The 72089-nt window shown below is 36.8% G+C and overlaps 1 long non-coding RNA gene across 1 annotated transcript; it reads left to right on the top strand.

Moving 5' to 3' along the window:
* The first annotated feature begins 11684 nt into the window (after window positions 1–11684).
* LOC134736468 (uncharacterized) lies at window positions 11685–64623 on the top strand. The gene is made up of 4 exons (XR_010120486.1): window positions 11685–11769; window positions 55172–55334; window positions 61124–61271; window positions 64346–64623. It is a non-coding gene; the product is annotated as an uncharacterized lncRNA (long non-coding RNA).
* Window positions 64624–72089: the final 7466 nt, after the last annotated feature.

Below are 72089 nucleotides of genomic sequence, written 5' to 3'. Positions count from 1 at the left end.
GATCACGCCACTGCGCTGCAGCCCTGGCAGCAGAGGAAGACTCCGTCTCAAAAAAAAAAAAAAAAAAAGAATATGATCCTTTCTTTCAAAAGGACTTACAGTAAAAGGATTTCCATTTTCAGTGGCAATACCTTTGATTATTAAAGATGTTCATCACTTCCTTTTGTGAGGCAGGAAGAATGACTTATCCAAAATCATTCATTTTGTTGCGAAAAGAATATTTTATTCATTTCAAGTGGGCACATTCATTCTTCCACATTGAGTTCTGTGGACTCTTAGATGATATGAGGATACTAACTAGATCTAGATAACTCCTAATTCCCTAGTGTACCTCTCTTTGCCCTCCTGCTCTCAGGCTTACCAAATTATGGACATGACTAATTTCTTTCCATATTCTATTACTCACACAATTTGACAAATATTCAAACAATATGGCAAAGATTGAGCAGCACTTTTTCTTTTTCTTAACTCTAAAACGTCTTGATGGTCTGTTTTCTTCTGGGCTCCCCTTCTTCATCCACCTATTTCTCTTATTTGCTTTTGAGCTTCCTTAGATCTCCCATTATGATAGTTTTCTTCTCTACAAAAGTGCAAAAGAGAAATGAAACATAAATACTATCTCCTCTAAGCAGTTGTAAGGAGTTTGCCAAATTGTAACATCAGAGGGAACAGTCCCCACAAGACTGCCCTCACCTTTGGACAGCAATTGCAAGTTCAGAGACTTCCCAAAACCACACTCAGTTTTGATAACCTGCTATTATGACTCACAGAACTCAGGAAAGTGCTATATTTGTGATTAGTTTTCCATTGAAAGGAAGCAAATTAGAACTGGCCAAAGAAAGAGACACACTGGGCAAATTCTGGGAGGCAAAGTTTCTGGTTGTCTCCCTGTGGAATCCTGGATGGCATTACCTCCTCCAGGCTACTATGTGAGACAATACTCAACGAGTACTGCCCAGGAGGGAGCCTCACTTGATCTTCAGTATCTGAAGTTTTCATGGGAGCTTCATTATGTGGGAATAATTGATTGAATCATTGCTATGTTTTCAGCCCTCCTCCCTCCCTGGAAGTTGGGTCGACACCAAGGGGTTCACCATAAATCACCTCATTAGCATAAACTGTTCGGGTGTGCTTGAGGGTTCGTTATGAATAACAAATACACTCTTACCGCGCAGAAGTTCCAAGGGTGTAGAGATCACCTCCTGAAAGCCAGAAGCAAGGGCCAGAATTCATTCTTACACAGTAGTTAATTAAGTTAAGAAAATCTGTCACTCTTTTAACTAACATATTTTTATAATATATTAATATGTATTATATATCTAAGCATATTATAACATATTCTATTTATAGTAAATAAATATGCATGATATGAGATAGAGATATCTGTGAAAATGATCAGTTGCTTGGATTATAAACTCTGAATGATATTTTCTTTTGAAGGATCTTTTATACAGCCATGGGACAAAGTAAAGTAAGTCACCATTAGAGGTATCATTATATATACAGTATTAGCACACCTACCTTAACCTCATTTTGTGGGAAGGTGCCTCCAAATCTTTCATTTATTTATTAATTGGAAGTATTTCATTCCTTTACAATTTAAAATGTATTAATTGAGAATCTAGGGTGGGTCAGGCACTATGTTATAAATTTTGTGATGAGAACGACATAGTTCCTGTCTTTGAAGAGCTACCATTCTATTGCAGGAGGCAGTGAGAAAAATTGTAATACAATACCATAAATGCTATACTAGTCATGAACCAGGTACTGTGGGAACTAAATGTAAGTACTTTCATTGAATTTGTGGGTAAGAAGTATCATCCTGGAAACAAGTTTCTTATGTCTGTCACATTGTATGTATAGTACTGGATAAATTCCAATGTTAAAATTAAAGTTTAATTAGATAAGTTGGCATAAAGTTTTCATCTGTGTAGCCACTAAAATAGAAGTTGCTATTATATTTAATAGCTCCTTTTAAAAGCACCGAACTGTTTTATTTAACAAAAAAATCAATGAACACATTTTTTCATCAACTGCCAACAAAGTCTTCTGTTTGTATCATATTTCCAAGGAATTTCATCTTCTTACTAAGTCTGTTTTGAGGGCTAATTTTGTCCTTACTATATTCTCAAGAGGAGAAAAATCACAATTCTCCTTTCTGGTTATCTATGAAATCTAGTATCCTGTTAGCTTTGTAATCATGTTTCATTAACTTCCCCAAGTACGTGCAAAATACTCTGAGAAACTGTACATTTCAGAGCTATATAAGAAGAGAATCATATATTTTGATCTTTAACTAAATGTGGTTAACATTGATTATACAATATTGTATTCTTTTATTATTTCATGTGTTAAACCTTTAACAGTTTCAAGTCTTAGCAATAATATAAAAATCCTTGAAGAAAATTATCATGTAACATTATAGACATAGTAGTTACTCAGATATTATTGAATATAGGAATATGAATGTACTTTGCTAAAAATATATTCTCCTAAAAGACTTTCCAAACAAATTATATCAGGATAATGTAAGAGAATGACAGGGAATATTGGAGAAGGTGCTCTTCCAAGGGCTTTGCGTGTAATAACTTATTTAATTCTCTTAACAATGAGATAGATATTAGTCTTATAAATGCTTTCTTAGCAGGGTCTCTAAAATATATGCTTTTTCCTCTACTTTTGACTCAACTTCAGTGCCAAATAATAAGAAAATGTTATTATCCAAAACTTGGGAAGTATGGGAAAAGATAACTGTGTGACTTACATTGTTAAGTGATGGCATTGTCTAACAAGCTCACCTCAAGGTCTTCTGTCTTAAGAATGTAACTTTCCCTGACTTGCTATTTACTGTTATCCATGGCAACATTTTATAGCTTTGTAAGCACAGATCTTAACTTGCAGAAAGCCAAGAGGGTGCATGTGTTTATTTTTCTGGTAGTAATGCAAATGGTTTCAGCCCAGTAAAAAAGATCACCTCTGTTCTGTTCCATTGATCTATGTCTCTGTTGTGGTACCAGTACCATGCTGTTTTGGTTACTGTAGCCTTGTAGTATAGTTTAAAGTCAGGTAGCGTGATGCCTCCAGCTTTGTTCTTTTGGCTTAGGATTGACTTGGCGATGCGGGCTCTTTTTTGGTTCCATATGAACTTTAAAGTAGTTTTTTCCAATTCTGTGAAGAAAGACATTGGTAGCTTGATGGGGATGGCATTGAATCTATAAATTACCTTGGGCAGTATGGCCATTTTCACGATATTGATTCTTCCAACCCATGAGCATGGAATGTTCTTCCATTTGTTTGTATCCTCTTTTATTTCATTGAGCAGTGGTTTGTAGTTCTCCTTGAAGAGGTCCTTCACATCCCTGGTAAGTTGGATTCCTAGCAGAGCCCTCAGAAATGATGCCGCATAGCTACAACTATCTGATCTTTGACAAACCTGACAAAAACAAGAAATGGGGAAAGGATTCCCTATTTAATAAATGGTGCTGGGAAAACTGGCTAGCCATATGTAGAAAGCTGCAACTGGATCCCTTCCTTACACCTTATACCAAAATTAATTCAAGATGGATTAAAGACTTATATGTTAGACCTAAAACCATTAAAATCCTACAAGAAAACCTAGGCAATACCATTCAGGACATAGGCGTGGGCAAGGACTTCATGTCTAAAACACCAAAAGCAATGGCAACAAAAGCCAAAATCGACAAATGGGATCTCATTAAACTAAAGAGCTTCTGCACAGCAAAAGAAACTATCATCAGAGTGAACAGGCAACCTACACAATGGGAGAAAATTTTTGCAACCTACTCATCTGACAAAGGGCTAATATCCAGAATCTACAATGAACTCAAACAAATTTACAAGAAAAAAACAAACAACCCCATCAAAAAGTGGGCAGAGGACATGAACAGACACTTCTCAAGACATTTATGCAGCCAAAAAACACATGAAGAAATGCTCATCATCACTGGCCATCAGAGAAATGCAAATCAAAACCACAGTGAGATACCATCTCACACCAGTTAGAATGGCCATCATTAAAAAATCAGGAAACAACAGGTGCTGGAGAGGATGTGGAGAAATAGGAACACTTTTACACTGTTGGTGGGACTGTAAACTAGTTCAACCATTGTGGAAGTCAGTGTGGCGATTCCTCAGGGATCTAGAACTAGAAATACCATTTGACCCAGCCATCCCATTACTGGGTATATACCCAAAGGACTATAAATCATGCTGCTATAAAGACACATGCACACGTATGTTTATTGCGGCACTATTCACAATAGCAAAGAGTTGGAACCAACCCAAATGTCCAACAACGATAGACTGGATTAAGAAAATGTGGCACATATACACCATGGAATACTATGCAGCCATAAAAAATGATGAGTTCGTGTCCTTTGTAGGGACATGGATGAAACTGGAAAACATCATTCTCAGTAAACTATCGCAAGGACAAAAAACCAAACACCGCATGTTCTCACTCATAGGTGGGAATTGAACAATGAGAACTCATGGACACAGGAAGGGGAACATCACGCTCCGGGGACTGTTGTGGGGTGGGGGGAGGGGGGAGGGACAGCATTAGGAGATACACCTAATGCTAAATGACGAATTAACGGGTGCAGGAAATCAACATGGCACATGGATACATATGTAACAAACCTGCACATTGTGCACATGTACCCTAAAACCCTAAAGTATAATAAAAAAAAAAAAAAAAAAAAAAAAAAAAAAAAAAAAAAGATCACCTCAAAGTTCATGTCTCTGGCCCTATCAGACAATACTCGGTTTTTTGTTGTTGTTGTTATTCTAATTTAGCAATCCCATTCCAGATTTCTTCTTTTCTTTCACTGACTCTATATACATGGGTCAGTATGTTTTAGTATAATGACCAGCAAAATAATGCCCTTTACATCTTGCTGATTCCCTTAACAAATTCAATAAAACTTTGACTATGCATCTACATGAGAATTACATTGTCTTAAGATTTTGAAAATTATGTTTGACAACAAATGACCACTTTCTTGAATTCTTACTGCATTAATCCATTTAGGCTGCTGTAACAAATACTAGTAAACTAGGTGGCTTGTAAACAACAAACATTCATTTTTACAGTTCTGGAGGCTGGGAAGTCCAAGACCAAGGTGCTGACAGATTAGTGTCTGGTAAAAACCCATTCCTCATAGACAGTGCCTAGCTGTGCCCTTACATGGTGGATGGGGCTAGCTAGCTTTTGGAGGTCTCTTTTATAAGAGCACTAATCCAATCATGAGAGCTCCACTCTTGTGACTTTATCACCTACCAAAAGGTCCCACATCCTGATTCCACTGCCTTTGGGGTTAGGATTTCAATAAATAAATTTTGAGGAGACAAATGTTCAGATCACAGCACCTGTTAACAGGTTAACTCTCCTATAATCTCTGACCCAACTTGCTATCAATCTTGTATTTCACTTTTTTTTTTTTTTGAGATGGAGTCTCACTCTGTTGCTCAGGTTTGATGGAGTGCAGTGGCACGATCTCTGCTCAGTGCAACCTCCGCCTCCCAGGCTCAAGTGATTCTGCTGCCTCAGCCTCCTGATTAGCTGGGGTTATAGGCACCTGCCATCACACCCAGCTAATTTTTGTATTTTTAGTGGAGAAGAGGTTTCATTATGTTGGCCAGGCTGGTCTCTAACTCCTGACCTCTGGTGATCTGCCCACCTTGGCCTTCCAAAATGCTGGGATTACAGGCATGAGCCACTGTGCTTGGCCTTATATTTCACTTTTAACCCAGCTCCAAAACAAAATAAAACCATTGCCCACCAGGGCAAGCCAAGATTCAATGTGAAACTCCAGACACTCTGTGCTAGATTTTCAGGACTGCCATAACGAACTGTCACAAACTTGGTTTCTTAATACAATGGAAAAATGGAAACTTATTCTTTCACAGTTCTGGAGGACAGAAGTCCAAAATCAAGAAATCAAGTTCTTGGTAATACCATACTCCCTCCGTGGGCTCTAAGGAAGAAATTTTTTTTTTTTTTTTTCCTCTTTTAGCTTCCGAGAGCTATTAGTATTACTTAACTTGTGGAGGCAAAATTCCAGTTTCTGCATCCATCTGCACTGTGTCTCCTCCTCTTCTGTGTTTTCTCCTCCCTGTCTGACAAATATCCTTCTGCCTTACTCTTATGACATCTGTCATGGCATGTAGGTCCACCCAGACAATCAAGGATGATCTTTATATCTCAAGATCTTTAATTTAGTTACATCTGCAAAGATTCTTTCCCCAAATAGCTAACATTCAGAAGTTCTGGGAAGTAGGATATATTTATATCTTTTTGGGGACTACCATTCAACCCACTATACTGCCATATCCAGCCCCAGTTCAGCTCTCTATGCTTACCTCCCAGTGTTTCTTGATAAGTATTTCTGTTTATTTCTTGATCCGTCTCCAATCCCTAACCCACAGACTTTACAGCTTGTTGATTTTGTTGACCATATAGTTTCTCTGCCTAGTACAGCTTCCCCCTCCTTTTATGTGTCTAGTGTCCAATCTTCTTTCAAGCAGGCTTCCCCTGCCCCCATCCCCGGTTTCCCCAATTCCAGGCTGAGTCTGGTGCTTTCTCGGCTGCTCTCACTGCACAGTGAACATACTCTTATTCTGTTGCTTCCTGAATTTCACTGGCTGTCTCCTTCTGTATATATCTGTATCCTCCATCAATCTTTTTCTCAAAGAGCACAAACTATGCACAACCTCACTCAGTGTCTGTTAATAACAGGCATTTACTAAGGGTTATTAGATCGGTCTCTAACTCAAAACCTACTTGTTCTTAAAATTTAGCCTACAACTTTCTTTACGTTTAAACAAATCTAGCATGTGAATTATAATCTATTTTGTGTTCTGGTATTCCTCAGCTATCTTTCTTATGCTTGGTTGGTTCACCTAAGTTATTAACTTTAAAGGATAAAATTCATGTCTTCTCTGGTAGATGTATTGGGAACATAGAAATAGCTCGCTAGATTTGTTCATTTAATCCCCAGTGGAAATATCAAAATTATACCCTGGGAGGAAGATAACCTGGCTTAAATTTATCTTTCACTTTTCTCCTCATTAGAGAAAGTCAGACTTTACTTCTTAACAGTTGACTAATGCTTTAGAACTAAGAAAAGTTGTGTTCCAATTGGAATTTCTATTTTCTGGGTTTTAACAAACTGTCAGCTTTCATAAAGCAAGTTTGTAGAATTTAATTTTCCTTCCCTATTTTATATCTTAATCATAACCACAGTACAAATAATTTGTTGTTTCAAAATCTCCATTCACTCATACATTTTATTCTTGTTGACCTTGGCTTATGCAATTTGGGTGGAAAGAATCACTAACTAGGAGAGGAGTATTTGAACTTTGATTTTATGTTTCAGATAAAGTCTTAACTGAGAGACTTCAGCCACATGAAAGCATGAAATTATTATCTGCCTACTTTGGGAAAACCACCAGTTTAAAATAAAAAATAATTGTATTGTGTGATAGCTTACTGTAAGAAACTTTATTTTCTATTCTTAACTTTTAAATGAATATTTGGGCAATGGAAAATTTTTTTCTATAGCCTTATGAATGTTAGTCTTAAAATCATTTAAAAAAATTCACCTGGTGTCAGGTATCATTAAAAACTCCATATTTGTGCCAGATTAACTGAGAACTTTGGCCCCAGATAAATTGGTGGGTTTTGGCCAAGTTTTAGGCAAACTTGGGTCTTTCTTTATTTCATGTAGAAAGTACATAAAGCTCTATGGATTCTTCCCTCTGACCTAAACCAACTAAAATTCAACAATTTGGCTATGATTTCCTTAGAGGTTTCATATATTTTTTCGGCTATAAAATGTGAACCCAGGTCAAGAGGCATATACTGAAGCCTCAATTTTAGCAAGAAAAATATTTATGAACTAAAAGTGGAAATTCTACAGAAACTTGGCTGAGGAGAGAACTTTAAAACTGGAAGAATTAACTTAGACTATTTGGGAGAAGTGAATCTTTCATGTAATTTGCTCTCTTTTTCTGTTCTCAGAATTTTAGAGTTTTGCACTAACAGCCTTCTATGCTGCATTGCAATCTTTTGATAGGTTCCGTAGAGAGACTTCTCTTATTTTTTCCCTTTGTCTTTAATGTTTTGACTCTTTAATTTGAATCACTCTTTTATTTCTTTTTAATGCTTTTCTATTATGAGGAACTTAGCAAATTTCCCTCAAGGACTGACTCAGAGGGAACAGTGAATTAATCCAGGCAATACTGCACTCCATGTTATGCTCCCTTGTGATCCTTGTGTTGACCACTTTCTCTGGACAAGGACACAGCTCTGTAACATACAAGATGAGTTTCTTCTGTTTTATGGAAACTCCCCAAGAGGTGAGGAGGTGACTTCTATCCCTCCCCTTTGTCTAGACATCTCAGTCCTAGAGCTCACAATTATTTCTAAAGAGTTTCTAGCTATTCTCACCAGGAGTGTGTTGAGCCCTTATGCAAATAAAACCTCAAGAGGCACACCTAAACTTGTCTGAAAAGTCTCCTAAAGATCCTTCAAACAACTTTTCTCTCCTTTCTTTTTTTCCCAGTAACCTCTTTACTCCTTTCCACGAAGATTTCCATGCCTCAGAACAAAGTTGACCTCATCTTGAAGAGAGGATAGAGGGGAGATAATGCCTGTCAACATCTATCACAAAATGTTGCTCCACTTACTGATAAATTTAAAAAAGTCATCTGTACTCTCTTCTGATGCCCATCATCTGCTCCTGTAAGCCTTATTTCCCACTGTTCTTCTATGTAGTGTATGCTCTAGTCAAAAATTTGACTCTTGCTATCATTCATTAATCCTTCAATCAGTGAGTGTTTTTGAGTGTCTACTATGTGCCAGACACTATTCTAGCCTCCAAAGAGCTATCAAAACAAGCAAAACAAAAACCAGACACATTTCATGGTCTCATGGACCCCATATTCTAGTATAGCCTGGGCATGCCAGCTTTGTACCTTTCTCTTCCTTGGTGGTCCCTCCTTAAGTATTGCCAGTCCTAACTTCCAACTGGTCCCTATATTTCAAAGTTGTCTTGAATCCACAAAGTGCCTTAATAGATAGACTTACTCTTAACACTTGCAAGGTTGCGAGGCCTAGGATTGAAGTATGAATGAAGTCTACATATTATTAGTATAAATATTTAAAAGATACAAGTTTAGCTAAAAACTCTGATAGCTATATAATTTCAAAATTTTAAAAATGTGTGAGGCTATGGTGTTTATTTGTCTAGAAGTTGGCAAAGTATCCAAGATTACTATGTGTATTTTTGAGCACATTTTGCTATTCTGTGTTGTTTAGCTCTTAAAAATTTTAAATGTTTAATATTGCAGACTGTTGCTCAGCTTCCTTGTGCACCTATTGCAAACGTAGTAATTTAATAAAGTATGAATGTGTCCACATGCCACACCTGGAACCTATGGAGAAGAACAGCTCAGCAACACCTGGGAAAGATGCTTCATTATGAAGAATCCTTTGCACCCACACTAAAAAGAAGAACTGTGAAAGTTAATTAATTTGTGTTTTCTCTTACCTAACTCTTCTGCTGCTCACATCTTTCCCATATAACAAAGTGGTATCATCTCTGAAGTTAGCAGCAGCTGGCCTCATGCCATTTTATACCATTCTCATGCAGTCATCTTTTGTTCTGGGGACAAATGACAAGAGGTTTGAAGAGTTGATTATTTGGGACTTGAAGGAGGTTTGACATGAGAACCTGCATTTAAAACCACAGATTGGGCTCTGCTTGCTGGACCCCAGGTGATGATATATCCACGTATTCTGTTATAAATTTGGGTTAGTATGTTCATAATGTGTGGCACTCTCTAAAGCGTGAGGCCCAAAGGAAGATATTCTTACACAGGCCCAAAGGTAATACTTTCTGAAGGAAACTTTACTTGGACTAGGAGTGATCTATAGTTCTGAAATCTCTAAACACTGCATTTTTTTGTAATGCCTGGAAAAATGTGAGAAATACTATAATACTTTGCCCATATGTTCATATCTCCTCACAGAAAAAAAATAATATTTTATGAGTACAAAAGATATTTATTTGTTTTTTCAACCACCATCTGTGCACAATAGATTCATGATTATAGAGCGTTATTTTAAAAAAAATTGAACTAAACTAAGTACAAAAATGCAAATAACTGTAATTCATAATCCTTGTTTTCTTAAACTTAAGAATAAGTTTTATACATCTCTGTGACAGGGTAATTAACAACCACCACCACCAAATGGCAAATGTGAATTGCAGTGTGGCGGGAGAGGAGTGAGGGAAGGAAGAAGAGTAAGAAGAATCAGTTTAGTTTAAGAGGAAATTAGGAAATACTAATGGGAAAGTTCAGAAGGAAATAAGAGATACAGGATTAGAGGGCAAGGCAGAGATTAGGATTAGTGAATGATTTTTGCATTGTGGTTCAGAAATTATAATAATGATATTTGCCTCTGTGGTGATAATCAATACAATTCATAAGTGTTTCCTATGTGTCAATGATTCTATTGAATATTTTACACGTACCAGCTCATTTAGTCCTTAGAACCACATGAGGTTGCTGTTACCACAATCCTTCTCTTTGAGATGATATAAACAAGGCTTTGAGATAGTTACTTGCTAACAGAGCCAGGAAGTGAACCCAGGTGTATCTGACTGCAAAGCTTCTTTTTAATCACAAGGACATTTGAAGTCATTGGATAGGATTCAGGCTCCTTGGAACAAGGCAAAGAAAAATAAAAGAAGAAAAGGACAGTTAGAGAATGGTAACATCTGGGAGAAGAAAAAGAAGCTTTATTATTGTCTAACTTACGAGTGAACAAAATCCCACTTGAATTGATTTAAGCAAAAGAGGGGATTTTAATGGAACACTAAGCTATGAAAGAATGGGACAACCATGATTGGAGAAAGGTCAATATCTTTTATAGTATCAGGAACCAAACCCCAGCATCAAGCTTGTTTCCCTGTCTCTTAGCCATGCTTCTTTTCTCCGTATGTCAAGTTCATTCTTATCTCTTTCTAAAGAGTTTTTTTTCCATGTGGCAAGAACTCAGGTAACCAAAATTTCCAAAATTTTATAGCTTATGATTTCAGTCAACAGAGATGCATTGGCATGACTCTTTGGCTCTTGAGTCCAAAAATCAGGACGAGGTACTAATTGTCCCTGCTTAGTTCAAGACATACCAATAGTATTAGGATGCTTTTTGCTGCACAACAAAAAACATGAATAATCTCTTACTGTGTATTTTTCTTACATAACAAGAAGTCTAGAGGGGGGGTTCTAGAGTTGGTCAGAGCTAAATGATGTCAAGGGGCAGATTATCTAGGATTATTTTAGCATTCTGTGGGTGGAAGCATTAATGCTGTTGTTGTCATATCCATATCCTTCTGGTAGCATATGAAGCAGAAAAGAGGCAGGAAAAATAACTCTCCTTGTGTGACATTCTCTTTTTATTTGGAGAGAAATAACTGCATTTCAGGGTTAATGGGATCTGAACCTAATACAATTTTGGGATAAGAAAACCAGAAAAATATTAAAATTAAAAATGGGGCACAGGGCTTTGACTGGAGTCATTACGAGTGTTGGCCTCTAAACTTCCTGGTAAATAAAGTCTCTGTTGAATTTCCTCTTTTGTTTCGGTGGTTGGACTGAGTCCCATGAAGCCAGATCACTTCTGACTGCAAGGAGCTTGGGAAAGCAAGAATCTGGATCTTTTACCAGCTAAATTTGGAGGTAGGTATCTACCAGACTAGGGAAGAAGAGGAGAAGAATGGCTGTTGAGTGCAGATCAATTTGTTTCCACTGAAGTCTATGGATGAAATATTTATGCATAGCCGAGGTATAGAATTGTGCTGTAAAATGTGGTTGATTTGATGGTAACTATGTGGATAGATGTGGTAGGCTGAAGTGTCCCCTGCAAATTTATGTCTACCTTGGATCTCAGAATGTGACTTTATTTTAATTAGAAATAGAGTCTTGCTGATGCAATTAGTTAAGAACTTTGAGATGAGTCATACGGGGTTTTCGGTGGGTGCTAAATCCAGTGGCTGGCATCCTTATAAGAAGAGAGGACACACAGACACACAGAAGAGAAGGCCATTCAAAGATGGAGGCAGAGCCTGGGGTTATGCTGACAGGAGCCAAGGAATGCTGGGGGGGACATTAGAAGCTGAAAGAAGCAGGGAAGGATTTTCCTCTACAAGTTCAGAGGATGCATGGCTCTGCTGACACCTTGATTTCTGGCTTCCAGCCTCTAGAACTGAGAGAGAATTAATTTTTGCTGTAATAAATCACCCAGTTTGTGTTCATTTACTGTGGCAGTCTTAGGAAACTAAAGCGATAGGGTAAAGGGCAGTTATCAGAATAAGGGGATGTGGTGCTGGTAGACAATTGGTGTCCATTCTACAATGGTGTCAATTCTACAATGGACCAAAGGTGTCCATTGTAGAATTTATAAAAGGAGCTTAGCAGTAGGTGGAGTCATAGCTACAGAATGAGAGCCAGGTTAGTATATTGCCTTGATGTTATGACAAGGCATGAGAATGTCAGTGCCAGGAAGAGTGAGCACTGAGAAGTTGAGAAGAGGGAAGGCATGATGAGACAGGAGGACAAGCACCTAGCCTTTCATCTAGACAAGCCAGTTCCTAAGCATTTCTACCTCCTTCCTGAATCTGCCTGTGAATGTCCTTCATGTGAAATGCTCGTCACCTCACTCTGCTTGACTAATTCATTGCCCTTCCCTTTGTGAAACTGACATTGAAGGTACACTCCTTCAGTGTTCATGTCGTTGGTGTGGTGTACGTGTGTGTGTGTGTGTGTGTATGTGTATAGAGTGATACTTTCACAATTTTTTAGATTTCTCTTTGGGATAGGATATTCTTTTTTTTTTTTTTTTTTTTTTTTTTTGAGACAGGGTCTGGCTCTGTCACCCAGGCTGGAGTGCAATGGCTTGATCTCAGCGCATTGCAACCTCCACCTCCCAGGTTCAAACAATTCTCCTGCCTCAGCCTTCTGAGTAGCTGGGATTACAGGTGCACGCCACCACACCCAGCTGATTTTTTGTATTTTTAGTAGAGACGGGATTTCGCCATGTTGGACAGGCTGGTCTGAAACTCCTGACCTCAAGTGATCTGCGCACCTCGGCTTCCCAAAGTGCTGGGATTACAGATGTGAGCCACCATGCCTGGCTGTGGTAGGATACTCTTGAAGTTATTTAGGACGTGTTTAATTAAAGACAATGGCATGCAATGTGTATCTTGTGGAGTCTGAGCAAAAAAAAAAAAGAGACACTGATATTAAATTTTATGTATAAGTCTTCTGTATTTAAATACAGTGATTTAATAAAATCTGTTATTTGGAGACAAAGAAGTATTTCATGTATTTTCGTTTTAGACATAAAGGAAATCAACTCCTTTGAAGTACCAAAATTTATAACTTAAATTGTTTTGATATAAATATACCTAAAACATATTGTATAGTTCCCTGGATTCTTATACAGAATGCATCTTCTCCCTGCTGACCCAATGTCAACATTAGACACATCCATTATTGTTCTGTGTGATATTTTAATGTTCTGGGGCCTCCTTCCTAAATACCCTGACAATCATGCTGCTCTTTTCTCTTGCTGTGAGGTGACCAGCTGTGCCCCTGCCTGTTGCCAGCATGCTCCCCTCTGCTAGATCCCTGTCTTCCTCTAGTGCAGTTTTTAATTCATCGTGGCCTGGGAATCCAGATAACACAGCTAATTAGAAATGATCTAAATGTAAGAGTGAATGCCCCTGAGGGAGCATCTGTGGCCTTCTCTGTGAGTTTCTATGGGGATCTCTCCTTTGCATTAGATGCTGTAAGTGTTAGTGTATGAATGGCAGACCTGTTTTTCCTTTGCTTCTCAACACTCAATTAGATCCAAGTAGCTAATGAAATTCATGACAGCATGCAGCAAAATTCTGTATAGGAAGGTTTTTTTTCCTTCTTTACATAGTTTCCCATGTTCTAAATTAGTTGTTTTAATGTTATCTATGTGTTTTTGTTTCATTTTAGGGTATCAGTGGGATAATATTAACTGCCAAAATAATTCATTAGTTGTAAAGCTCCATCCTGGGGAGTTATCTTGGCTAAACTGTGGATAATGTGCTTCTTAGTTTAGACTGCTGAAAAGTCATTACGGTCAATGACTGACCCACAGCCACCATGTAAAAAACCTGGGGTTAACTAGAAAGTAAAAACTGCTGAACAACCTGATTGTGCCAAGAGGTAGTATGTTAAATCTATATAGAAGTAGCAGAAGTTACAGGAAAAAAAGCCAGTGATTACCAGGATGTCAAATAGTTTATAAATCAGGTTGCTGAGTCTTTGAATCTTGAGATGATATTTAAGTCGAAATTTCAAGAGTAGAAATTCTGAGGTCAGAATCAATAGTGTAGTTGGGTATTAGTCATATCAATAAAAAGCCGGCTTTTGAGCTTGACCGCTTTTCTCTCAGTTCCTTTTCCTAATTATCCTACTTTTCTCAAAAATGTCACTCACAAACCCTTTTGCTGTGAGAGTTAATTGTGAGGTGCATAAAATACACATAAAAGTTTCAAAAGTGAAGTATAAATAGCCATAGCCTTTCAAAGTATTATTCAGGTTTAGAAAACCAAGTGCCTTTACACATCATTCGAGCACCCGAGGATGATTCTATCTGCAGATGGGCCTTTAAATAAGTGTGAGTTTGCTGCTGCTTCTCAACTCCCAGTTGGATACTGAAAAAAAAGATCTTTCTCAATTTCCTGTTCTTTTGCCTTATTAAAATCCTTCTGTTGCCCCCACCGCCACCCCTGCCTCTTTCTTCTTTTCCCATCTTTTTGTGTGGAGGATGTTATCCACAGTTCCCAGCAGTGATGATGCATTTGAGTCAGGAGGATGAGATTGTGACCCAGATACAGTGCATGAGAAATGAGTGATGGGAAGAGAGAGAATGACGGGGGGATGGGGGGGTGGAGGATGAGAGAGAGAGAGAGAGAGAGAGAGCGAGCAGTGGGGAAGCGTTATGAGTTGTACAGTTATTTCTAGCTTTGAATGGTTTCCAAATCTCATACATTCACAGACAACCTCGCCAAAGCCCACAGCTGTCATGCATTTTCAACAGATTCCACAGGGCCTAGATGAGGTTTGAAGGCATTCCTTTGCTCTTACGCATTAGCTAAAAGGAATTACCGTAACATCTGATATTGTGGAAGTGGGACATTTGCCATCCTGACCTTGCCCAGAGCAGTCCGGAAATAGGGGTCTAAGAATGTATTATCTCATATGGCCCCTAAAGGTCACCAGGGGCCTGTCAGTGGCGTTCTGAGAAAATCCAAGCACCCAATATGCTCTGCATTTGGAGAAACCGGGCTGCTTTGTATGGACACAGTGGGCAGACACATGTTCCCATTGCTCTTTGGATGTTTGTCATAGGAAAGGCATGTTCCACTGGAGAAATTCCCAGCTGTCAGTAATGTGCTGATATACCACAGCCAATCATCAGAGGATGAGCCAAATAAACAGGATGTTCGCAATGTGTGTGATTGCATGAGTGTGTAACAAAACTTCTGCCCATTTCACAGTCTCATAATGGGATTGACATGCATTGCTTAATGCCTCTGTGTGTTTAGGATAGAAAGGCATAAACACCATGGAAACCATGTGTAAGAAAGCCCTTTCTTTGGCTATATGGGCTGTTGATATGACGGGATGAAATCTGGTATAAATTGGGAAAGAACATTGCTTTAATATTATGAGTTTACTTGCTGGGAAGTGCCTTGAAGTCATCCAAACACAGATGAGATGGAATAATCAGATAATCAGTAGCTATTGTGAGTTAACAAAAGGGGCTGAGTTGATGTGAATATTTTTACATACCAGTGGCGTCATTTTCATTCTTTCTTCTTGTAAGACACTCATTAGTTGAATTATTTATATAAATGTACAGAAACGAGTCAAAGTTATGTCATTGCCCTTTTTGTTTGGATATGCTGCTACTGTTAACAATTAGTTTCTAAATATATTCCCGAGGCAGCAATTTGGGAAGGGGGAGTAGTGGTTCCTTCAACACTCATGTGTAGATTGGTTCTTGGAAAAATAACATCAGGTATACTGTTAAGTGTCAGACCTTTTACTTCTCTGCGTATTCAAATCCCCTTTGCTCAAGGTGGCACATCCATTCATGATAATAACAGTAATAAATAACATTTATTGTACATTTCCTGTTCAGTGGTACTGAGCTAAGCCTTTAACATGCATTTACTCTTTTAATTCTCACAAAACATATAAGATTGATACTATTATTATTACTATCATAATGATAAGAAAACCAGCATTCAGAGAAGGTAGTAGGCTTTTAAGAAGGTAGAGTTAGTGACAGAGCAAGCTGGAACAGGTATTTGAGTACTGAATCCATGCATTTAACCATTTCACTATGTTATCCTTGTGTGTCCCTGCTCTATGTGAAATTTGATTCTATTACAGTCTCTGGTGTTAATTACTTTATTGCATTGAAATGTGATTTGTATTTCCTTGAACAGGACTAATGCACAAATATAATTTTAGTATCCCGGGGTCCATCTGTATAGAATATTTCACCAACCTAGTACAGTTGAGGAACATGCCATGAAGTCTTTGTAATGATTTTTCTCTGTTGTTAAGTTTTGGTCTTTTAATTGTGGTTATTATGTGCTGCTTTTCAAACATTGCCCAAGATGCACTGATTTAGGAAAAAATCATATGTGTCAGTATGCTACCTCCTAATAATGTTAACACTTTCAATAGGTTTTATGTGATAAACACAGCAGGAAAGAAAAGGAGTTCTGAGTGTACAGAATCTGTGTGTTTATATTGGTTTATGAGATCGTTAGAGACTTGTACTTATCATTTGGTGGAAAGCAGTACCTAATGTACATAATGGTTAGGATTTGGGCTCTGGAGTTTCACTACTTAACGATCTGTGTGACCCTGAGCCATTTCATTGATGTTTCTGAGCCCATTTCTTTCATCTGTACAGTAGGTATAAGATAATTTTTTTATAAGATTATTGTTAGGATGAAATGAGAGAATCCTTGTAAAATTCATGGCTCCTAATAAGTATTTTAAAGAATGCTCTGAAATGCCTTTCAGCACTCTTCATTGCCAATCCTTGTACTGTTTATCTTTGAGTCCTTATCACAATTAGACATGCTGTATTATACTTGTTAAATGTCGTCTCCCTAAACTAGAATATAAACTCCCCAAACTCAGGTATGTGTCCTTCTCTCCTGTGCCCTCATTGCCCAGAACAGCACCTGATGCAAGCTAGGCCCTTATGAATATTCGCAGATAAATAAATGATAGCTATTTTATTATCATCATTATTATCACTATTACTATGGCTTTTATTATCATGTGTTTCAGACTCAGATACCATGCTTAAGAAAATCCTAAAAATACTGTTTAGATTTGAATAGTTACTAAGAGGCTTACGAAATATTTGATTTCTGATCATAGAAGTTTATAGGAACATCAGAGCACATTGAGTTTAACCTCTTCAATTTATAAAATAAGAGACTTAGAATACTCCAAGGCCAAGTGATGTTAATTGGTCTTACCTTAGTCAAGAATTACCAAGTGGCGGCCAGGCGTGGTGGCTCACGCCTGTAATCCCAACACTTTGGGAGGCCGAGGCGGGTGGATCACAAGGTCAGGAGATCGAGACCATCCTGGCTAACAAGACCATCCTGGCTAACACAGTGAAACCCCGTCTCTACTAAAAATACAAAAAATTAGCCAGGAGTGGTGGCAGGTGCCTGTAGTCCCAGCTACTCGGGAGGCTGAGGCAGGAGAATGGCGTGAACCCAGGAGGCAGAGCTTGCAGTGAGCCTAGATAGCACTACTGCACTCTGGCCTGGGCGAAAGAGCGAGACTCTGTCTCAAAAAAAAAAAAAAACCAAATGGCAAATAAGAGCTGGGATCCAGGCTCTACCCCCAGTCCAGTAAGTGCTCTTTCTACTGTGCTCTACTGACATCTAACTTGGGTACCAATATGGCTGTCCACTCTTCAGCAGACCAGGCCTCAACGAAACCATGGCCCTACTTTATCATTGCATTTTACTCCAAACTTCTTCTCCCCTTTTGTTGACTGGTCATGGCTGTATCTTCCGGGTTTTTCACAGGAATGGAATTTCTTTTTGATGATAAAATGTGCACTAGTGACAAGTCATACATGGAAATGGCTGAGAACTACAAGACACCGCTTGGGGCCAGGTAGAAATGCCCCTCTCCAGATAACTCAGTGAAAATTGGATACCTTTTGTCGGCTCTATTTGGAGTCTTTTACTGGATTTGGGATCTCCAAAGCATTTCATCCTGAGACAAAATCAAAACAAATAAAAGCTATAAAGTTTATTACTCCTCTGGCTTAGAGCTGTCTAGGAGGAAAAATGTATGAATTCATTCAATCAACACTTATTAAGAGATAGTAAGAAATGGATGTGTGTGGATGGAATTTACAAATATTTTCAAGTTGCATCATTTTCCCTCAAGGAGTTTACAGTCTAGCAAAAAACAGATTTTTCCAAATTAATCTTAGTGGTATATAACATGATAGTGAGAACATGGAGAGAGGAAATGAAAATAAAATTTTGAGGGAGCTTGGAGGAGGAAGAGATTACTTCCACATGGTGAATTGAGATGTTCGTGGAAGAGGAAGCATTATAACTAGATTGATGGATCAGTAGTATTCTTCAAATTGCATGCATCTTAGATCAAATATATTTTAAAGGTGATTTCTTAGGAAGTTCATTTATTTCCTGACATTTTATATCCTTATGTATGCCATATAACAGACTCAAATGTATATAATGTAATGTAACCACCATAGCCTGTTTCTCAAAAGGAGGCATTTATTAGAGACATTATTATGTATTTTTTGTGTAGTCACAATTATAAATATTTACATGAGTTTATAAATAATAGAGTATTTTTTGTGTAGTCACAATTATAAATATTTACATGAGTTTATAAATAATAGAGTACCAAAAGAAAAAGAAATTGTATCTGTACTTACACACATACAATGTTTGGAGGCTCTACACATAGCTAAGATTATTTTTGGACATTTCTGATTTGACTTACATAACTGTTTATGCTTAAGCCACAAAAGGTTTTCAAACTAAAGTCCATTATGATAATAGTGTGATGTATCAAAGGCATCCATGAGCTGAACTCATGTTCTTATACTAAAAGTCTTGGAAAACATTTGCAGTGTTTACAATGCCTTCACACACATTTTTTTCTCCTTATGGATGTATCTTTCTACTTAAAATAGCTGCATTTATTTTAGTAGTTGATCTCTTTCCTGGAAATTATTTTCAAAAGTAAATATAATGTTAGTTAAATAAATATTTTAAGTTTTACTTCACATTTTCAATGTATTAAGCACTACATGGTAACTAGAAAATTGAAAGTTATTATTAATTTGATTAATGTAAGCCATATTTTACATTCAGCAACCCCAAATTAAATAAAAACAATAATAGAGGAATTATAAAGAATGTGATTAACATCAGTTTAGTGCCTGGATGAGTTTTCATTTTCTAATCTTCCCTTACCATTTCGACTTTGCCCTGTTCCTGGTCAGCTGGGAAGTTATCTGCTGTGGGGTTTCCTGTTTGCCTGTTGCTTTTCTACCTTGGGGTTCTCTAGCTACCCATTTGGCTTGCTGGCTCCTAAAGCTATGACTGCAGCTATATAGTCTTTCGTGTTTCACTTGAAACATGCTGACAGATGTGCTGACTGAACATTTTAACCAGTACACTTATTCTGGCTTCTTCTGAAGCTGATTAAGCTAACAAAACAATTCTATGTTCCTCTGCTGATTAAGCTACCAAAACAATTCTGTGTTCCTCTGAAGAACAAAGAAAGGGCAAAACCAAAAACATGAATCAAATAGAGCCAATATGGAAGACGTACAGCTTTAACAGAACATAAGAACTATGGTGTTCAGTGGCTTTTAGAGGCCACATTCTTTCATGTGGAGAGAACATGGAATGGCTTACTGTCTTGCTATAGTTTGCTTTTACATTAGTACTAGATCTTACACTGGATTAGTCATTACTATTTGCAATGAGTCAATAAAACTTAAAAAATCTCTTGGGACAGTTTTCTAAGCTCAGGAAAATATGAATATAGCTAGGAGAATGATTTATTTCCATGTATTTATTGAGCTGCTATTATGTGATGAAGACTTATTTAAAGAGTAAATATTTTTGCAAGACATAGTCCCTGTCCAGGGGAACTGGTACACCACTGCTGAAACTGGTGTGGAGTCTTCCATGGTTGAAGGAAGTCAAAGCTCTAAGCCAAATTAAGGATTTCCTGGTTGCTGATAGAATATTAGAACTGAAAGGTCTTTCAGATATCATCTACTCCTCTAATTTTATTTTATGAATATGGTAACTATAATTGTTACTTGTTAAAGATCACCCAGAAATTTAGCAAGAAAGTCATATATGAACATATTTTTCTTTCCTCTAAATCTGATGTTTTTTTCATGGTATGACATATATATTTATATTAATTTAAATGAGTCAAATGTAATTTAATTTTACTTTTATTAGTTTAGTGTATGTATGTATATGTATATGTATGTATAAAACAGTAGTTCTCTCTGGGGATTGGCATTGTACATATACATGTATATATATATATATATACACACACACACACACACACACACACACATATTCTTTGCAATAAAAATGAGATCACATTTAACCTACCATTTTGTACCTCACTTTTTCATCTAACTATTGCATGAATATTTTCAATGTGAATGAATATGTTAAGAGTATTACTTTTATTGGGACTGCAAAATAGTCTATTCATCTTGTATTTTAGAACATTTTACTTTGATGTAACTTTTAAAAACATTATTTGAGGTCAATATTTCCCTTTGTAAATCATTCTGCAATGAAGATCCACATATTATATATTTATTCTCCGTTCTTTCCTTTATATTTCCAGACCTAGAGTTTCTAGGTCAAAGGAAACACATACATGCAAGACTTTTGATCCACAATGGGCCCACCAACAACACTTTCCACTACCAATTTCAAAATCCATAGTTTATATTCAGTGCTGCAGGACTGTAAAATCTGGCAAGGGTTAACAGGTTTAATAAAAAAATCCAAACAAAACTTCTCCAGCTAGAAATATAAAATCACAATGGCTTAGTATCCACCCAGCAGGGCTGTCATTTCCTGAAATGTATTAGATGGACAGGTGGCATCGATTAAGCTCACAGAAGAAAAGTGTTTGTGATGGAGTCTCCCCATTTCCAACCTTCAAAGGCGAGAGGATGATGATCTTAGATTTAGCAGTGGCCTCAGGAGGTGGCTTTTGTCACATCCTCATACATCTCTGACTTACATTTGCTAAAGCTGGGATGTAAAATGCATATATGAATTTATAACAAATTAGAAGTCTTCAGATGTTAATTAGAGAGCAAATATATTTACTGCCTAGGGGTCATTGTGAGTCTCCTACCTCTTGTTTGAGTTTGCTTGCTGTGTGTGATTGCTTATCAATGTAAGCATGAATAAGAGTTATAATTTAACGGTTTACTGAAAGCTGCTAGATGTTTGTAATGAAAATACTAAATTCAGTGAGGTTTGCATCTATCTTTTAAAAGTAAGAATAAACATCCTAATATTTAAAAAAATGTCAAAGAGAAAAATGCACATGTACTCTTTTTTCAATTTTAACTTCTGACATTTTGCTGCCTTATGTAGTACGTGCTCTTTGTTTTTCTCGGATAAGAAATAGCTATAGATGGTTTTTCAAGCATATTGTTTTTAGATAATGCTTTGAGATAATGCTGCTTCATGATAATAGTTGTAGACAGTTTTAAGCATGATGTTTGAGCACAGAAATTAACCTCTATTTGTGTTTCTGAAGCAGTCTGGAAATTCAAGGAAAATTGTTTTGCATTTGATTGTTTTATACCATCTGTGATTTGAATTTTTCATGTAGTAAGTTATTATATGCTATCTCTAAAGGTAAGATTTTTTTCCAATTAAGTATTTCATTATCTAAGTAAATGCTAATAGAATTTCAGATTAAATTAATATTGAAAATAAATATATATGCAATTATCTTACCATCTTTATTTTATCTCTCAAGTATAAGCTAGTTCATATTTATAAAGGAAAACTGTCAATTTTAAATTTTCATTTTTGTTTACAAATTGATTTTTTTCTGACTATTGGATTCTAGGATAGCTCCAGGAAAGCTTATTAAAATTTTTATTACAGCTTGTTTTTGGATAATATAGATTTGTACTTGGTAAAGACATTCATATTACTAAATATTATCATTTTAGATGAGCCCACTCTACTTCAAAAATGAAGAAGAGGATATTGCTGTACCTAAATACAGGAAAGGTACATTTGCATGGAATGGAGAGATGTGAGGAAAGTAAAAAAGCCCACATAGCATGGATAACTTCTGGCTCAGGGAAGACTCAGGCAGTAACTACGTGACTATTCTGGGTGATCACTAGGTAGTATGAGGTTCTTAGCCACCTGTCTGGGTGGGGTATGCCCAAGTTAAGAGTTGTGTTCCACTTGCCCTTGATAACTCCCTGTCAACCCAAATGTTTGCTCTAGAGAACAGCTTCCCTCTGTTTCATCAGATCCCTTTTCTTCTCAAATTATAGTATAAGGCCCACTTCTTTCAGGACAGTTTCTCTAATTAACATCCAATGACCTCCAAACCATTGACATATTAATAATTCCGGATCCTTTCATTTACTCATCACTTTTGTAATCATTATAGCTCTCATTTTTGTAAATGGGATGTGCGTCTGCGTTGCTTCCCTTATTAAATTATAATCATGAATCTGGGATCATGGCTAATCTCGACTGTGTTCCCTGGAACAATAAACAAAATAGTTATAAATCTGAGCATTTCTAAATAAATGCAGTCCCTAAGGGGAATTTTATACCAATTTCTTAAACATTTGTGGAAAATATGTTTATTCATTGGATTAAAAGGAGAGGAAGAAAAAAGAGATGGGTCTGAGCACTGAAATATTTATCAAAGGTTTGCTTCATGCTGTACAGTGTACTGAAACTTTGTGACATGTTACCTCACATAATCCTTGCCACTGCTCACGTGGAGGTACTGTTAAATCCACTTACAGATGAGGAAATGGGGAGGTTTTTTTCTAAGTTTCAGGAAGTTCAGAGACTTGGTCTAGGAAACATCATTAGTAAATGGAAGCATTGGGACAAGAACTCAAAAAATATGTGACAGGAAAAACTCCTTCTCTGCCAATTCTAACATCTTCCTATTCATTTTCTACTGGGCTGATCTTAATGAAGTGAAGTAATGCTTTAAAACCCCTTTTTACATTTTAAACTTGCAAAGCTTTGGTGCTTAAGGTTTATAGTTCAGTAATTGATTCTACTTTAAGGACTGAGAATTCACCACTCCTATTCAACATAGTGGTGGAAGTTCTGGCCAGGGCAATCGGGCAGGAGAAGGAAATAAAGGGTATTCAATTTGGAAAAGAGGAAGTCAAATTGTCCCTGTTTGCAGATGACATGATTGTATATCTAGAAAACCCCATTGTCTCAGCCCAAAATCTCCTTAAGCTGATAAGCAACTTCAGCAAAGTCTCAGGATACAAAATCGATGTACAAAAATCACAAGCATTCTTGTACACCAATCACAGACAAACAGAGAGCCAAATCATGAGTGAACTCCCATTCACAATTGCTCCAAAGAGAATAAAATACCTAGGAATCCAACTTACAAGGGACGTGAAGGACCTCTTCAAGGAGAGCTACAAACCACTGCTCAATGAAATAAAAGAGGATACAAACAAATGGAAGAACATTCCATGCTCATGGGTAGGAAGAATCAATATCATGAAAATGGCCATACTGCCCAAGGTAATTTACAGATTCAATGCCATCCCCATCAAGCTACCAATGACTTCCTTCACAGAATTGGAAAAAACTACTTTAAAGTTCATATGGAACCAAAAAAGAGCCCGCATCGCCCAGTCAATCCTAAGCCACAAGAACAAAGCTGGAGGCATCACGCTACCTGACTTCAAACTATACTACAAGGCTACAGTAACCAAAACAGCATGGTACTGGTACCACAACAGAGACATAGATCAATGCAACAGAACAGAGCCCTCAGAAATAATGCCACATATCTACAACTATCTCATCTTTGACAAACCTGACAAAAACAAGCAATGGGATAAGGATTCCCTATTTAATAAATGGTGCTGGGAAAACTGGCTAGCCATATGTAGAAAGCTGCAACTGGATCCCTTCCTTACACCTTATAGAAAAATTAATTCAAGATGGATTAAAGACTTACATGTTAGACCTAAAACCATAAAAACCCTAGAAGAAAACCTCGGCAATACCATTCAGGACATAGGCATGGGCAAGGACTTCATGTCTGAAACACCAAAAGCAATGGCAACAAAAGCCAAAATTGACAAATGGGATCTAATTAAACTAAAGAGCTTCTGCACAGCAAAAGAAACTACCATCAGAGTGAACAGGCAACCTACGGAATGGGAGAAAATTTTCACAACCTACTCATCTGACAAAGGGCTAATATCCAGAATCTACAATGAACTGAAACAAATTTACAAGAAAAAAACAAACAACCCCATCAAAAAGTGGGCGAAGGACATGAACAGACACTTCTCAAAAGAAGACATTTATGCAGCCAAAAAACACATGAAAAAATGCTCATCATCACTGGCCATCAGAGAAATGCAAATCAAAACCACAATGAGATACCATCTCACACCAGTTAGAATGGCGATCATTTAAAAGTCAGGAAACAACAGGTGCTGGAGAGGATGTGGAGAAATAGGAACACTTTGACACTGTTGGTGGGACTGTAAACTAGTTCAACCATTGTGGAAGTGAGTGTGGCAATTCCTCAGGGATCTAGAACTAGAAATACCATTTGACCCAGCCATCCCATTACTGGGTATATACCCAAAGGACTATAAATCATGCTGCTATAAAGACACATGCACACGTATGTTTATTGTGGCACTATTCACAATAGCAAAGACTTGGAACCAACCCAAATGTCCAACAACGATAGACTGGATTAAGAAAATGTGGCACATATACACCATGGAATACTATGTAGTAATAAAAAATGATGAGTTCATGTCCTTTGTAGGGACATGGATGAAACTGGAAACCATCATTCTCAGTAAACTATCACAAGGACAAAAAACCAAACACTGCATGTTCTCACTCATAGGTGGGAATTGAACAATGAGAACACATGGGCACAGGAAGGGGAACATCACACTCCGGGGACTATTGTGGGGTGGGGGGAGGGCCGAGGGACAGCATTAGGAGATATACCTAATGCTAAATGACGAGTTAATGGGTGCAGCACACCAACATGGCACATGGATACATATGTAACAAACCTGCACATTGTGCACATGTACCCTAAAACTTAAAGTATAATAATAATAATAATGACATAAAAAAACCCTTTTTACATTTTAAACTTGCAAAGCTTTGGTGCTTAAGGTTTCTAGTTCAGTAATTGATTCTACTTTAAGGACTGAGAATTCTAGGGTGGATCATTCCACAGTAGATTCCTTATTCACCTTATCTATAAATATAGGACCATTGAATTTTTAATCTGGAAAGGACTCTATGGATGACTTCATTCTGTACAACCATTATAGAGATTCTCTGGTTCTTAACAAAAATATCCAATTAAAACCCGTTGTGAAAATAAGAAGACAATGATTTTTCATTGCAGTGTAGGGCTGAAAATATCATTTTATTATTAGTAGTAGTGTAGTATTATATTGGCTTTGTAGGCATGCCAGCTCACATAGTTAGTTACTTGGTCATCATATCTTACTTGAGGGAATAGCGACTCTTCTAAGTTATATTCTTTTTTGGTTACTATGTCATATTTGTTTTCAAATGAAATGTAATTCAGACTGCCAATTCTTGTCAAGTAGTGCCTAAATTGTGATACTTTACAGTGTTAAACACAACTTTCTACCAGCATAGTATAGAATATAATTTTATTAATAAAATATTAATAAAATGCCAACTGTAGAGAAAGAAACTGACAATTGCAGAAAGATGTCCCTAGAAAGCAGATCAAATTAAATGACACAATAATTCCCCTCCAAATATGAATATCTTTGACTTAAAAGAAAGATCTGCTTTATGATGTTATAAACATATCCTTCCCTGGAGCAGTATTGATAATTAATGCCACATACTGTTGGTTAGAATTATATATGAGTTTGGTCATAAATGTTCTCATGCACTTTAAATGTCAATAAAATAAATAGCCTTTATTATTTCAAAATGATTACTTGGTCCCAGACACTGCTACTTTGCGGGAGAGGATGGCTGCCTTGGCACATAATGAAGTATTACAGAGACATGCCGTTAACATTTGGAAGACACACTCTTAGCTCTCAGGCAATGCAGCATGGGGAGCATATAAGGGCACAAGGAATATGCTTGAAGAAACCCAATCCCTGTCCTTGCTTCCACTTGTGCTCTCATAAATCAGCCTGTTAAGATCTTAAGCTTAGAAATAATTTTTAAAAAGGACAATGTTCCTCTTTTGTGGCTTTCAGGGCCAAGTGCTTTGTTTCTGGTCACTCTTGCTTTCTAGATACAGCCTTTGTTATTGTTTTCGATTTGAAACAGGGAGTGTCTTGCTCTGTTGCCCAGGCTGGAGTGCAGTGATGTGATCTCAGTGATCCTCCCACGTTAGCCTTCTGAGTAGCTGGGATTACAGGCACATGCCACCATTCCCAGCTAATTTTTTTTTTTTCCATTTTTTTCTTGAAACAAGGTTTTGCCATGTTGCCCAGGCTGGTCTTGAACTCCTGTCCTCAAGTGATCTTCCTGCCTTGGCCTCCCAAAGTGCTCAGATTATAGGTATGAGCCACTGTGCCAGATTCTTTTGTTTTTAAGAAAATTCCCAAATGTTTAACTTCTGTAGGCAATTTTATCCCACATCAAGAGAGAAGGACTCGTATATATTCTTACTTCATGACATATTAAAAACATGTGAGACTGACACATAGGTAATGAATAAGAGGAGTCAGTCCTTGCCGTAGGAAGAATTATCAATTGAATAAAAAACTAAAAATAGGACTTCCAGTTTCAGCTTTAGCATATAAAGAGCTTGGAAGTTGTTATGTCTGTCTTCACAAGAAAAAGCTAATCAAGTTGTGAACCAATGATTTTTCTTGAATCCATCAGAGAATAGACATTGCAAGGCAAATTTCCACCCTAAATTTCAGAAAGACAGGTGAATCCAGAGTCATAGCTGAGGTCTGCTTACCTGTAGCAGAAGCTGCTGGCATTATAATCCAGTAAGAACACCTAAATGGTAATTTTGAGGAAATGCTGGAGGCTAAGTGTGAACTAGAGGAGAGTGAAAAACTTGTGGGGGTTGCAATTTTATGGGGCCCTCTTGCTTTTATGAGCTTTTACTGCAGGAACTTTAGTGGATTCTCACAGTGAAGATCCAAGATTCTCTTGTGGCTCTGTCATGAGGGGCAAAAGAGTAATTCTTGCTAGATACTCCAAGACAGTTCTCCATAACAAAGACCTATGCTGGAGGAGAAAAAAGTTGACTAGAGTATATCCGAGCTGGGGGAAGGGCATTCTCAATCCAGTTACCTCTAGCCTTCAGGTCTCACCCGAGGGGGAAATATTATACCACTGAAGAAGTACTTGTGAAGGTCACAGCCCAGAGGCACAGGACCACTAAGCACACAGAGTTATGTGTAAAATTATAGAATGCCTGACTTTCCCCATATCTTAGCATCACACCAACAGGGGTTCCATGTAACAACAGTGTATTACAATGGAAAGAACTGTAAAATGCAGAGTCTCTGAAGAAGAGTCTTAAGGAAGCCCAAAGTCAACAATGAAGATAAAAACAAGGACACGAGAGAAATTTGAGTCCTGTGGCACCTACAGTTATAGCAAATATTAATACAACATGTCTGGGTTTTAAATAATTATAGAGCATGCAAGAGGTCAAGAAAAAACACAATCTGAAGGGAGAAAGTAAGAATCAGACTCAGATCTTGATATATCACAGATGTTGGAATTATCAGACAGGAAACTTAAGATGACTATGATTAACATGTTAAAGGTCCTAATGGAAAGAATAGGCAACATGCAAGAACAGATGGGCAATGTAATCTGAGAGATAAAAACAACAAAAATAAGAAATGAAAAAAAAAATAAAATAAGTGCTAGAAATCAAAGACAGAAATGAAGACTCTATTTATCAGTACAGTGGGCATGCCAGAGGAAAAAACTAGTGAGATTGAAAATAAGCCAACAAGAACTTTCCAAACTGAAAGGGAAAGAAAAAAAGGAAAGAAAGAAAGAGAAAGAAAGAAGAAAGAAAGAAAGAAAGAAAGAAAGAAAGAAAGAAAGAAAGAAAGAAAAAAGAAAGAAAGAAAAAAGAAAGAAAGAAAGGAAGGAGGGAGGGAGGGAGCGAGGGAGGAAGGAGGAGAAAAAATCAGAATACCCAAGGACTGTGGGGCAACTGTAATAAGTATAAATTATGCATAATTGGAATACCGGAAGGAGAAAAGGGAACACAGCAAAATAAATATTTGACATAATAATGGCTGAGAACTTTCCAAAATTAATCACAGACATGCAGCACAGTTTCAGAAAGCCCAGAAAACACCAAGAAAGAGAAAAAACAAACAATAAACAAATGAACAAAACAACAACAAAAAACACCATGAAAGTATACCTAAGCATATTATATTCAAGCAACAGAAAAGCAAAGACAAAGAAATCTTGAAAGAAGCCAGAGGAAAAATAATACATCTTATTTGTAGATAAAGAAGGGATAAGAATTATAGTGGTTTTCTTATCAGAAACCACGTAAGAAGAGAGTGGAGGAAAATATTTAAAGTTTGGAAAAAAAACCACCCCCATCTAGAATTCTGTATCCAGTGAAATTATTCTTCAGAAGTAAAAGAGAAATAAAGACTTTCCCAGACAAAAACTGAGGGACCTGATCACCAACAAATCTGCCCTGAAATAAATGTTAAAAGAAGTTATTTAGGAAGAAGAAAAATGATACAGTTCAGAAACTAGTGAAATGAGATTGTTCCCTCGACCCCTTCACGGGACTTGTGAAGGGGGTGGCTCATTTACTCAGCTTGTAGCTCTCAACCCCTAATGGGAGGGGGAACATGCAGGTGAGTGGATGCAGTGGCCAGGATGAGCACTTGTGGGGAACTGGCAGGAGCAGAACTCCCTGTGGCCTACAGTGGCATCTAGGGGTTGCCTGTGACTCCCAGAGCCCCACAGGGTGTGTATTACAGTGTGCTCTTTTTGCTTTGCCAACCGTGGATGCTTCAGTGTTAAACAGCTCAGTGGAGGGTAAATGTGACAGCCTCTTGCATCGTACCCAGGTCCTGTCTGGTGTCCAGGAGGAATGAGGTCACAAGTCACGTGAACAAATTGGAGGGTAGTGAATGCAGAGGATTTTATTGCCAATAAAAGTGGCTCTCAGTGGGAAGGGGGACTGGAAAGGGGATGGAGTGGGAAGGTGGTCCTCCCCTGGAATTTGGGTGTCCTGCTATCAAGCTGTCCCTCTGAAGCCAAGCTGCTTCTCTCTGATGTCCAGCTGCTGGTTCTTTTCTCTCCTTCTCTGCTACGCCGCTCTGCTGGTAGGGCCTGGGGTTTTTGTGGGTACAGGATGGGGGCTGGGGCAGGTCAGGGTGGATTTGGAAAAGGCAACCTTTAGGCTGGAAAACAGGAATGCATGCTTGCACTTTAAGCTGCAGGTGGAGGCTTGAGGATGTGGCCCTCACCAGGGACCACTTTCTTCTACCCAGTATTTCCCTGCCTCCTGTCTGTATCACTAGGGTTTACATGAAGAAAGGAAGTGTGTTGAAGAAGTAATGAATCAAAGTAAAATTAAATCTTTTACTTTTCTCATTTTCAATTGCATTAAAAGATAACTCTTAAGAGCAATAATTGTAACAAAGTATGGAGTTATATTATATAGGTAAGTGAAGTGAATAATAGCAATGCAAACGGGATGGGAATAGGGACTAGTGTATTATAAGGTACTTGTATTACCCATGAAGCAGTATAGAGTTATTTGAAGGTGAAATTAAATTAATTTAAAATGTGTACTTGAAAATCTAAGCCAACTACTAGAAATATTTTTAAAGAAATGTAATTGATAAGCTAAGAGAGGAAGATAAATAGAACCATATAATATAAAGAAACAAAGAACAAATGCAATAATTAGAATAATTAAAACATGGTAGATATTAATTCAACTATATCATTAGTCACTATGTGGTTTATATAGATTAATTAAAGGAACATAGATCATCAGAGTGAATTAAAAGTAAATACAGAGTTGTATTGAGTTAATGCTAGCTACTATAACAACTAGTCTTCACAATTTCAATAGCTTAACACAATACAAGTTTATTTCTTGCTCATATTAAAGATGGTCAGATATCCTAGGCAGTGGGCAGCTCCTGCTACACAGTGTCAGGGACCAAGGTCTTTCTATCTCATGGCCTCACCATCTCTAGGGCTTCATGAATTCTGCATCTAGGTGCTGCAAAAGTGAGAGAGAATAAAGGGGAAAAAGTCACACATGTTTAATTTGTAAATTTTTATACAAAATATCTTTGATAATCACAACTTAATTTTATGATACTTACACATTCTAAAGGGAAGGTGTAAATCATTAGGGCTGAGAGCAGGGAATTCTTATGAACATCAATTTAGGTTACTCTGGTCCATGAATTTTTATAAACTATTATCTCTAAAACAAAGATGTAGTATTTTGACTAAGTTTGCCAAAATACTTTGAAATTTAAAGAAACGTAAGAAAATTTTAACCAGGTTAAAAAATTATTTGGAAAATTTCTGGAAACCAATTTTGATAAAATTGTTTTGTTTATTTTGGCAAAAAGTTATATTTTGAATATTACAATAAATGGTCCAATTTGGTAAATGTCTAAAGTTAAACTGGTTTAAACAAAAAATGCTGGCCTAAAAAACTTGCCTCTCTCCTAAATTTATGACCCTTGTTTCCATTCATTTACAACAGATTTCCATTTGGATGATTTAGTAGATAATTAAATACATATGTCCAAAATTAAAAAAACAAAAACAAAAAAATAAGGATCTTCACTAAAAGAACATTCATTATTGAAAATACAGAATAAAGATAATTCAATTAATTCATGAGAAGCTAGGAAATAAGAAAATAAAAAGCACAATGCAACACAAAATGGAAGAGAGGAATACAAATATATAAAACTATCTCAACAAATGCAAACTGATTAAACATAGATCAAAATACAGAGATTTTTATTGTTTTAAAAAAATGTATGTACTTTTTTGTAGGAAACAGAGCAAAACAATGACATAGAAAGGTTAAAAGTAAGTAAATGGAAAATGTATCAGAAAAATACTATGTTAATATAAGCGAAATTGATTTGAAACCAAAAAAATTTTACTGAAGTTATTTTATGATGATAAATCTGCTATTTTCCAAGAAGATGTAGCAGTCTTGAATCTGTATGTAACTAAAAGCATACCCTCAAACACATGAGTCAAAACTGAAATAAGTTCAACAAAAAATAAACAAATCTACATAGAAGATTGCAACACAACTCTGGGACGTATTGGTAGATCAAGCATTCAACTTTCGTTTCATATACAGACAAATGGAATAACACAATTAATACTGGTCTAATGTATATATATTTATAATACTTTATCCAACAATTAGACAAGTTAGAGATTGTTTTTCACACGCTCTTGAAACTTTTAGAAAATTTGACCGCATACCAGGTCACAAAACACATCTTAACAAATATCAATGAAGCCATATGATGTTGTCTGATCACAGGAAATAAGATTACATAACCATATTTTAAAATAGACCACCAAACTCATATGTTTTGAATTTTAAAGCAACACTTTCCAAAATATTCCATGGATTTAATAATGATGATGTTTATAAGAATGACATTGAGGATAATGGCAGCCAATTTCAATAGTTGCTTACTATGGGTCATGTACTGTGATATGTGCATTACATATACCTCATAAAACCCTAGAGGTAAGTTCTACTTCTTTTGTTATTATTTTGCTGATGAGGAAACTAAATCACAGACCTAATGAATGATGGAGCTAAGATTCACAGTCCAGATAATTTGATTCCAGATACTGTGCTTTAAATCACTACATTGTGATGAAATCAAAATGAAAGAATGAAATAGCAATGAAATACTACATATCAAAACTTGTGAAAGGCAATTAAAATGTTTTAAAACACGAGTTTTATCCTAAGTTCATTATAATAGTGTAGAAGATACACTGAAAATTAATGTTCTAAAGGTCAGCGCCAAAACTTAAAAGGAGGAAAGCAAAGTAAACTCCAAGATAGTAGGCAGAGGAAAATCGTGAAGATGGAACAAAAATTAATTAAGTCTAAAACAAGGAAACATAAATTTTGTAGATGTAAAATCCCTTTTTCATTTCACTTCATTTCGTTTATTTCATTTCATTTTATTTTATTTCAATTTCATTATTTCTTTCTTTGTTTTTCTTTTTTAGACAGGACCTTCCTCTGTCACCCAGGCTGGAGTGCAGGGGCACTGTCATAGCTCACTACAGCCTTGGACTCTCAGGCTCAAGCAATCCTCCTGCCTCAATCTTCTGAGTAGCTGGGACTACAGGCATCCCAACATGCCTGGCTAATTTTTTTTTTTTTTTGTAGAGACAGGGTCTTGCTATGTTGCCCAGGCTGGTCTCCAACTCCTAGCCTCAAGTAATCTTCCCACCCTGGCCTCCCAAAGTGTTGGAATTACAGGCATGAGCCACTGTGTGCAGTTAAAACCTATTTTTGTTTTAATAAAGACATTTATCTGACAAAACTGGTCAAGAAAAAAGAAGGCAATAAAAAATGTAAATTTTTAAAACCGCAACATGACTGTATGTAGAACAGAGATATTAAAACTCAATGTCAAGTTCCATAAGGGACCTTTATACAAATACCAGGGTGAACTGACCAACTTTCTAAAAAAGTGTACACTACCAAAATTGATAGAAGAAGAAATTAAAAACAAACCATGAATTAATCTAAAACCATCATAATCACTTAGTTGGTAGTCTAGAGCCTACCCACAAAATGGACACAAAATGAGATATGTTTGTTTACCAGTTTTACTGAACCCTCAAAAAATAGCTAACATCTATTTTGGGTACTCTTTCAAAAATTGAAGAATAGAGAAGGTTGCTAACTCACCAAAATCAGAGAGAGAGTACAAGAACAAAAATTATGGGCTAATTTCATTATAAGCATAGATGCAAAACTTCTAAGATATTAACAAATTCAACATATTATATGTTTCTATGAGATATATAACGTTTAATTTTCAAAGTATGTAGATGAGTGTTTTATAATTGACATAGCAAAATTGTTTTCAGTAACAAAGTTGCATAATGATGAAAACATTGCCAAACATCTGTTTTCAAAATCCTGTCTTGATAGCAGGAATTATTTTCCAAAACAATCATTTTCTCACTTCTTATTAAAAATGCCTCTTTTACATTGGGACATATTAAGGATGGGTGTGTGTTTAAATACTGCTAAGCAGGCATTTTTCATTACAGAAAAGGTCAGAAATTTGGAACAGCTGTTTTTTTTGTGTGTGTGGAAGAAAAACATGTAACTCTTCTTCAAATTCCCCAACTCTTTTAAGGACTTTACCATGAGATAACCAGCACATCGTTTTATGACATAGGATTTTCATGTCAATTCCCCATTTTAATACAATACCAGTCAATATTCTGGTCCAAGGATAATTCTTAAAATATATACTGAAGTGTTATATTTACAGAGGCTTTTCTTTAACTTGAAATGTTTATAGACACAGAAATGTATTATATTAATTCTAACCAATTTGAATTTCAATAATGGCATTCATGATGAAAGATATGCAGTGATCATTGTAGGGCCACATTTTAAATAGCAAGGCTGAAATATTACTTAAGGAGATTACCTTTTTAAATTTCTAGTTCTAGCTCAGTTCTAGTTGAAGCACCATGATTTCAATAAACACTAATAGAAATTTCAGCTGCTATAATATCAAGCCCTTAAAAGACTTTTTGAAAGAAATATCCTTTTCTAACAGTGGAGCTAGACTCCCTAAGAGCATGTTATACGTTAGAATATCAATTACTTTTATTTGCATTCATCGGAACTGGTATTGCAAAGAATTTTTCTGAGTGAAATGCAAGAAGAGACTGAAGTCCTTCAGTAACCCCTCTCATTAATTCTTTGTGCAAACAAACTCTAGTTTGGTATAAAGCAAGATAACCTAATGGATGTTTTGTAGAGGATGTGCAGCCACTTTGTTTACCAGTTAAGTTTTATCAAATAAGATGGACCAAGAAAAGCCAAGAAAAGTTTGCAGCTCTATAAATCTCAAGCTATATTTTGAACATTCCTGAAACACCCAATCTGCAGACTTCAGCTTTGAGTAGATTTATAAGAGTCAAAAGTCACAGTTCTTGCAAACAGAGGAAACAGCACATACAGTTTTTGTTTATTTTCTGTCTCTTAAAAAAATCAAATATGGCCATCAAGGATGTAAAACACCAACAATCAACTACTGGTAGCAGAAATAAGGCCTGCGGCTGTTTTTGTCTTCTTGGTTTCCACCTGTAACAAAAGCAGGTGAAGAATCTTTCAGGTTTATTCTATTTTGTTTTAACCAATTTTTTAATACATTTGTTTTGAACAATAGAGGAATTCCATGAAACACTGCATGGAGAAGACAAAACAGTTCACTTGCAAATGGACTTAAGAATATGGACAAAATGAATGCAGTTTGCTGTAACAGAAAGATTTCTTCATCCTCATGTTGGAAGGCATTGAGTTTTAGTTCTAAAACTTTTATTTATTAGGTCTTGGAACTTTGGACAAGTTATTCAAGTCTGCTTTTTATTTCTCATCTGTAAAATAATTGATCTCTCTGCTACATGGTGTTATTGGGAGGATTATTAGAAATCATTGATAAGAAAACTTTATTTTGGTTATTTTTGTTTCTTAAAGAATCATACAAATTTAAGATATCACAATAATATTTTGTGGCTGTGCATTCTTCTGTTCCTAGAATTGACTCAACAGAGGTCCTTGCTCTGGGATCATTTACCTGCTTTGGCTGGGGAGCAATGAAATCCTAGCACAGTGGCATCAAGATGAGCTACTATTGTTTTATTAGCAATATTTATCAGAATTAATTTTCCGTTTTCTTTACATTTCATTTTAGAAGACCCTACCCAGTGGCAGCAGCAATTTTCCATGGTCTTATTGGGTAGATGTATTTATAATGACAGCTGAACTACTGCTAAACATTTAGCTTTTCAAATGAATCAAAGGTAGAAAATAAAAGACCATCTCCGTTCCCTACCCATAATAAATATAAAGAGTTTAACCTCTTTGGACTTAGAAAAATTAATTTTGCTTTTATTAAAATTTTTTGAGATGGAGTCTCTCTCTGTCACATGGGCTGGGTGCAGTGGTGCGATCTCAGCTCACTGCAACCTCTGCCTCCTGGGTTCAAGTGATTCTTCTGCCTCAGCCTCCTGAGTAGCTGGGATTACAGGCGTGTGCCACCACACCCAACTAATTTTTGTATTTTTAGTAGAGATGGGGTTTCCCCATGTTGATCAGGTTGGTCTCGAACTCTTGACCTCGTGATCTACTGCCTTGGCCTCCCAGAGTGCTGGGATTACAGGCATAAGCCACCATATCAGGCCTTAATTTTACTTTTAAGTTCTAAATTCATTGGAAAATATCCTTTCTAATTTTTCCTAGTAAATCATTGATTCCCAAATGTTGCTTGTGAGTAATATTTATATATGACTAAATTTTTCACAAATTACAGTAAGAGTAATTGATCTTAGGCCCTTGCAGTAAAATTCTATTTGTAAATCAGAATATTAGTATATGCCAAGGCTTCTGTCTAGAGCTGATCCAAGTTTTGTTTATGGAAGACTTGTGGAAATGTCCTGCTTTATCTTTAGTCTCCCACTGCCCCTTTCTTTTTAAAACAATGATTATAAATGATTTCTGTTATTAGGAACCTTAATTAGGGAACCCTAAGTACCTTTATTCTATTTCCTTTGAGCTCTAGTTGATTGCCAACCAGCCTGGAAGACAGAGGTTTAGAAAGACTGGGCTCTGATGCAGACTGTCCTAGGCTGCAAAAATCCTTCTCACCTTGTTTAAAGATATGAACTGCTTTAGGCTTGAGGTCCTCGAGCAGATTTCTAAGCCTGTAGCCAAATGCTTAAAGCACTGAGTGAGTCATGGAATGATTTTAATCTTTCTGAACTAGAGGTTTCCCAGGGTTAGACAAGCTCTTATGCTGAAAACATAGCACGAAGTCCATTGATGACTACTGATATGGTTTGAGTCTGTGTCCCCACCCAAATCTCATGTCAAATTTTAATTCCAGTGTTGGACGTGGGTCCTGGTGGGAGGTGACTGAATCATGGGGGTGGATTTCCCCTTTGGTGCTATTCTCATGATAGTGAGTGAGTTATCATGAAATCTGGTTGCTTAAAAGTGTGTAGCGCCTTCCCCTTCATCCCTTTTCGTCCTGCTGCTGCCACGTGAGACGTGTTAGCTTCCTCTTTGCCTTCCACCATGATTGTAAGTTTCCTGAGGCCTTTCCAGCCATGCTTCCTGTACATCCTATGGAACCATGAGTCAATTAAACCTTTATTCTTTATAAATTACTCAGTCTCAGGTATTTCTTTATAGCAGTGCGAGAATGGACTAATACAAGTACTTTCTCTAAAATTACCTCCTATGCTGTTTTAGTTAGATGATTTCCCAATTACACCCTGATTATGGGCCACCTAGGTTGGTCTTGTCTCTTGGCTGTGATCTTCTCAATAACACCTTGAGATATATCAATGCTTCTTGATTTCTATAGCTTGAGAAGTAAAGATTAATGTGTTCATGTAACATTGGATTTAGCACTTAACCGAATTTAAATAATATAATGACAGCAGCCATCAACTTCTCTTCTTAGGGCATTAGTAAAATGAATGTTAATTTTGGGAAAGGTCCTGAGTTTCTTAAAATTAATAAACTTTACAGAAATGAATGACCAGCAAAGTGTGAGGACTACTCTAAAAAGCTCCTAATTTGTTGGTGGGATACCTTGATCCCATAGGAGAAGTCTTCCTAAAATAAGAATTGGTTCTCCAAAAGCCAGACATAGTTCTGATTGGAGAGGATTCACTTCTGGCCCCAGAGGACATGCCACAAAACTAAGGGAATTCTAGTCTCTGACCAAGAGGCCAATTCTTCATGTGGTTTACAACAATTTTTGTTTTATGTGCTAAAGAATAGAAAGCTGAATAAGAAATGATTCTTGCTCTAAATAGTTTTTAAATTTTGTGGAGGCTACAAGGCACTAATCTTATCCTTGGAAATTTCTTTTGGACACCCAGATAGCCATGACAATGGTGTAATGTATGGGGAAATTTTCCTGTATCATTCAAGTGATGCTTGCTTTTGGGGGGCAGTCAGCTATATATATGGTTATATTCTTAGAATCTGCATGCAAAAAAGATGTCCATTCAAGTAACGAAGAAAAATATTTTTAAACTCTGGCCCAAGTCATTCTTCTAGGCCCAGGGTATACTTCACTTTTACTATGAATTCCTCCTCATCCCTCAGATTCTGTACTTCAGAAGCTTTCAAACGCCTTTGTTGTAGCACTCATCGGTTACGATTTATGCATACATTTTTTCCATTAGACTCTGAACTCCTCAGGGATAGAGACTATCTATTATTTGTCTTTTAAAATTTTGAGCTAGTTTTATTTTGTTGTCAAATACAAACACAGAATTGAATATTTGTAACAAAAAAGTTTGAATTTCTCTCTAGTAATAATTTCTAAGAGGAAACTGTCATTTTTTATTCCTTCTCCAGATGTAATTATTGACAGCTTATTAAGTAAAGTAGCATTTTCTTAGCAGTGACAGGTATGACTTTTGTCTTTTGAGGCTGTCTATAATATTAATATCTTATAATTTGAGTACATGAATCCATAATTGTCCAAATGAAGAATTCAAGAATAAATTACTTGATTTAGAAAGATTCAGAAGAGCTTGAGTCTCTGGAACTGAAGTCCACCTCAGATTTACATTTTGCATCATAATCTTGGCTTTTAGAATGCATTTAATGCATGAGAATAATTACTGGGTACCAATCACTGCTTTGCTTAGATTATTTTATGTACTTTGTGCATTAGATAGTTTTAATATTAGTTCTATGAGTGAGGGAGCTTTGAGGGATTATGTAATGAGCTTTAGATAATATAGGGGGTAAGTGGTCCTACCACTTTCCTTAAACAAGGAACTGTGCTCCCTTGCCTCCTTTTCTACCCCTGAGCTTCTCTCATCAGTCCCTGCACTCTGTCCCCAATTTATTGACCTCAAATATTATTCTATCTTGTTGCAGACTGAAGTGAAGGTCTTAGCAGATTTTGGGACACATGGAGTGCAGCAGAGGTTATCATCACAGACTGTGTTTATAGCTTCACTCAGCCAGGGGTTTTTGGCGGTTTTCAGGACCATAGAGGCCTCCTTTCAACACGGGAGCCAGTGTAAATACACAACAAAGAGACCACACCTGAGGAGATTTTTCTGTCTATTTTAGTGACCTTGTTCATGGCTGTGGGCCACTGGCGATCCTTCTCATCAGTCAAATATTAAACTTCTCTTTCCGAAACTTCCCCTCTGCCTGTCTGAAGATTTTTGGTCCCCATGTTTTATGAGGTGATAAAGATTTTGAGCTTTTCAAAGACAAAGCTGGTATGTATTTTTTAGACGACATTGTCATCATGTCGTGGTAATGTACATTTGCCGTGTAAATTAATTTTTATTTTTTAAAGAGTAAGTTACCACTGAAGTTCCTCTTCTACTTGATAGTTTTCAGAAGACAAGATAAGTGCTTAGGTTTTGACGTTCACAATCTATGTGACAGGAGCTGATCAAAAGTTGGATTTCTGATACCCGATGAAAGCCATATGGTAGGGCTGTGCTAAATCAGATTAAACAAAGATCTTTCCTTCCTGTTTCTATTGCGGCATGAATACTAATAAGTTAATATATTTTGGGTGCCCACCAAGTACCCATTTTAGAAGACCTTTAAAGAATATAAGAAATGAGTGACAAGATCCATGCACATGAGGAACTTAATTATTAAGAAAAGATTCTAACAAACTGAATCATTAACAGTTTGAAGGTACGGTTTTGCTTTTGTAAACTGAATACAAAAAGATGACAGGAAGTAAATGGTTGAAATGTGTAATAAGAGTGGTGGTTTTGAAAAGAGGAAAGCTTGGAACATTTTTGGTTTGGTACACTGACAAATGTTGAGGGGCCTAGCAGATTTGCAAAAATTGAGTCTGGAAATTTGGTTCCTAGTGTGTGAACAGTATGGTCTGAGGGTCTGAGATAATTAGCAGAAATTAATCTTAACTTGCTGGCTTTAGTTTCCAAAGAGGCTGCTGACATGACTTGGTGCTATGCAAGACAAAGTTGACATGTAATGCAAGAGACGTTAATTCTATCTGCCAAAACATTAAAAATATGCTTATTAAATAGAAATAAATAATCGCTACATATGTATATAAAATAACCACCATGAATTTTTACAAGTACTGGATATAAATGAAAAAGTGAAAATTTCATACGTCCTGCTTAGATATAGATGAAGCTGTTTTGCATGCTTCTCTTTCTTCAGTATTTAATTAGGAGATTTATCTACCTTATTGTGTAACTTGATTTTATATTTTACGTGTAAGAAGGTGAATCAACTTTTCCGTATTGCAACAATCTTTGTTAACATTTTCAACATGTACTTTCACTTTAGCTGATTTATAATTGCAGCTTCACTGCTTTATTGCCGTGTTTTATTCCTAATACAATGTGCTTATATATTTAAGGATGATATGGTGCACAAATGTTGTTATGCATACAAATTGATGGCATAATTTGCCCTTGACCTTGGATCTTGGTAGTTGCTAGGACACTGAGGAGAGAGCTTTTTTTGGGCCATGTGGGAGACTACCAAAGGCATCAATTTTAAAACTAGACTGGAGCAATTACCATTACATTTATGTTAGAGGTTAACTTTTGTGTTATTTCCTCTTATTGCCTGGCTTTACAGAATGTTATGCCCCACTGCTTTTATTAAATCCAGGTAATAGAGGAAATAACAGTGTTATTAACCTCTAACACTGATGAAAAATTAGTCTTAAGTAAAACATGGTTTAAAATCAGAGCCATTGAGCCAGTACTTTAGCTGGTTCCCTGACCAAGCACAGAAAGGCTTTGTATACTCATTGTGCCCATATTCATTATGATAAAAGTAAAACAAAGTATAACATGAAATAAATCTCTGGGGGAAAAAGGGATTTGATTTTAATATGTACTGTATTCTTACTAGTAAATGTTATAGGTTTGCATGACATTATATAAATAAATATTGATCAGGAGAGTACCACTTTTCTATGATTGAAAGAGGAATTCGTTTTGATAACTTGATTACTTTCACAGAAAAGCACTTAGAAATTTAATATATAATAATTGACCTCATCAGAAGTCTCTAGTTAGGTGCTTCCAAACACAACTATTGTTAAGCTGAGGATTACTTTAGAAAATTTCCCTTTTCTATTCTTGTTTGCATTTAAAACAATAATTTTTCAAAGTGATTTTTGGGATTTAGGCAGAGTTTGCTTCCCTGGTTATACAGTGGTTACACGTGGTTTTGTTGGGATGTTTATTCTAATTGAGACCATAAAGTCGTTAGTGAATTTATACATTTTAGGCAAATTAGGAAATATAGACTTAGTCAATAAAATTAGAATGATAATTTATTATGGGAAAATAAGATCTTGGTATCATAGTCTATTGATTATGTAGTTTAAATAACCCTAAATGTATTTTGTATGTTTTAATTAATAAATATTTTATTTAAATTTAATATTAAAGCAACATATTTCTATTAAGCAATGCATATGTGTATCTAAGTAACTCTAAAGGTTTTTCAGTTGTCTGACTTTTAAATAAATCTCTCTGCCTAACATTTATTAGTGAATTGCCAAATTATTTAAAGGTATTTTTCTTTTGTGGAATATAATATACTTCTTAATGTAAGCATATTGGTTTCTAAATTACTCAATATATTTACCATGATTTTGTAAATAATGAAGTAGTAAAAGGTTTCCTTTTAATCTATTATTTTAAATATAGAATTAATATAATTGATTAGAATAAATATCATTGAGAGAGAACATCGTATCTTATGTATTTATTCAAAGGATGGTGTTGGGTAACACTAGATTTAAGAGCTTTTGTGTGAATTAAATAAAACTGCACATATAGAAGTGTCTTGTAATTATGTCAACATTAAGTATTATATTATTCTCATGACTTATAGTGGGAAAGATATATATAAACTTCATAGTATTCATGGCATTTCTATAGTATAAGTTGTTTAATAGAAAATAACAAAGAAAAGTAGGCATTGTACTTCTTAATCTTTAGGTAAATATACATTCCAGTTGCATGAACAGTCCTATGTAAAGGCTCAACAATCCGTTTACTTTTTAAATTAACAGACACTTCAATGGTTAATTGAGTATTTCTAAGCCAATAAATTACCCTTCAACATTACTGACTGGAAGCTTAGTTAGTATCCAAAACAAGCCTGGCATTAATGAACTCATTCTCCAACAAAAGGAAAAGGAAGCATCAAATCTGAACTTTGGATGTGTTCGGTTCCTTATTCTAAACACATTAGTACACTGTATTTTCCCACTTAGAGAAGCTTTTGTACACTGAGCATGTGGCTGTTTAAATGCCCCAGCGGGACATCCAGAGGCTGCAAAAAAGGGAAAAATTATTTGGAACAATTTGCTTTCGTTCAAGGGCAACCATTTTACAGCTGGTTTATTGCTATTCTTGTGCTGTTTAAGCTGTCTTTCATGTCAGAAGTCCTTTCCTGCTTACAGATCATCAGGAAGCATTCTGCTGCGTGCTGTTTGCCTAAGTTCCTCCCGGGCTCCGGGCCTTTGATCACGGATACCATTTGCAATCTGGTTAAAAATAGGAGGCTGCTGAGATAAGCTTGGGTCCTGGCAGTGAGGAAAAGGCCCTTTCCTTTTTTTTTTTTCTTTTTTTTAAACTTTGTTATTTTGCTTTTCAGCATGGGAACACATAATCGAAGCGAAGAGGAATAGTGCTTAGAAATTATAGCATGCTTAGAGGTGTAAAAAGTTTGTGTGAAAAAAGGTTATTGGTTATTAAAAAGTTCAATTTTTTGAAACCAGTTTCATTATTGTAGTAAGTTAAAGTTTTGAATGTAATGAGTATATTCTTTTCTTTGAGGTTGACAAAAGCAATATTTGCTCCCTTACATTTAAAATACACTACTGGTTGCACAGCTTTCAAGCTTGTACTCCTAAGGATGGCGTTTAAACCAGAAGCATATTTTTTTTTTTAGTGAGGAAAAATATATTATTGTTGTTAGCAAACCTAATATAAAAGAACAATAATATATTTAATATTGCTACTAGATAACAAGCATTGTAAGGATAAAGTCAGAATAAAAGACTCATATTTTTTATATTTTTTATTGCTTATCATTTTCTAGTGCTTTCTTAAATTTGTCAACTTATTGAAAACAAAAGCATGAAGATATACATGATTTTTAAATTATAGTTTCTCTCAGAATTTTGATTAACATGATTGTATCAATCTTATGATGTAGGAGGATGGTGACTTTCATTATTCTTTGCTTAAGCAACAAGTCAAATATACCATAAGCCAGGAAATTAGAGAATTAATTGGAAATGAAACATAACCTAGATGGTAAAATTGGATACTAGAATATCAACATGATACTCAATGTAGAATATTTACTGTGAAATAAAATGTACTAGAAGGGATCTTGGGAGTTTAATGAATTTTTCTACCAGTGGGCAAGATCATTTATTTGTTAATTTACTCAAATAAAGATCTGTGCCAAGCCAAAACCTGTAAAGTAAAGCAGAATAAAATAGTGCCATCTGAGGCTAAAAACATGTTTACTGTATTGCCACATGCATTCTTGGCAGTTTGGGGTCCTGTGTATATTTTGGAGGGGTAAAGAACAATTAGTCAAAGGAAAGATTGTGGGAATAAATTTGTAGAATGGAGGGTAAGTGAGGGATTAGAGATGAAGGAATCAGTTTATATGGATTTCAGCATGAAAGAGAGTTTAGAAAGAGAGTTCCTGAAGCTGCAATTGATGCAGTTAGGCCGGGCTGGAACAACTTGGGATAGGAAGTGTGGTGGGGAGGCAGAGCGGACTGAACTAAGCTGGCTGGAAGTGAAGTCTGGGATGAAGTTTACAGTGCTAGGCAGGGTCAGATTATGGAAGAACATGTGCTGTGTACACTGAGTTGTATTAATTGTTATATATATATTTTTAATCAATAGTGTACTAACTTATGCTGCTGAGTTTACTGAATTCATATTTTTAAAAACTCTAATTTGCCTAACTTTCAAAATAAAGCATCTAAAGCTTATTAAGCATATAGAACAGGAAACTTGGTAAGTTATTCTTGTGTCTGTGTTTAAATATTACCAAGTATATAATAGCTCACATTCCAGCAGACACAATACTGTGGCTTAGTCAGACCATGTTTTATATTACAAATAGTTTTATGTAAAATGAATGTTCCAGTCTGTATCTCCAGAATGGAGACAGTCCTCTCTAAAAGGGGCTCCTTCATCCTGAAAACTAGCTCAGAGGTTTTTTTGAGCTTCGTGTCCTGTTTATCACTTCTTTGAGTACCTTAACCTGCAGTATAGTTACCCTTGCCACACTGCAATATGATAAAATGGGCATCTTGTATCTCTGTCTCAAGGTGGTAATGGAGTTGAAATGTATATCAGGGAAAAGATCAGGATTTCATTGAAAAGATGGAATACACATTTTGCACTAATGTCTGAAAAATCAACTTGCTCCCTAAGTTATTAAAGACCACAGGTGCAAGCAGTGCAATTTTTGCAATTCCCTTTCCTGATACATTCTAGCAAGGTCATTTGCCCCTAAGCCTCAGAAGGTTAATTGGATCTCATAATAAGTGAATGCACCCAATCACTCATGATTTGGGAAATTTTAAAATTGTTGTTGTTTAGGCATTAACACTGGAATATCAAATTTGACTTTCTTTTTATTGTGTGAGATTGTTCTAAATTTGCTGGTTTTATGGCTCTTGTAATGAAAATTATTAAAAAAGAACACTAAAGGCCAACTTAAATAAAAACTACCTGTGTTGCTCAAATAAGTTTTTTACCTACATGTCTAGCAAATAGATTTATGGAAATTTAAATCTGCTTTGAGCTCTTTTGTACAAGTATAATAGCCCTAAATCAAGTATTCAGCATGCACCAGAGGTGGTCACTGTGTGGTAATTTTGTTGGTCAATGGAGTGACTCTTACTAACAAGGAAGAAATAGGAAAAGCAGGGGGTCGAGAAGGCGAGGCTGGACACCATTGTGTGATTAAAGTAGAAAGTGTTTTTCTAATATAGTTCTGTGCCTTGTCTTTTTTTTTTTTTTTTTTAACATCTTTTTGTTCTACAGTTTTGCTTTCTTTTTTCACCTGTTCTCTTTTGCTGAGATGTTAAGTTGTAGGCTCTATTCTGGGTTTAAGTTGATTGTACAAGTATCAGAGATAATGACATTTTGAATTTGTTAAAAAGCTTTTATCTGAAAATTGTCAGGGTATTTTTGTAAAACAAGCAGAAAACATGAGAGGGGCAATGAAAAAATATTTAGCCATAAGACCCACAGATTTTTCTATTAGATCCATACAACTCAATAGAGAATGTCATGAAAATTAATCCAGGAGTGAGAAAACTGGCTGCATGATATCTACCATGTAACTCCACATCAAGAGGGGCATCACCGTTTCATTCACTCTAGGCTCTCATTAAGTTCACTACACTAGAATGAGAGACCTGCCTGTGCTCTTAAAAGAAAGGGTGGGGGTTGGATGTGGTGGCTTACACCTATAATCCCAGCACTTTGGGAGGCCGAGGCGGGCAGATCACCTGTGGTCGGGAGTTCAAGACCAGCCTGACCAACATGGAGAAACCCCGTCTCTACTAAAAATACAAAATTAACCAGGCGTGGTGGCGCTTGCCTATAATCCCAGCTACTTGGGAGGCTGAGGCAGGAGAATCACTTGAACCCAGGAGGCAGAGGTTGCAGTCAGCCGAGAGTGTGCCATTGCACTCCAGCCTGGGCAACAAGAGCAAAACTTTGTCTCAAAACAAAAAAAAAAAAAAAAGAAAAAGAAAAAGAAAGGGTGGTGAGCTTACCTAGATGGCAGGTTGATAGGTGCAGCAAACCAACATGGCACATGTATACCTATGTAACAAACCTGCACGTTCAGCACATGTACCCCAGAACTTAAAAAAAAATGCTCCATGTATCTTTAATGTATTTACCTTGACTAATTTTATAGAATATCTTATCTAAATACACTAGAACTATCAACTCTATATTTGTTATAGTGTAGTTAATATGTAATATCTTATCCAAAAGTAAACATATTTAATATTTATTTTAAAACTCAATAAACATCATATATAATTTTACTTAATGGAGTAGCATATTATCTTCTCTAATGGCTTATCGATCAAGAAAAATTTATTTCAAAGAGGACTGTTATACAGATATATCAGGAATTATTGTTATCTTAGGTGGTATCTTCACAAGGAAGAGACATAAAGATATTTCTTATTATTGCAGCATATCTATACTTTAAAGCATGTTCTCTTAAGGGATCATATCTTTGGCAGAAGAAAAGATATAAAAGGATTCTAAAAGTGGCTACGATATGCAATTCCACAGTACCAGAAGATTAATCTGCCACAATTTCTTTTGCTTTAATCACTATATGTCTTAGGTTTTTCTCTTCTTTTTTGAGTGCTCCCTTTCTTAATGGTAGTTGAATTCTCAGAGTTTAGCATATTGTACTTCTGGGGGAGTGGAGAGCTCTAGAGAAACTCAAATACTTCTTTTTACAAGATGTATATTTGTTTTATTCATAATTTTTCATGTTCTGGAATACAAAAAGTAATTATAATGATGGTTGAATTTAACAAAAAATTTTTAACTTCAACTTAAAACATGGACTAATTAATCTCATTCAATGGCAGTATTCAATGCTTAAAGGAACATAAAAACAAACATGGACACAATTGTGCAGTTTTCATAAGGGTTTATTTTATAACTGGTGGATAGCACATTTAACAGTTAAATACATTTAAATAATGTATAGGTGACTACACAATTGCAGCACTGGTAACTAGATAGATAACCAATTCAACTAAAAACCAGTTAATGAGTAACTGTCTAAATATTTTAAAAACAGCTCTTGTTTGGGTCATCTTTTGTTTTGAACACCTTCTTAGGGGGGCAAAAGCCTGCTGGTCACAATGGAAATATGTTAAGGCCAAATCTTCTGATATCCATTCTCAGAGGCTACTTTCAGCTGGATTAAGTCTCTGCCTCTAGGGCAAGCACCAATTTGTGACCTCCAGTATCAATGCTCTTCCTGTCTACCACAGCAGACAATGTAAGCTTTACACCAGGCCTCAGAATCTGAGGGTAGCCTGCTCCAGTCAATATAGAATTGTTGACTTTTGCATTGAAGAGTTTATTGTAAAGGATGAACAGCCAGATAAAGCGATACATAGGGTGAGGTCTGGAAAAGTCCTGAGCATGGGGGGCGTCTGTCCCTGTGGAGTTGGTGTGCGCCAGTCTCCCAATATGTGGATGTGTTCTTGTTCACCTCCCTGAATCGCTCAAATACTCCTAATAAGAAGCGTTACACAGTAGTTTGGGGAGAGACCATTGGATCACCACTGGAAGGTGATCTCCCATTTAGGAGATGAACTTTCACACTGGAAAGGATTGGCCTTTTGGATATTTGATAGAGAGCTACATGAAACATTTATGATGGTCCTGAGCCCTAGACCATCAGGGTAGTCACACTATTGAGGATAGGAACACTTCACACAGACTTCTAGATGTGAAACTTTGTCTAACTTTGAGGAGAAGGCCCAGAATTTAAAATACCAAGATTTTATGAGTACACAGGTCCTGGGAATTGTAGGTACTCAAGATAGTTCTCTGAGGGAAAAGTCCATTGTGGCATTCATTCCCAAGGAGTCAAATCCCACTAAAAATAGAAACATATCAAAACCCAAAAATCTCAAATGAATCTCAGTCTTAAGGGAAGAGGATTGTGTAGGCAGATTTTCCCAGTGTGGGGAGAAACAGTACATAGAAGATTTTGAGTCCAGAGCAGTTTTTATTTTTGTTTTTGAAATCCATATGTGAGAGGTACTGAGAAAGAGAAATATTTTGGTCTTTGCAAATTTAGGAGACTTTATAATTAAAAATCATAAGATAACAGTCAGAGATAGCTCATGAGGAAAACTGCTACAAATATTCAATGTACAAAATTCCTAAACATTAGGCATTCACAGAGAGTTCATGTAGGAGAGAAACCTTATAAATGTGATGAAACTTCATCTAGGACTAAATGACACATTTGTGCACTTTGGAGCATGTTGCCCCTTCCTCTGAGCAGACATAGCCTTGCACCAGGGCTTCTGGCTTGGTGAGCAGAAGATCACTTCATATTTTCCCCTTGTTCAGTGAATTGCTAGTGCTATCCTGTCAGTCGCCCTCATTGTACTGAGTTTCCTGGCAGTTAGCAGGCCTGATGACATTCTACCTGGTTTTGTTAGTATTTTTTGAAAGCATACTGCATGTATCTTTTGGATTCATATGCAATATACTAAAGTGATAGATTGGGGTGATTATTTTCACTTTGCAAGTTTATTTGCTTTACAAAAGAGTATAGGATGATTTATTTAAAAAATCATTTCTGCTATGATTTAATTTATGAAAGATTAAGAATGCATCTAATAGTTAAAATAAATTTCACTCTTAAAATTTTTTGTTGTAGGTCAAGCAAAAATTATACGGATGGCGAGTCTCTGCCACATAATTATCTCCCCTAATCAGAATGATTACAATATGGAATGTCTACTCTTTTTTTCTTAGTTTAAGGAAGTTTCAGACATACTTACACACAAATATTTATGGTAGATTGTATTATTGTTCTAAATTATTTGTTCACTCCTTACCCCTGAGAAGACAATGCATTCTTATGCTGTTGATTTCAGGCTTGGCCTTGTGACCTGCTTAAACCAAGAGATATGCCACCTCCGAGCAGTACTTTTCCTTGTGGCCCCTGCCACGAGAGCAGCGTCTACAAAGTGGATGCTGCTCCTTTAGCGTGGAGCCTGGGATGAGAAGACTCAGGGAGCAGGCTCTGCCAACCCACAGTCTGCAGCAGAGCCGCAGCCAGCAGTAGTCCTCATTCAACAGGAGGGGGAAAAAACTGCTCGTCATCCTTAGCTCTGAGATTTGGGGGTTGCTTGTTATCACAGAAGATACTGTCTCATAGAAGTTTTTAATATGACTACTACTACAACAACTATTGCTATAATGTTTACAGCAATCATTGCTACTTTACATTCCAACAGTATTATTGCTTGCAAGCTGCTATCAAATAGATGATCTTGTTGGAAACTCACAACTACAAGGGCAGGTGAGGAAGCTGAAGTAATGAGTAAGAGAAGTTAATGAATTATCCCAAGGTCAGAGTGCTAGAAACTAGAAGGAAAGGATTTGAACTCAGATTTTCTTATTTCAAGTTGTCGTTTTTCTGGACCTTAGTTTACTAGTCTCCAATACACTTCACAGATTTCTCAAGGCATCTTAAGTGTAGCATGCTATCTCAATTGTCCATCACTTCACCTACAGAGACCCTGTCTCTATAGGTACTTCATTATACAATTCCCTCACTGGCATTTCCAAGGCCTTCTAGTAGGCTCAAGGGAAAGATGAAAATCCTTAACATGTTTGACACAATTCTGACTTGTCTAAGTTCTGCACATCTCCCAAGCCTCAAATTCCTCCTTAGTTGCCTCCTGGATTGCTCTCTGGCCTCCAGCTATACTAACGTTTTTTGGAAGCCCATGGGGAAGTCATGCCGTTTTCAGCCACAGGACTTTGTGTGTATAATAATTTTTTTCTGCCAAAATGTCACCTCTGTACCCTAAATTCTTACCATGTACCATCCTTGTTCTCCTCACCATCTATTCTGGATCTCTACTCAATAGTCAATGGCTGGGAGACCTCCCCCGACTTTCTGATCAGGTCAATCCCCATACTTAAAGGGCATTTACCTCTGCCTCAGCGGTGGTTGATGTGGTTCTCTTTGTGTAATGTCTCTTTTTCCTTTATTATTCTATTTATCATTGCTTGTTTATTCATTTTGCTCACCCTAGTACCTAGCACACTGCCTGCTACATAGGAAGTATTCCACAAACATTTCTTAAATCTCTGAATACTCAGATATAATGCTGAACGCTAAATATTCAGCTGCAGTGCTGTAGCTGAGCTGTCAGAAATGGGGTAGAAGTGTCTTGAGTTTTGATAAGGAGAGGGATATGCTTGTTACATGAACTGGAAATAGTGATGAGATGGAAATTTGGTGTGAAGAAGCCAAGAGGTCATTTGTGGTCATTGTAACATCACCAGGTAATGATCAGAGAGGCAGTAGAGAGCATCCCTCAGTGGCTGTGTCTACACAAGACTCACCACTTTGAAGAAGCACATGCCAAGAACTCACATCCCGTTAGTGGCTTAAGTCTTTGAACTTTCTTTCCAGTTTTCATAAAAGTTTTGTTTACAGACTTGACCAGCAGTAAAGCTAAGACGTTTGCATGTGTTTTCCAGCCCTATCATTTTAATAGGCATTGATTTCTGGAAGATTATTTTTCTCTGCAGATTTTATTCTTTTTTTCCCATTTGTTTTAATAAATAGCATCTTTCAGGCCAAGTAGAAAAGAGGATGAAGTATATCCTGTAAGTCTAAGGATGGCACAATGGCAAGCACTGTTATGGAGCACTAACTGCTTTCTGGTATTATTGTTTAGTTATGAGGGCAACCTAGGTTGTTCATGTCTATATTTTCAAATGTCTTTTCATTTTCTATCCTTTTATTTTTAGTAGAGATCTGTTAAGGATTTTCACTCTCTTTCACTGGGCTGCTTTTCAATCTTATTTCACAGGTAGCAATATTAGATTTCTACTAAAAAAATAAAAACAAACTAAAAACTCTGCAAGTTTTCTGACAAATTTAGGCATGTGTGGGGTATTGGACTTAGGCTTTTAAGAATAGTAGGTTAGTTTATGATGACAAAAAGAGAGAAGTGGTACAGGAATAGAAAAAAGTAGCAATTGTTTGCCTGCAAGGATCCAATTTGAGAAGATGAGAGTGCATGAATATAGTATGTGCTGCAATCCAGTGTTTAAGTTAATGATGGACCACATATATGATGGTGGTTTCTTAAGATTATAATGGAGCTGAAAAATTCCTATCACCTATTGATGGTGTAGGCATCATAACATCATAGTGTTGCACATAACCTTTTCTATGCTTAGACATGTTTAGACACACAGATGCTTACCATTATGTTACAATTGCCTACAGTGTTCAGTACAGCAACGTGCCATACAGGTTTGTAGCCTCGGAGCAATAGGCTGTATGGTATAGCCTAGGTGGATAGTAGGCTGTACCATCAGATTTTTGTAAGTACACTCTATGATGTTCACACAAGAACAAAATCATCGAGTGACATATTTCTTAGAACATATTCCTGTGGCTTAAGCAACACATGACAGTAATGATGTGGTCAGGGAGCAACAGACCACGAACAGGATCGCCCAAGCAATGGGCTAGCCTGGAAAATATCTCAATGTGAGCTATAGGGAAAGATAAGACCTCATCGCAATGCTGGGGTGACTGCATCAGGATGTGCTCAAATCCCAATATACACGTAAATTTCCCAACCTGGATCCTCCATTTCAGTCTAGAGTATACTCAAGTCATCTCTGATGTAGGTCCTGCCGCATGGCCCAGAGCCCCATAATTTCTTTAATTGTCTGAAGGTTCCCAGTCTTTGGGGAGTTTATGGTCTCCTTAAGAAGACTTAAACCTTTTCTATTAAAAATGACACACAAACTGATGTAGTTTGGATATTTGTCCCTCCCAAATCCCATGTTGAATTGTAATCCCCAGTGCTGGAAGTGGGGCCGGGTGGGAGGTGTTTGGGTCATGGGAGAGGATCCCTCATAGCTTGGTCCTATTTTCGTGATAGTGCGTGAGTTCTTGGGAGATCTAGTTGTAAGAAGTGTGTGGCACCTCCCCCTTCACTCTTTCTCTCACTTGCTCTTGCTTTCACCATGTGACGTGCCAGCCCCCTGCTGTGCCTTCTGCCATGACTGTAAGCTTCCTTAGACCTCGCTAGAAGCCAAGCAGATGCCAGCACCATACCTCCTGTAAGGCCTGCAGAACGATGAGCCAGTTAAATCTCTTTTCTCTATAAATTACCCAGCCACAGGCATTTCTTTATAGCAATGCAAGAATGACCTAATACTCATACCTTCTTTCCTTCCATGATATCTACAAAAGGTTGCATCTAGTTAGCTGAATATAGTCTAGAAACAATCCTACAGCTGCCAAAATAGGTGATGGCACAGGCTTAGTAATGTAAAATAATAAGATTTGCTAATGTTTGCCATCAGTTGCCATTAGTTCAAGTAAGTTCTTCTGTTTGGTCTCTGAATCAACACAGTAACAAAAGGTGATTCCATGACTCTTTCTGTCACCAAGTGGCAACGTCCCTGATCTGTCTTCCCTTTGCTTGGCCATGCCTATTTTCGGATCTCCTGGCAGAAGTCTAATACGTATATTCCAAAATTTTAATTTTTTATCTTCTGTCTTCAATTTGCCCTATCACTTTTCCTCTTTGATTTTTTCACAATTCCTTTATCCCTTTATTCTGTTCTCCTTTTCTCTACCGTTCTTCATATAATTTACCCATCTTTGCCATCAGTTTTCTGGTCATCCTCAGCCAGGATGTGAGGGTACTTCCTTACAACATATTCTTCATTGTAACGTAAAATGTTACAGCAATTCAACAAAATTCATATATTTTTCTTTACTTAAAAGTACTTATGACATTACACTTATTTTTTTATATGGGTAGGTCTGTCCTCTGTGCTGTCTTCTCATCTTGCTTAGGAGTTTATCATAGAGATTTTTCCTATGCCTAAAGACCACAGAATCTAGGCCTTTACATGTGGGAATAATAAGAAACACCTTCTGTGTAACAGCTTCATTTCTGAGTAGGGACCAAAGATGTCCCAGGCTAGAATCCTTATATAATTTTCTTATAAATATAGAAAAATGATAATTTAAATAGGATTTTCATCATTATAGGTTCTGGGTGTATCTGCAGTGCCAGTGCCAAATGGTTTCATTTCTCTCCTTTCTATGTAGCTTCCATTGAATTATTCTGATGTCCTCTGAAAAATCAGAAAAAACAATTTTTCTCTGTTTCTGGCAATGAAGAAGAAAGATTCTTTAGGAATATTTCCTACTGTCCCCTTTTCTCTTTGATACCAAAGGAATGGGATGATTACTTCATTAATTATAATATGGAATTATATAACCAAATAAAATGATTTTATATGGTCCAGCAATTTCATTTCTGGGCATATACCTAAATGAAATAAAAGCAGGAATTTAAAGAGATACTCTACATCAATATTCATAGCAGCATTTTTCACAACAGCAGAAAGGTGGAAACAACCCAAGTGTCCATTGAAGGTTGAATGAATATACCAAATGTGGTTTGTACACACAATGGAATATTACTCAGCCTTGAAAAGGGAGAAAATTCTGACACATGCCACAACATGGATGAAACTTGACATTATGCAAAGTGAAATAAGCCCATCATGAAAGGAGAAAAATACTCTATGATTCCACTTATATGAGGTACCTAGAGTAATCAAATTCATAGCAACAGAAAGTAGATGGTGGTTGCCAGGGCCTGGGGGAAGGGGTGAATAGGAAATTATTGTTTAGTGGGTACAGAGTTTCTGTTGTGCAAGATGAAAATAGTTCAGTGGTGGTGATGATTGCACAACAATGTGAATGTACTTAATGCCACTGAATGGTACACTTAAAAATGGTTCAAAAAGTAAACGTTACGTTATGCATATTTTATCATGATTAAACAATAATAATTTTAGATTGCACCTCTAACATGTGAAACTAATTGTAAGTTGCCTACTTTGTGCCAGATGGTGCACTGGGTACTTTAAATACATTATTCCTGATAAATATGATTCTCATTTTATCAGTGAGGAAACAGAAGTACATAGAGGCAGCCAGGCATGGTGGCTCATGTCTAATCCCAGTAATTTGGGAGGCCGAGGTGGGTGGATCACATGAGGTTAGGAGCTTGAGACCAGCCTGGCCAACATGATGAAACCCCATCTCTACTAAAAATACAAAAATTAGCTGGATGTGGTGCCGCACACCTGTGATCCCAGCTACTTGGGAGGCTAAGACAGGAGAATCACTTGAACCTGGGAGGAGGAGGTTGCAGTGAGCCGAGATGATGCCACTGCACTCCAGCCTGGGTGACAGAGCAAGACTCCATCTCAAAAAAAAAAAAAAAAAAAAGGAAGTAAATAGAGGCTAAGATGCTTTCATGAAGTTAAGCAATTCAGCAGCAGAAATGTGATCTGAATCCAGGTCTGTGTAGTCTCTCCATTAACCCACATCTCTGCTCTGCTACTACTCATGGGGAACTCACGTATGTGTGCAGGCATGCATGTACGTTTCTGTATTTTTCTGTATATGTTTTATTCCCTAGCTTATAATTAATTTTGTTAGTTACTATAAATACAAATGTTGAGGATAACCACTTAATTAATATCACAAAGTTAATCCACATAATCGCCTTATAGTGTGTGGCATATACCAATTCTCATTGCCAAACGAATCTGTGAGGAAGAACTGCCCAAATACAAACAGCTTTATTGGATGCCTCAGGAAGCAGGGAATTAGAGTGATTGCTTAGGCTTCAGGCTTTGCAATTACAACCTGACATTTTGGTAACAACAATTTAAAATTTAAGTTCCAAAAAGGCTGAAGACCAAGTCTGTCATTTGACACTTTTTTCCCTCCGGATTTTTGGGAAAAGAATGAATTACTTAGAAATGGATCTTGTGGAACTGCTAGAAAATTTTTCTAAGTGTTTTTGGTCTCTGAAATGAGCTTACTTAATGTGTGTTCATTGTGTAAAAGAAGCAATCTGTCTGGTATAGACAGGAATTGGATCCCCATGGTAAACAGAATTGCCTCAGCCTTGCTGGAGCATGTACTTTCTAAGTAGTGGGCACAGAGACAGTGTAATTGGCTGCCTCCTGGTTGTAAGTATAGGTATGTTAAATGTGGGCCTGAGGGGAACCTCCATTTTGGGTTGTAGTTTATTATTAGGTGAGGAAATTACTGGACACCTCCAGCTGCCATTAATCAGCCACAGAGTCAGACTGGAGCCAAGGGAGAAGCCTGTGGGTGGATTCTGCCCAGAGCTGTGGAAATACAAGAAGACAGAGACAAATGTTTTCCAGCCTAGCAGCTCTAAACTCTGCCCTTTCACAGTCCTTAACATGCATGTTCAAATTGATTTAGTCCATTTACCCCCTCAACCTAACCATCTATTTTCCTTGAAGACTGACAGTTTTATGTGTTGCTACCATGTTATTATGTGTTGCTGCTCTGCCGGTAGCTATAGTATTTCAGAAACATTTACTTCCAGACATAAAGGATGAATGAGGAGGGGCGGGGGAGTGTAGAGAAAGGGAGGTGAGGTTGAGTCATTTTAATTCCTTTTTTATAGGGTGCAAAACATGCCCGTCATGGCACTGATTTTCTCTCTCCCTCTCGTTTTTTCTTTATTCCTTTTCTCTGTCAGTGATTTCCATGAAAAAACCTTGAATAACATTTCCCACTTGAGAAACGCATCTGTCAGGTGATGTCAATGCCTGGCTTACTCCTCTTCCTGTTGGGTTGTAAACACGGCCTTCTCTCATGATCCTGGAATGCTGACATGGTCGGGCAGCCAGAGCCTAACACAGGTAGGGTCAAGCTGAAAACATGGGCAAGCCCTGCTGTCCTCAGCCTGGCTTTAGAGGGAATGGGAAGAACCTAGACACAATTTATTGTCTTTGCTGCTATGTAAATTCAGAAAAGGGAAACGGTGGAGGTAAAAGCAAGACCGCAAATAGCCTCTTGTCAGCTGCAGGGACCTCAGTCAAGACATTCCAAGTATTTGTCCAATGAGAGATATTTGCCTCAGGGTAACTGGGGATTCAAATCTGACCCCCACCCTCAACATTTTTGGAACTGGATGAAAGTGCCTTATCTGAACATGTAAGAATATTTCTGGCACTGAAGGCCAAAGACTAAAACTCTGAGTTAAAATAAATACTCAGAGAAGGAAAGGAAACAGTGAGGTGAAAGGTTTGATCAGATATGAACCTCTGAACTCACTGACTACCATACCCTTGTTTTGTTCTATCCGGTTTTCATGTACGAATCTATGCAAAGGCAAACAGAGAGACTCTCCTTTTAGTTTTCCTGTTTTTGTGTGGACAAGTAGAAAATGAAAATTCTATTGATTTATGCTACACAAATAAAAATAAAACACAAAATAAAATAAGGCAATTTGAAGTGTGTAACCAGATATGAGAATTTTCTGTTATTTCCTGTGGATCAGTTCTCAGTTATGCATAGAATCTGATTCTATTGAGTAGTCATGATGATTACGTAGTAATAGAAAAAGATTTTAAAGTAGTACCTTGAGAGTGAATTATTTTATAATGAAATAGAATCTGAGGAACATTGAGTGAGACAGACATACTTATATGGATATACACACACATAAACCTATATATGTAATTTCTTTAAGGAAAAAACTTTATTACTCTAGCATAAATTAAACTTATGGTTCAGGGTTGGAGTCACCCAGTGACTTTCGACATGGGTCCACTTTGGGCTGCTGGAGGTTTCTGGGAGGGGTCCTTGAGTGGGTGTTGAGAGGGTGTTTGTGGTGATCTTTACATCATCATCATCAGTTAGATGACAGTCCTTGTTTTCCCCGCACTTCTCAGGGTTTGCATGGTTGACTGTTCCTAATCAGAGGTCACCTCAGCAATGCACTGAGTTCCTCTGAAGCAGGGCACCCGTATGCCCCTAGGGAAATGAAGCATGTGGCTCCTTCAGCCATTCAGTCTCCGTTTGATGACTGTGGAATGACTGAGAAAGCCTCACAGACATTCACAGGCTTTTCTTCACCCTTGTGCTCAAGCACTGTTGTTGGTTTGGTGCTGGTAGCTTTGATTCAGACTGTCTTGCAAAGTCGAGGGTGGCCAAATGAATTACCCGTATTGCTTTCCGCAACAACTGAACTTTCTTTGATGGGATTCCATGAAAATACCATTTGACAACACAAACCTCGTTCAGTTTGAAGAGCTGATGGATTGTAAAACTACTATAGGGAATCTTTTCCTCTTACAATGAACTTTAACAGTTACTTAAAGTATCTTTTTAAAGGGCATGGGAGCATGTGTCCATAAAGTATAGTCATTTAGAAAGTTACCTTTGTTTCTGGCACTGTAATACAGAAGCTTTCAACACTATTGGCAAGTGGGAGATTGTCTGACTGTTCTGAATCCAAAATTGGGATATATGTTGTAAAACATTATGACCGTCTTTATGGGAACCACAGAACGGTCTGTTTAAAATTGAGAATTTTTCAGAAAATTGGAACTAATGATTGCCACAGTAATAGCTTAAATAATTAATATTTTGGCATCCTTCAGTCATATTTTACCTTTATAAAACTTTTCCCTAACAAAGCATGATAAAAATTAACCAGTAAAAGCATTTCTATTTGAATTATCTAAGGAATTCTCTCAAGAGTCAGAGAGGAATCTAGATAGAGAAAGCACTTGTGATAAAATTGGTTGCCTTAACCTGCCACTTTCTTCATGCTGGCAGAAAGTTAGTAACCCAGTATGGCTTTCTGGTGCAGAAACGAAGCTTGAGAATGATTAGCAGGGTATGAACAATGTGTAATTAAAGACTTAGAAATTTTCTGTATTGTCTTTATCTTTTAAATAAGCATACCTCTTCAACTGTAAACGAAACCTCTCAGTGACAATTTTTGTCTGAATAAAATTCAGTATTTGATAACTGTTTTTAAACATGCAAGTTTTAGTGTACAATAAATAATGACTGTTTTTTTCCGGCTATGGCCTCGTTATGAAGTATTCCTTAAAAAGGCCTAAATGTGACATTCCATAAAAAATGTAAGATGGTAATAAGTGACCATAGTTTATACTAAATAAGGATTTATGCTTCACAGGGAAGATGAAAAGTAATAAAAAAGGCAGACTAAATCTTATTCCAAAGTGTAAATTGTCATAATAAATAAAGCATATCTCTTATATTCTTTCTGCCATATCATATTCATGGAAAGGGCCAGTCTTTTGCCTTTTCTCCTTTTCTGTAATTCTGCAGGACACTATTAGATATTATATATATATATATGTATAACTGCTACTTTTGACCAAAGGAAAATGGCCCTGGTCGTCCTTTAGGTTCAGTAAATTCAGGGAGCTAATTGTAAGGTCAGGGTGTGTACTTTGACCCCCTAAGGGGGAAGCCCTTTTAGTTGTACAGCAGTATACTTCATCGTGGTAATATGGCATTACAGCATAGAAACAAAAGAAAGGGGATCAGGATACAGAAGCCATGGAGAAGGGACACACAATCACCTGGATACTTAATTCTTTCTAGTTAAATACTTGTGACGGAGTTATGTTTAGGCTACAAGAGGAGGCAAATGAATTTGGAAGACTCAGTACAGACACCCATTACCAGTTTTGTCAAACAGTGTCTGACCTAGCATCAACACACTGGGATAATACAGGTTACTTTCCAGAATTCTAGAAAATACAATCCAGTTAGAATAAGTAGCAGTGATTTCTTTTAGCTGATTTGTAATCTTAAATCAATTCTACTCCACATACTTCAACACGGGGGTTGGACAAATACTAGAGCTGGCCACCACCATTTCATCTCATCATTTTGTTCAAACTATAGATAATTTTATTACATATCCATTTTTATTTTTAATCGGAGCCTACCTGCCTTTCTACTCCCATTAATGGCAAAAGCCACAATTACTTTTGCGCAGACTTCATAGATATTTGTCCTTAGGGTACTTTGGTAAAATTCAGGAGCCTGGAAAGTAAACAGAGCATTTTGTTGTTCGACAAAAGGGAATCATGTGTCCAAGTTGCCTTGCACTACAGGTGTACATACTGTTCTAGGACATTAAAAAATACAGAGAAAATTTCACCTAGAAATGTGCATTTTGATTTGAACTTCTCCTGGTGGGTGATCATCGAATTTACCCCAAAACTTTAAAATACTACATGGTTTTTCTTAATTATGTCTGTGACTAGACTTCATTTCTCCCTCCCAATTCTGATATTTTATTATTTTGTGATTAAAGACACTGGATCTAGCTGCTTGCTGTGTAAGGAGCACAATGCCTAAAGAATAAGTAACACCCTCTTTACTCCTGTTCCTATTCTGTTTTTTGATGACTGGTGAATTTCTTAGAACTTAGCCCCATATATGTTAAAGACAGTTTCAGAAATTTTGTGACCCTTTTAATAAATTATTACCTTGGTGCTCAACTTTGATTTAGTGACCATTATATTAATTAATGCTTTCAAAACTGCTGAGTTTTGGTTAATTCTAGATTATAACAGCTTGAATTATGACATGTTTTATCTTATATTTTAGTTATCAAAACCATACTGGATTAGCCCTCAGGAAATCTGGCCAGTTTTCATGATAAATTGACTCAGCCTTGTAATGCATAATTCAGTTGCACAGCTGTGTAATCTGGTGTGTTCTCTGAGGGATGTAGTTTTACTTGTAGGTTTACATCAAGAAAATCTACTCCAGTAAGTTTGATTTATACCCCAGAAACATATAAAAATATGCATACTGATTTAACGTAAATCCAAATTATATGCTTTTTAATAAACACTGAATGTATTTTTTCTTAAAACTCACACGCCAAGTTTTAAAGAAAGGCAGAAAATTTTGTGAAAGTTTTTTCACTTCATTCTAGAAATGGGTCCCTCATTTAGAAACCCAAAAAAATTGTTTTTTTCTGGTTGTAGTTCCAATAAAAATGTTTTTTAGTAGTAATTTAAAATAGGTCTTGAATTTTTTATTATGAAGAGGCTGTTTGGCATAGCGGCTAAGAGTATGAATATTAAAATCATAGACTGGAAGTATTCCTTTTCTGTTTTCAAAATTGTTGAATGCCATTAACAATTATATTGCCGTTAACCAATAAATGTATGCTTTCTTTCATCCCCGTCTGTGATTGAGATAAGGACAACAGGGAAATGTAGAAATCCGCCTAGCATGGATTCAATCCCCAGTGAAGTTATAGTCCTGGTTACACTTAGAAAAGGTAGGATTCCATGGACCTTATTAAAATGACACCTCTTAGCCGTGAACAGCCCCAGGCATTGTATAAACTGTTAAAATCCTGCAGTAATATCGTTTCAATGTAGAGAATATCTCATTCACAGTCACTGACATAAAATATCTCCATCAAACTTTAGCAATGTGCAGTTTTGAAGGTTTTAGGAGGGAGGCAAGAGAGTTTTTCTGAATGTTTGAAAAATAATATTTTTAGGCAGAATGTTTAGGAAATGAATTTTTACTTTGGTTGTGCTTACCTTTGAGGAAGTTCAGAAATTTCAACTTAAGCAGTGGAAGAAATTCAATTTCAGGTGAGCCTTTTTTTTTTTTTTAATTTATTCTTTTAAAGGACTTAAGCAGTGGAAGAAATTCAATTTCAAGTGAGCATTTTTTTTTAACTTCTTCTGTTAAAGGATTGGTGGCATAGACATACCCTTCTTAACCAGAGGTTCATTTCAAAGACTGTGTTGAACACAGTAGGCAAGCTAGTTGATATGCCTGTAATCCCATCACTTTGGGAGGCGAAGGCAAATGGATCACTTGAGGTCAGGAGTTCGTGACCAGGCTGGCCAACTTGGTAAAACCACGCCTCTACTAAAAATACAAAAAAATTAGCCAGGCATGGTGGCGTGCACCTGTAATCCCAGCTACTCCAGAGGCTGAGGTATGAGAATCCCTTGACCTGGGAGGTGGAGGTTGCAGTGAGCTGAGATCATGCCACTGCACTCCAGCCTGGGCGACAGAGCGAGACCTTGTCTCAAAAAAAAAAAAAAAATTTCCATCATTTTACTTCCACTTGACTGTGATTTTCATGGCCATTGTCATTATTCCTAATTGTCAAAAATATTAAATAGAGATGAAGATGAAATTAATACTATGTTTTTATTCTTTATTAAAATGTTTAAAAGATTATTTGATGAAGATAAATTTGTATAACTTAAATGTCAAGTATTCTTTTTATGATTTTATGTACATGCTTACTATTACATAATCAATTTTGTGAATAGGAACAAGGTAAGGTTGTTGTATAAATACCAAGTAATGATTATATTAAATACTTATTTTTTATGCATTTAGCAATATTATAAACCGATAGCTGAAATCCAAATATTGTGTGCTTAGATAGTCTTTAAGGGTCACAATATCATTAGAATACAATCTTTGACCTATACAGTATAGCTAAATTTTGAAAATACTTCAAAATTTTTAGGCAGTTTAATTTATGGATTCGTGATTATGTTTATCTAGTATGATTTTAAAATATAGATAATTTACTAAAGCATATTTGATAATGTAAAGTAACTCTATTTCAAGCAATTCGGTCTCTACTTTCTGTTTCCCTAAACAGTCTAAGACAGAAGAAAACTGCAGAAGATTGCTACCCATTCAAGTAGAAAAACTCAAGCTGGAAAATTAACAGCACAGCTGGAAAGGCTAATGAACTTAGCATTTAAAAATGCTTGTAGAGCCGCCAGATCTACCCCTCAATCCCAGAGGTAGCTGTTTTTGACATAATCAACCCAATCATGAAACTTCAGAACCATTTAAATATCACAGTGGTGAAATAGATTTGTTCGTACCACAACCTTCACAATTTTTCTCAGGATTGTCTTTCACCACCCATCATTTGCTCCTGACAAAGTGCCATTTCTTATTTTCTCTTTAAATAGACAAGTGGCAAATTGACCAGCAAGGTAGCTGGCCAGGGTTAGAACTCTGTTATTGAATTCCTATGGTGGGAGTGAAAACAAAAAATACTGATGGATACCCATGTTATGCCTACAATTAACAGAGTAAACATCTTAATAGGCATAGAAGACACAAACAGATGTTCTAATTGCATGTCTGTGAGAAACTGATGTTTACTAGTTCCACTCTGGCTTGGCCTTTGAGACCTCAGGAAGTTTCTCTCCCAGTGGGGATTTCAGTGATTTATTGATTTCAGTACAATGAATATTTCAGAAACTCACAGGATTTTTAAGAGGTTAAATACATCCTTACAAAGGTTAGCATTATTCACACTTGAAGGGAATGCTTACTCTACTTTAACCAGGGTAGCTATGGCCACATTTGCCACATTCTTGCCTAAGTGGGAGAGAAGATGGATGGGGTAATGGAAGGGACTTTCTAATAGAAAATGTAGAAATAAAACATTGGCACAGAATTTTCTTTTCTTTTCTTTTTTGCCTTGAAGTGAACAAAAAATGAGGGAGGTATAAGAGCAAACTCTTAAACATTCCTGGTTGAAACACTGAGTAGTCTTGATCCAAACAGTAAAGATATTTTTTGGCTCATATTTGAAATACTCAGAACCAAATAAAAATAATAATGCTTGGAAACTTGGAAGTTTTTTAAATGCCTAAGAAATGCTTAATTTATCACTCACATTCTGTATTGGTTTTCCAAGTTCATTCTCTTGTAATTATTTGGCTTTTTATTTTTTTCCAGAAAGCACCTAAAAAGTAATGGATGGGTACTTTGTACTCTTATGCTTTTTTCTTCTTAGTCACACTCATGGATATTGATAAACTGATATGTTCTCATTGGTATTAATAAGGATACTCAATCCTTATCAAAAATGTACTTCATACCAGGTACTGTGTAAGTGCTTTAAACAAATCATCTCAATAAAATAATATCGTTACATAAGATAAACAGGTATGAAATCATTTACAGACTATTTTGTAATAAACATAGACAGTATTTTATCTTAGCTACTCTTTCAAATTGTGCTCGATTATTGGTTATTTGCAATAACATTTGGCTAACTTTTTTCTTCTTAAGATTAAAAATAAATAGTAGATAAGAATTTTGTGGTTGGCCAGGCCTCCTGCTTGTCTATTTTATGGCTCTAGGCCAGCACTGTCGAATACAGTAGCTGCTGGCTAGATGCAGCTGTTGAATGCCTGAAGCATAGTTGGTCTGAATTAAAGATTTAAATATTTTCAGTTAGACAATATTTAAAACAGCATTTAATATTTTTGTATTGATTAGATGTGGAAGTGGTAATATTTGGATATACTGGATTCAATTAAATAGATTATTAATATTAATTTTGCCTGCTTTTATTGAGGGAAAGTAGCCCCTATTCAATGTGTGGTACAGGGACAGCTGGCTAGCCATATGTAGAAGAGTGAAACTGGACCCCTACATTTCACCATATAGAAAAGTTAACTGAAGATGGATTAAAGATTTAGATGTAAGACCTCAAACTATAAGAATCCTAGAAGAAAACCTAGAAAATACCATTCTGCACATTGGCCTTAAGAAAGAATTTATGACTAAGTCCTCAAAAGCAATTGCAGCAACAACAAAAAAATTGACAAGTGGGACCTAATTAAACTAAAGAGCTTCTGCTCAGCAAAAGAAATGATCAACAGCGTAAACAGACAACCTACAGAATGGGAGAAAATATTTGCAAATTATGCATCTGGCAAAGGTCCCTATAAGGAATTTTTACAACTGAACAGGCAAAAAACAAATAACTCCATTTAAAAATGAGCAAAAGACATGAACAGACACTTCTCTAAAGAAGAATATTAAAAAATGCTCAATCTCACTAATCATCAGAGAAATACTAATGAAAACCACAATGAGGGCCGGGCGCGGTGGCTCACGCTTGTAATCCCAGCACTTTGGGAGGCCGAGGCGGGCGGATCACGAGGTCAGGAGATCGAGACCACGGTGAAACCCCGTCTCTACTAAAAATACAAAAAAATTAGCCGGGCGTGGTGGTGGGCGCCTGTAGTCCCAGCTACTTGGAGAGGCTGAGGCAGGAGAATGGCGTGAACCCGGGAGGCGGAGCTTGCAGTGAGCCGAGATTGCGCCACTGCACTCCAGCCTGGGCGACAGAGCGAGACTCCGTCTCAAAAAAAAAAAAAAAAAAAAAAAAAAAGAAAACCACAATGAGATACCATGTCACACCAGTCAAAATGGTGATTATTAAAACGTCAAAAAGCAACAGATGCTTGTGAGCCTGCAGAGAAGGGGAATGCTTACACACTGTTGATGGGACTGTAAATTAGTTCAGCTACTGTGGAAAGCAGTTTGTAGATTTCTGAAAGAACATAAACCAGAATGATCATTCAACCCAGCAATCCCATTATGGAGTTTATATGCAAAAGAAAATAAATCGTTCTACGAAAAGGGCACATGCACTCGAATGTTCATTGCAGCCCTATTATCAAAAGCAAAGACATGGGATTGAAACCACCTTTGCAAAAATCATAACAAAAAATTATTACAATGAAAGAGATCTTACCTAACCAACCCCGACTTGCTTCTAAGCTCCAAGCTGTCCTTGGCATAGGGCAAACTAACTTTGGGAGGAACTTAGTTTATATAGTTTAGCTTTGAAACAAAGATGAAAACAGCCTTTCCCAAAACAAACCCCTTTCCTGCCTGGGGACTAGCCTGCCTTTGCAGGACTAAAAAATTAGCCACAAGATTAGAAATTATGGTTTAGGAGTCATCCAGCTGGAGGCTGCAAAATTCTAAACCTCCTCAAATAGCTCCTGGGGATAACATTACTATTGTAAAACCTAAGATCCCTGCTTAGAATATTTTGCAGACCCTGCACTGGATGGATCAGCTGGCACCACGCAGATGAATAAACTGGCTCATCTGATCTTGTGGCCTTCACCCAGGAACTGACTCAGCAGAAGACAGCTTCGATGCCCTATGATTTCATCTCCGACCCAACCATCAGCATTCCTGACTCATGAACCCCCTACCCATCAAATTATCCTTAAAAACTCCTAACCCCAAATTCTCCAGGAAACTAATTTGAGTAATAATAATGCCCATCAATGGTGGATTGGATAAAGAAAAGAAATGTGACACACACACACACACACACGTGTGTGTGTGTGTATATATATATATATACACACATATATATGGATATATATATTGGATAAAGAAAAGGAATATATCCATATATATATATGGATATATATATATTGGATAAAGAAAAGAAATGTGACACACACACATATGTGTGTGTGTGTATATATATATACACATATATATACATGTATGCTATGGAATACTACACAACCATAAAAAAGAATGAAATCATGTCCTTTGAAGCAACATGAATGCAGTTGGAAGCCTTATTCTAAGTGAATTAATGCAGAAACAGAAAACCAAACACAGCATATTCTCACTTATAAGTGGAACCTAAACAATGGATACTCATGGACATAAAAATGGCAATAGTAGACACTGGGGACTACTGGAAGGGGTAGGGAGGGAGAGGGACAAGGGTTGAAAAGCTGTAGGGTACTATGATCAGTACTTGGTTGATGGGATCAATGGTACCCAAACCTCACATCATGAAATACACCTGGGTAACAAACCTGCATATTTAACCTCTGAATCTAAAAAGTTGAAATTATTAATTTTTTTACCTGCTTCTTTTTACTTTTTAAAATGTGACTACTCAAAAGTTTAAGTTTTCATAACTAGAATTATTTGTTGAGCAGCAATTTCTCAAACCTTGGAACTAGATTGGACACTGACAGCTTAATTTCCTATTCCACACTTATTATTGCATTTTACTTGCTTTTATTGCAGCAACCATAGAAAATCCAGCTCCACAAAGGTGTGGCATCATAAAAAAATGTAGCGTAACTCGGAACACAGTTTGGGAACCACAGATATATACTATTAAATACTTGACAATTTTTAGTTTTGTTACATATGCCATCTCTCAGTGGCATGATGAATTCTGTGATGTTATCAGAATACATATCTCATTCACCTTTATACTCATTCATCTGTTCATTCAGTCATTCATTTAGCTATTCATATTTAGTTCTAAAATGTGCAAAACATGAGTGCTGTGTGCTGGTGATACAGTGGTGAGAAACGCTGACAAAAACCCCTATCTTGTGGAGTTTGCATTCAAGTATATGGAAACAAAAAAAGAGAGAGAGAAACCTGAAGTGAACGGGAAAACAAGGTAATTGCAAGTCATGATAGGTGCTATGGAAGAGAGATGCCATGGAGCACTGCAGGGGTGGGGTGGGGTGGCCCCTTGGATGGGGGGGACAGAGAAGGCCTCTGAAATGACATTTGAATGGACACCAACAAAGGGAATAGTCAACCTAGAAAAGCATCTGAAAAGAGCATTCTGAAAGATTAGCAACAGCAAAGACCTTAAGAATGGAAATAACTTGGGGTGTTTGCACAACAGAAAGAAGACTGCTATGGTTGAGGAAGGGGAAGCCTGATGTGACAAGCTGTAGAGCTTGGCAGGAGCCTCCGTGCAAGACATTGTATGCTACAATCACAGTTTCAGTTTTCATTTTCCAAAAGCAAGGCTTAAGCTATCTAGTGCAATGCTTTTCCTATAACAGGCACCAAGTAAATGTTTGTTGAATTAATGTAGATAGCCAAATAATGGGTGCCTAAAATGAATACAGGATCCAGCTTTTTAAAATAAGTCTTAAGTTTTTTTTTCTGATCAATTTAATCTTTTATTCTATTTTAAAACATGTCAGAGATAGACGTGTTTTATTGCAGGAAAAATAACTAATTATTAATGTCTTCATTTGCAATTAACCACATTTTTTATATATGAGTTTGTCAGGAGTAGGAAGCTGTGATGGTTAATATTGAATGTCAACTTGATTGGATTGAGAGATGCAAAGTATTCTTGGGTGTGTCTGTGAGCATGTTGCCAAAGGAGATTAACATTTGAGTCAGTGGGCTGCAAGAGGGAGACCCACCCTCAATCTGTATGGGCACCATCTAATCAGCTGCCAGCGTGGCTAGGATGAAAGCAAGCAGGGGAACGTGGAAGGACTAGACTGGCTTAGTCTTCCAGCCTATATCTTTCTCCCATGCTGGATGCTTCTGGCCCTCGAATATCACACTCCAAGTTCTTCAGCTTTTGGACTCTTGGACCTTTGACCAAGACTGAAGGTGGCACACTGTTGGCTTCCCTTTTGAGGTTTGGGACTCAGACTGGCTTCCTTGCTCCTCAGCTTGCAGATGGCCTGTTGTGGGACTTCACCTTGTGATTGTGTGAATCAATACTCCTTAGTAAACCCCCCCTTATATATACATCTATCCTATTAGCTCTGTCCTTCTAGTGAACCCTGACTAATACAGAGGTTCTGTATAGGGACCAACCAAGACTGAAATCTTTGAGGAATTACCTTAATTCAATGGTAGCTTCCAGGTGTGCTACCAGGCAGGTAATCCAGAGCTCATGAAACAGAAAGACTGTCAGACCAAATAAAGATGCTTGGATAGTGAATTTATTAAATAAATCATAAACATACAGCAATAGCAAGGGTAAAGAGAATGAGTAGACTGACATACTTGGAAGATGGAGCAAGTGGCCCAGAAGTCAAGTCCTAAATTATGCCATTTGTACATGCTCGGGATTTTCCTGCTGACAATGTGGCTACAAGAATCAGAGTGAAGGTGTGGTAGCCAGAATAATGGTCCTAGAAATGGCTCACACTTTAATCCTCAGAATCTGGGAATATTGGTGATTCCCTGAGTCAGTGTCTATGCAAATGTCACTTTAAAGAGATTTTCTCTGGCCACCCTATCTCAGCTTTCTTACATGGCTAAAGGGATTTTGCAGATGTGATTATGTTAAGGACCTTAGGAGGGGGGTTTTCCTAGATTATCCAGATGGACCTAATCTGATCACACAAGTTCTTAAAAATTGGACAATATTTCCTGGGCTCCAGTCAGGCAGAAATGTGAGGATGGATGGAGAGTCAAAAGAATGTGATGCTGCTGCCGTTGAAGATGAAGGAAGATGTCCACCAGCTAAGGAATGTGGGTGGCCTCTAGAGGCTGGAAAAAGCAAGGAAGTGGATTGTCCCCAACAAGCCGCCAGAAAAAAGTGCAGCTCAGCTGATATCTTGATCTTTGTCCAGTGAAATTTATGCCAGACTTCTAACCTATAGAAGATAAGTCTGTGTTTTAAGCCACTATGTTTGTGGCAATTTGTTATGGCAGCAATAGGAAAGTAATTCAGAAAGTGAAGCAGCGAGGCTGGGCAGGTGAGAGGGGCCTTAAGCCAACATTTGCTCTATGAGAGATACAGGGGCAAGATGCCAGCCATGGCCTGGCCACAGCTGTAGTTCTCTCTGCAGCTATAGCCTTTGCCTGAATTTTGCAAGCAGAGCACATCTGGGGAATGAGTTGGTGGCTGCATCCAAGACACCTTAGCTGTAAATTTGAGGTGGCATAAGCTGTGTCTTATAAATATTTAACATTTGTTTGGTCTTTCCATCATTTTCTACCTAAATTAAAACTCTCATTTGTTTCATTAAAAAAAATATTAAAAATACCATAAATTCCATCTATTCAACCTGTTTTTTTGTTTTTTCCTCACTCTGTTACCCAGGTTGGAGTGCAGTAGCATGATCTCAGCTCACTGCAACCTCTGCGTCTCAGGTTCAAGCACTTCTCCTGTTTCAGCCTCCCGAGTAGCTGGGACTACAGGTGCCCACGACCATGCCTGACCAATTTTTGTATTTTTAGTAGAGATGGAGTTTCACCATTTTGGCCAGGCTGGTCTCGAACTCTGACCTCAGGTTATTTTCCCACCTCGGCCTCCCAAAGTGCTGGGATTACAGGCGTGAGCCACTGCCTGGCCTCAACCTGTTTTTAACATGCTTTACTGACTTACTCTTTGACATGATTGTTAGGGTCTGAATGTTTTATGTTCCCCTATCCCCAAAATTCATATGTTGAAATCTTGATCCCCAAGATGATGGTGTTATGAGGTAGGGCCTTTGGGAGGTGATTAGATCATAGGGGAAGAATCCTTATGAATGGAATTAGTGCTCTTGTATAAGAGGCCCAAGAGAGACCCTTTGCCCCTTCCACCATTTAAGAACCCAGTAAGAAGGCACCCTTTATGAACCAGAAAGTGGGCCCTCGCCAGACACTGAATCCACCAACACCTTGATCTTGGACTGCCTAGCTCCAAGATCTGTGAGACCTAATACTTTCTACTGTTTGTAAGCCACTCAGTTTATGGTATTTTGTTATAGCACCCCAAATGGGTTAAGACATTTATGATATTTGTACATTTCTTTCCCCCCCCCTTGCACACTGTTAGTGGGAATATAGATTGTTGTAGCCACTATAGAAAACAGTATGAAGGTGCCTTAACATTAAAAGCAGAACTATCATATGATCTGGCAATCCCACTTCTGAGTCTATATTCAAAGGAAATAAAATCAATATGTCAAAAAGATATCTACACTCGCATATTCATGGCAGCATTATTCACAATAGCCAAGACATAGAAGCAATTAAATGTTCATCCAGAGATGAATGGATACAGAAAAGGTCATACAAACACACACAGGAATATTAATTTGACCTTAAAAAAGAAGAAAATCCTGCCATTTGTGACAATGTGGACGAACCTGGAGGACATTATACTAAGTGAGGGAAGCCATGCACAGAAAAACAAATACTAAACTACGTAGTGTGATGAATCTAAAAGAGTCAAACTAAAAGAAGCAGAGAGTGGAATAATGGTTTCCAGGGGCTGGGATAAGGCAGAAACAGGAGGTACAAAGTTTTAGTTATACAAGATACTAGAGATCTACTGTAACAATAATGTATTGTATACTTGAAAATATGCTAAGAAGATAGATCCTATATTAAGCATTCTTATCATGCACACACAAAATTATAATAAATACGAAGGCAAGAATAAATTTTTGGAGGTGATGGATTGGTTTATGGCAGATTGTGGTAATGGTTTCATGGGTCTATACTTATCTCCAAACTCATTGTGTACATTAAATATGTACAGCTTTGTGTATGGTAATAATACCTCAATAAAGTGGTTAGAATAAGAATCCCACAAAAGGCAATCCTCCACAGGTGTAAATAAGTTGAGTGTGTTCAGTGTGCCCCTTCTGTTGAGTATGTTTAGGGATTCTTGCTTCCTTGATGAACCTCACTTTTGCCATACAACTCCCATGGAACTGAGGAGGATATTTTGAGAATTTTCCAGTACTTCAGGCTGTCTGATAGACTCTCAGTAGATATGCAAACTTTTCCAGGTGCTGTGAACTGTACATTCTGTTTATAGTCTGAAATTGAAGTACATTATTTGGTTATGTCAATACCTTGGTGAATACAATCATCTATGTGCAAGGACAAATTATAGCTGTAAACATTTGTTACACATGTAACATACAGAGAGGTGAAATCAACTTGCACAGTTGAATAATCACATATTATGATAATTGTAAGAGAAGTAAAGGTAATTTAAAACCTATATTTGGCTTTTGTTCAAGTTTTAAATATTAAAAAACCAACCACTAGACCATTATATTTTCAGTGTAATATTAGATCAAGGAGGCTGATAATGGCGTGGCTGTGTCCCCACCCAAATTTCATGTTGAATTGTAATTTCCAAAGTTCCCACCTGTCATGGGAGAAACCCAGTGGGAGGTGATGAATTATGAGGGCAGGTCTTTCCTGTGCTGTTCTCGTGATAGTGAATGAATCTCACAAGATCAGATGGTTTTAAAAAATGACAGTTTCCCTGCACAAGCTCTCACTTTGCCAGCTGCCATCCACGTAAGATGTGACTTGCTCCTCCTTACCTTCCACCATGATTGTGAGGCCTCCCCAGCCATGTGAAACTGTATGTCCATTAAATCTAATTTTCTTCGAGTCTCATATATGTCTTTATCAGCACTGTAAAAATGGACTAATATAGAGCCTATTGTCTACTTAACTCGTTCAGAAAAATGTAGCTTTTGATAAAATTTTGAACTAAAAATTAGAGATTGGGCTACTTCAATTATTTTTCAAAAACACCACTAATACATGATTGGGTGGTTGGAGATGGTCTGAGAGATGGATTTTTCCTATCATAGAAAATCAGCTAATATTCTCTTGAATCATATCTATATAGGTGAAGCCAGATTTCTTGTTTAAAGAATCTTTGGTTAGTGTGAGGTGCAGCCCATTTCTGAAAGGTTAGGAGTCAGCTTTTGTTAGCTGAGCTTAGTTCATTGATCCCATACTTTCATTTAGAAGTTCCTTTTCTTCTCAATTTGTATTTTAGGAATGAGAAGACCATCCTGGATAACAGAGAGAGACCCTGTATCTACCAAAAAAAAAAAAAAAAAGTATTAGCCAGGCATGGTGGTGCATGCCTGCAGTCTCAGCTACTCTTGAGGCTGAGGAGGGAGGATTGCTTAATCCCAGGAATTCAAGGCTGCAGTAAACCATGATATCACCACTGCATTTAAGCCTGGGCAACAGAGTAAGACCTTGCCTTTAAAAAAAGGAATGTGGAAACATTATTAATATTTACTTATCTTAGCAAGGTTTTCTATCCTAATGCAGAAGTCAATATTATGTTAGCCTCTCTTCAATTACAAAAGAACTATTAAATAAGCCAAAATTTTCTGAAAGTCAATCTCCACTTAGTAGTCTTCTTAAAGAATTGATTAATGGCTGATATAATAAACCATTTTTCTTTTGGCTGGAAAAATACTGTTAAACCATTCAATTTCATACCAATAAAGCAGTTTTTAGACAAATGTTATAATTGAACTGGATAAGTATTAATTTGATTCAGATTTGCTAGGACCAGCCAAGCGACCAGTATTTGCTAGTCTGTTACAATAAAGGCTTAATATTAAGTTTTCTGTTCATGTTGTCACCAGGTTATAATTTCCTCAGAGATCAGTCCTTGGAGAATTAAATAAAAGCCATTTAGCAATTAGCCCATGAAGGTGTTAAAATTGTCTTATAGTTCATTAGTTACACTTTGATGTTGCCAGCTTCTATTAAATAAATCAAGGTTTAGGCAGTAGGGAAGGAAGAATGTTTTAATGGAGACTTTATTGCAACTGATAATTACAAAAGATGAAGAAAAGTTTAGGCTTATTTAATAATGGTAATAACATAAAGTCTGATATTTAAATGTCATTTAAGCACTTTTCATTAAGAGATGATATGGGAAATAGGAAGGAATACATTGACCCATGGGAAATTAATGATGCGGCATGCACACAGACATATCCCCACTTCTGACAAATGACACTCATCACCAAATACAGTGCACATATGTAGAGACATCATTATTAAGTTAGAGATTAGATACAGCTTTTTTTTTTGGAGTATGAGAACCTTAATAATAGGCCTCACATTTATAATTCTAAAATCTAGAATTTACAGCTAGCTCTTTCATTTGAAAAATAGAAAGCTTAACCTTATTTAGGGTCACTGTAGCTCAAGCTGATTTCTGTAGAATTCAAAATAAGGGGCTGCAAATATGGCTCTTACCTTGGAAATAG

Source organism: Symphalangus syndactylus, chromosome 4 (genome assembly GCF_028878055.3).
Source record: "Symphalangus syndactylus isolate Jambi chromosome 4, NHGRI_mSymSyn1-v2.1_pri, whole genome shotgun sequence".
Classification (NCBI taxonomy): Eukaryota; Metazoa; Chordata; class Mammalia; order Primates; family Hylobatidae; genus Symphalangus; species Symphalangus syndactylus.
Note: the sequence above shows the minus strand (reverse complement) of the source record. Positions and strands in the feature narration are given on the sequence as shown.